This window comes from Nerophis lumbriciformis, linkage group LG12 (assembly GCF_033978685.3).
Source record: "Nerophis lumbriciformis linkage group LG12, RoL_Nlum_v2.1, whole genome shotgun sequence".
Lineage (NCBI taxonomy): Eukaryota > Metazoa > Chordata > Actinopteri > Syngnathiformes > Syngnathidae > Nerophis > Nerophis lumbriciformis.
This window is the reverse complement of record NC_084559.2, coordinates 8,700,147-8,770,645: the sequence shown is the minus strand read 5'-3', so window position 1 is coordinate 8,770,645 and position 70,499 is coordinate 8,700,147. Positions and strand designations below refer to the sequence as shown.

The following is a 70,499-nucleotide window of genomic DNA, read 5'->3' as shown; positions in this document are numbered from 1 at the left end:
AAATAATATTATTTGATATTTTACGCTAACGTGTTAATAATTTCATACATAAGTCGCTCCTGAGTATATGTCGTACCCCCGGCATAACTATGAAAAAACTGCGACTTATAGTCCGAAAAATACGGTACTTGAATTTCAATGTTCATTTATTTACACATAACACTCCTCTACTCATTGTTGTATTTGAAAGTGCAATGCTTTGCCGTCAGTAGCACAGCCTTTGAAGGATCATAGGTATGGGCAGTGTAATATTCTGGGTTGGAGTCAATAACCGGGCGAGGTGACTAAGTTACGTCTCTTTACGTCATACTTCAGAACCGACTCCCACACTTGCCGTCAGGGTGCGCAATACAACGCAAACCGTTGGCCAACCAAAAAGTAACCACAGAACACTATTGTTCTGTGGTTACTTTTTGGTTGGCCAACGACAGGCTGTCCTCACTCAGGTCCGCACGGACCTGGAGGGGGCGTGCCTTAAGTCCGGCTGGAAATCGGGAGAATGGTTGTCGTTTTCGGGAGAGGCACTGAAATTCGGGAGGGTTGGCAAGTATGTCCTAAAATGTGTTTTGTGCCAATTCCAACTCTGACCACAGCGTCAGTTGCTATGAAGAATGGCACTTTCCATCATTTTCAGCAGACAACATTGCAAAAATGATTACCTGGGTGGACCTGGCAGGAATTTGGCCACGTCAATCCCTCCCCTTCCCGCACATGTCCTTCAGTAGGTTCACACACAAACTATCTCACACACTGCCCGGACGCTGGAGACGCCGGCTGAGGTTTTTTTTTGCCGCGTCTCCGCTTCAAAATCATCTGGCATACAAACTGCTTTCAAAATGACAAGACAAGGCGAGGAAGAAGCAGAGAGTGGATTAGAAAATAAAAACCAGAGCGATTTGATGAAAAGGGGGGGAAGGGCTCGTTTACTTCCCTGATTTCTTGAGGCGAAGACGCAGAAAGGCGTCTTGTTAGGACGCCGTGTTGGACGGCGAGTCTTTGGTTTGAAAAGACAAAAAGGGCACATCTTCATTCCACGACTTTGGACGGACGACATGTGGAGAATACGACAGGCAATGGCTGGAAATGAAGTCAAATGCACGTGAAGACCAAGCTTTTGCTTGTTTGAGCAGGACGACATCATGTCAACACAGGAGGGAAATGACGCTCAAGCACAATTCATGTATTCCATCATTCAAGGCCATGACAATGACAGTGCAAAAATCAAAAGTCACACCAGAGAAATGGCATCCTGAGGCAACAAATCAACACAGAACATCTCTTCAGATTGAAATGACACATAATACAAATGGAAGATAGAAGCTCATTTACATATTTTTCGGACTATAAGTCACAGTTTTTTTTCATAGTTTGGCCGGGAGTGCGACTTATACTCAGGAGCGTCTTATGTGTGAAATGATTAACACATTACCGTAAAATATCAAACAATATTATTTAGCTCATTCACGTAAGAGACAGTGGTTCTTAACCTGGGTTCGATGGAACCCTAGGGGTTCGGCGGAGGTCAAAACACACCCGACTCATCGTGTAAATACAAACTTCTCCCTATCGGCGGATTACGGATGCGGCAACAGCAGAAGTCACACTGATTTGCAGGTGTGTCATTTGTTGTGAGTTTATGCACTGTGTTGGTTTTGTTGTTTGAACAAGGTGATGTTCATGCACGCTTCATTCTGTGCACCAGTAATAAAACATGGTAACACTTTAGTATGGGGAACATATTCACCCTTAATTAGTTGCTTATTAACATGCAAATTAGTAACATAATGGCTCTTAACTAGTCATTATTAAGTACTTATTAATGCCTTATTCAGCATTGCCTTATTATAACCCTAACCCTCTAACCCTGGCCCTAACCCTAACCCTAACCAAATAACTCTAAATTAAGTCTTTGTTACTTAGAATATGTTCCCCTCGTGTCCAAATAACTCTAAATTAAGTCTTTGTTACTTAGAATATGTTCCCCTAGTGTCCAAATAACTCTAAATTAAGTCTTTGTTACTTAGAATATGTTCCCCTAGTGTCCAAATAACTCTAAATTAAGTCTTTATTACTTAGAATATGTTCCTCTAGTGTCCAAATAACTCTAAATTAAGTATTTGTTACTTAGAATATGTTCCCCTAGTGTCCAAATAACTCTAAATTAAGTATTTGTTACTTAGAATATGTTCCCCTAGTGTCCAAATAACTCTAAATGAAGTCTTTATTGCTTAGAATATGTTCCCCTGGTGTCCAAAAAAACTCTAAATTAAGTCTTTATTACTTAGAATATGTTCCCCATACTAAAGTGTTACCAAAAACATATAACTTTGTCTTGAATTTGGAAAAAAAAAAACATTTTATTTTTCACTAAAGAAGGGTTGGGTGAATGCGCATATGAAACTGCTGGGGTTCAGTACCTCCAACAAGGTTAAGAACCACTGGACTAGACGTATAAGATTTCATGGGATTTAGCGATTAGGAGTGACAGATTGTTTGGTAAACGTATAGCATGTTTTATATGTTATAGTTATTTGAATGACTCTTACCATAATATGTTACGTTAACATACCAGTTGCTTATTTATGCCTCATATAACGTACACTTATTCAGCCTGTTGTTCACTATTCTTCATTTATTTTAAATTGCCTTTCAAATGTCTATTCTTGCTGTTGGCTTTTATCAAATACATTTCCCCCAAAAAATGCGACTTAATACTCCAGTGCGACTTACCGTATTTTCCGCACTATTAGCCGCACCTAAAAACCACAAATTTACTCAAAAGCTGACAGTGCGGCTTATAACCCGGTGCGCTTTATATATGGATTAATATTAAGATTCATTTTCATAAAGTTTCGGTCTCGCAACTACGGTAAACAGCCGCCATCTTTTTTCCCCGTAGAAGAGGAAGTGCTTCTTCTTCTACGCAAGCAACCGCCAAGGTAAGCACCCGCCCCCATAGAACAGGAAGCGCTTCTTCTTCTACTGTAAGCAACCACCCGCCCCCGTAGAAGAAGAAGAAGCGCGCGGATATTACGTTTCATTTCCTTTGTGTGTTTACATCTGTAAAGACCACAAAATGGCTCCTACTAAGCGACAGGTTTCCGGTTCATGAAAAGACGCAATCTCTCCATCCGCACCCGGACTACTATTTCACAGCAACTGCCTAAAGACTTTCAAGAAAAGCTGGCTACTTTCCGTGCATATTGTAAAAACAAGATAGCTGAAAAAAAGATCCGGCCAGAGAACATTATCAACATGGACGAGGTTCCACTGACTTTTGATATTCCTGTGAACCGCACTGTGGATACAACGGGAGCACGTACGGTGAATATTCGCACCACAGGGAATGAGAAGTCATCCTTCACTGTGGTTCTAGCTTGCCATGCTAATGGCCAGAAACTTCCACCCATGGTGATATTCAAAAGGAAGACCTTGCCAAAAGAGACCTTTCCAGCCGGCGTCATCATAAAAGCTAACTCGAAGGGATGGATGGATGAAGAAAAGATGAGCGAGTGGTTAAGGTAAGTTTACGCGAAGAGGCCGGGTGGCTTTTTTCACGCAGCTCCGTCCATGTTGATATACGACTCCATGCGCGCCCACATCACGCTGGTTTTTAATATATTATTAAAGTTTGACTGACCTATCTGACTGTTTTTTTGACATTCCTTTAGCGCAGTTAGATGCGGCTTATAACCCAGGGCGGCTTATGGTGCGGAAAATACGGTATATATGTTTTTTTTCCTTCTTTATTATGCATTTTCGGCCGGTGCGACTTATACTCCGAAAAATACGGTAAGCTAATTTATTACTTTTGCCACAGCCGGTTCATTTGTCAGGCTTTTGTACCTCTTGAAGAAAGGCCACAGGTCTTCCTTTAGAGAAAATTAAAAAAAACAAGATATAAACACACACACACACAAATGTGATAAAAACCGTTATATGGCATGATCCAAACGTGTCAAAAATGCAATTTGTACCTTTATATACACACGCGACAAGTGGAGACCAGCAGAGAGCAAACATGCCGACTTTGGTGCTGAATTATTGGATGTTTTTGCAAAAGGTCTTCAAATTGACCTTAGAGCAGTGATTCTCAAACTTGTACACCTAATTAAATAGTCACACACAGTGTTACTGTTCAAACTGTGTGTCAGGTTACAGTGGCCGAAACCTCTACCTTGTTTTTAATGAATACGCTACTGTATTTGAATGATGGCGCTATTTGGAGAGTCAAGTGTTTTCTGAGGTGAAAAAGGTTTGAGAACCACTGGCCTAGAAGATGACGTCATCCCCTAAACTGCCACCTAATGAATCGTTGAAATGGTCGCAAGGAAGGATCCACAACATGATTGCGTTGTTTCTCACAACAGTTAAACAAAAAACCACACTTCAGGTATCGTAACACGGGCCTATGACTTAAAGAACATGGCCATTTCAAGATAACAATGTTAGCTTAACCGAACAAAAGTTGACACAGGAGTTAAGACAAGAGGTTTTTAAAAGGCTGCTGGGAATTGAACAGATGCGAAGTAAACATCGGTCATGTTGTGCTTCTGGTTTCCTTTCCACTACGGTTCATTCATCAGTCCACACACACCTCAAAAATGGTGAAAAAAGGAAATGCAAGGCAATTAAAAAAATGGTTGAAATATGAACTTTTCTGACAGCTTCCAACGGAATCAAGCAATGTGAAGTTTTTGGTGGAAAAAAAAAAGGGAATAAAACAATGTCTGGATTGTAAAGTGGATCCTACCTTATTAGTACAGTGATATCTCAGTTTTTGTACACCATATTTTTCGTATCGTCTTTATATACAATCTCTGTTATAATTAAAAAAAATGTGTATAAAGTAATCCACCGTGGGGCCGAAGAAAGTTACGAGTGCCAGTACTTTGATGAAGACGGTAAGAAACACTATTACATTTAATAAAAAATAACTCAAAGCATCTCCGGGTTGGGGAGGAGACCCTGCCCCAAGTGGAGGAGTTCAAGTACCTCGGAGTCTTGTTCACGAGTGAGGGAAGAGTGGATGGTGAGATCGACAAGCGGATCGGTGCGGCATCTTCAGTAATGCGGACGCTGTATCGATCCGTTGTGGTGAAGAAGGAGCTGAGCCGGAAGGCAAAGCTCTCAATTTACCGGTCGATCTATGTTCCCATCCTCACCTATGGTCATGAGCTTTGGGTTATGACCGAAAGGACAAGATCACGGGTACAAGCGGCCCAAATGAGTTTCCTCCGCCGGGTGGCGGGGCTCTCCCTTAGAGATAGGGTGAGAAGCTCTGTCATCCGGGGGGAGCTCAAAGTAAAGCCGCTGCTCCTCCACATGGAGAGGAGCCAGATGAGGTGGTTCGGGCATCTGGTCAGGATGCCACCCGATCGCCTCCCTAGGGAGGTGTTTAGGGCACGTCCGACCGGTAGGAGGCCGCGGGGAAGACCCAGGACACGTTGGGAAGACTATGTCTCCCGGCTGGCCTGGGAACGCCTCGGGATCCCCCGGGAGGAGCTGGACGAAGTGGCTGGGGAGAGGGAAGTCTGGGCTTCCCTGCTTAGGCTGCTGCCCCCGCGACCCGACCTCGGATAAGCGGAAGAAGATGGATGGAACTCAAAGCACAAAGGTGGTGTCTCCTCCCATTCTGCCTCTCTGCTCATCGCAGTCTTCGCCAACAAGTCTTCAATAAAGGTCAAAGTTAATTTATACATTTTACTCATTTGTAAGTATTTTGATTTATTGCTATAGTCACTATAAAATCTGTTGATGTATTTTGCATTATTATAACTTAATATTCACTATACAATGTATTTTGCGTAATATTTACATGTAGTTCACATTACTTTTTCTATAATAACTCACTATAAAACGTGTACAGGACTGTCTCAGAACAGTCCTTTATTTTCTGTAATGCAACAAAAAACATGAAAATGTCATACATTCTGGATTCATTACACATCAACTGAAATATTGCAAGCCTTTTGTCGTTTTAATATTGCCGATTATGGCATACAGCTTAAGAAAACTCAAATATCCTATCTCAAAATATTAGAATATCATGAAAAAGTATACGAACAGGCTATTTAACTACCGTATTTTCCGCACTATTAGCCGCACCTAAAAACCACAAATTTACTCAAAAGCTGACAGTGCGGCTTTTAACCCGTTGCGCTTTATATATGGATTAATATTAAGATTCATTTTCATAAAGTTTCGGTCTCGCAACTACGGTAAACAGCCGCCATCTTTTTTCCCCGTAGAAGAGGAAGTGCTTCTTCTTCTACGCAAGCAACCGCCAAGGTAAGCACCCGCCCCCATAGAACAGGAAGCGCTTCTTCTTCTACTGTAAGCAACCACCCGCCCGCGTAGAAGAAGAAGAAGAAGCGCGCGGATATTACGTTTCATTTCCTTTGTGTGTTTACATCTGTAAAGACCACAAAATGGCTCCTACTAAGCGACAGGTTTCCGGTTCATGAAAAGACGCAATCTCTCCATCCGCACACGGACTACTATTTCACAGCAACTGCCTAAAGACTTTCAAGAAAAGCTGGCTACTTTCCGTGCATATTGTAAAAACAAGATAGCTGAAAAAAAGATCCGGCCAGAGAACATTATCAACATGGACGAGGTTCCACTGACTTTTGATATTCCTGTGAACCGCACTGTGGATACAACGGGAGCACGTACGGTGAATATTCGCACCACAGGGAATGAGAAGTCATCCTTCACTGTGGTTCTAGCTTGCCATGCTAATGGCCAGAAACTTCCACCCATGGTGATATTCAAAAGGAAGACCTTGCCAAAAGAGACCTTTCCAGCCGGCGTCATCATAAAAGCTAACTCGAAAGGATGGATGGATGAAGAAAAGATGAGCGAGTGGTTAAGGTAAGTTTACGCTAAGAGGCCGGGTGGCTTTTTTCACACAGCTCCGTCCATGTTGATATACGACTCCATGCGCGCCCACATCACGCTGGTTTTTAATATATTATTAAAGTTTGACTGACCTATCTGACTGTTTTTTTGACATTCCTTTAGCGCAGTTAGATGCGGCTTATAACACGGGGCGCCTTATAGGTGGACAAAGTTTTGAAATATGCCGTTCATTGAAGGCGCGGCTTTTAACCCAGGGCGCCTTATGGTGCGGAAAATACGGTAATCACTTGAATCGTCTAATTAACTGGAAACACCTGCAAGGGTTTCCCTGAGCCTTTAAAAACACTCAGCTTAAACTAAATCACAAGTATGGGGAAGACTGCTGTCCAGAGGACCATCATAGACACCCTCCATCAGGAGGGTAAGACACAAAAAGACATTTCTAAAAGAGCAGGCTATTCAGAGTGCCGTTTCAAAGCACATTCACAAAAAGTCTGTTGGAAGGAGGAAATGTGGCAGGAAACGCTGCACAACCAAGAGAGAGGACCGCAGCCTTAAGAGCATTGTGAAGAAGAGCCGCTTCAAAGACAGTGGACTGAAGCTGGAGTCCAGGTATCAAAAGCCACTGTTCACAGACGTGTCCGGGAAATGGGCTACAATAGCCGTATTCCCATGGTCAAGCCACCCCTGAACTCAAGACAACGGAAGAAGCGTCTGACTTGGGCTATGGAAAAGAAGCACTGGACAGTTGCAGAATGGTCCAGAGTCCCGTTTTCAGACAAAAGCAAGTTTTGTATTTCATTTGGAAGTCAAGGCGCTAGAGTCTGGAGGAAGGCTGGAGGGGAGCAAAATCCAAGTTGCTTGAAATCCAGTGTGAAGTTCCCACAGTCAGCAATGGTTTGGGGAGCCATGTCAGCTGCTGGTGTTGGTCTACTGTGTTTCATCAAGTCCAGAGTCAATGCAGCTGTGTACCAAGAGATTTTAGAGCACTACATGCTTCCATCTGTTGAAACGCTCTATGGAGATGATGATTTCATTTTCCAGCATGATCTGGCACCTGCCCGCAGTGCCAAAACCACCAGTAACTGGTGTACTGACCATGGCATTACTGTCCTCGATTGGCCTGCCAACTCCCCCTGATCTGAACCCCATAGAGAATTTGTGGGGTATTGTGAAGAAGAAGCTGAAAGACACCAGACCCAATAATGCAAAGGCCGCAATTGAAGCATCCATAACACCTCAGCAATGCCACATGCTGATTGCCTCCATGCAGTAATCCGTGCAAAAGGATTCCCAGGTATCAAAAGCCACTGTTCACAGACGTGTCCGGGAAATGGGCTACAATAGCCGTATTCCCATGGTCAAGCCACCCCTGAACTCAAGACAACGGAAGAAGCGTCTGACTTGGGCTATGGAAAAGAAGCACTGGACAGTTGCAGAGTGGTCCAGAGTCCCGTTTTCAGACAAAAGCAAGTTTTGTATTTCATTTGGAAGTCAAGGTGCTAGAGTCTGGAGGAAGCAAAATCCAAGTTGTTTGAAATCCAGTGTGAAGTTCCCACAGTCAGCAATGGTTTGGGGAGCCATGTCAGCTGCTGGTGTTGGTCTACTGTGTTTTATCAAGTCTAGAGTCAATGCAGCTGTGTACCAAGAGATTTTAGAGCACTACATGCTTCCATCTGTTGAAACGCTCTATGGAGATGATGATTTCATTTTCCAGCATGATCTGGCACCTGCCCGCAGTACCAAAACCACCAGTAACTGGTGTACTGACCATGGCATTATTGTCCTCCATTGGCCTGCCAACTCCCCTGATCTGAACCCCATAGAGAATTTGTGGGGTATTGTGAAGAAGAAGCTGAAAGACACCAGACCCAATAATGCAAAGGCCGCAATTGAAGCATCCTGGGCATCCATAACACCTCAGCAATGCCACATGCTGATTGCCTCCATGCAGTAATCCGTGCAAAAGGATTCCCAACCAAGTACTGAGTGAATTAATTGACTTTTTCAAATGTTTGATTTTGTTTTGCTGTTATAAATCTTACTGCATTGCCGGCAGTAAATCGGACACGTTTCCAGTGAGGGTTGGACTCCGCCAAGGCTGCCCTTTGTCACCCATTCTGTTCATAACTTTTATGGACAGAATTTCTAGGCGCAGTCAAGGCGTTGAGGGGATCTGGTTTGGTGGCTGCAGGATTAGGTCTCTGCTTTTTGCAGATGATGTGGTCCTGATGGCTTCATCTGGCCAAGATCTTCAGCTCTCACTGGATCGGTTCGCAGCCGAGTGTGAAGCGACTGGGATGAGAATCAGCACCTCCAAGTCCGAGTCCATGGTTCTCGCCCGGAAAAGGGTGGAGTGCCATCTCCGGGTTGGGGAGGAGATCTTGCCCCAAGTGGAGGAGTTCAAGTACCTCGGAGTCTTGTTCACGAGTGAGGGAAGAGTGGATTGTGAGATCGACAGGCGGATCGGTGCGGCGTCTTCAGTAATGCGGACGCTGTATCGGTCCGTTGTGGTGAAGAAGGAGCTGAGCCGGAAGGCAAAGCTCTCAATTTACCGGTCGATCTACGTTCCCATCCTCACCTATGGTCATGAGCTTTGGGTTATGACCGAAAGGACAAGATCACGGGTACAAGCGGCCGAAATGAGTTTCCTCCGCCGGGTGGCGGGGCTCTCCCTTAGAGATAGGGTGAGAAGCTCTGCCATCCGGGGGGAGCTCAAAGTAAAGCCGCTGCTCCTCCACATGGAGAGGAGCCAGATGAGGTGGTTCGGGCATCTGGTCAGGATGCCACCCGAACGCCTCCCTAGGGAGGTGTTTAGGGCACGTCCAACCGGTAGGAGGCCGCGGGGAAGACCCAGGACACGTTGGGAAGACTATGTCTCCCGGCTGGCCTGGGAACGCCTCGGGGTCCCACAGGAAGAGCTGGACGAAGTGGCTGGGGAGAGGGAAGTCTGGGCTTCCCTGCTTAAGCTGCTGCCCCCGCGACCCGACCTCGGATAAGCGGAAGAAGATGGATGGATGGACTTTGTCTGAGGAAATATTCAAATTTTTTGAGATAGGATATTTGAGTTTTCTTAAGCTGTATACCATAATCAGCAATATTAAAATAATAAAAGGCTTGCAATATTTCAGTTGGTGTGTAACGAATCCAGAATGTATGACATTTTTGTTTTTTTAATTGCATTACAGAAAAATAAAAGGACTTTATCACAATATTCTAATTTTCTGAGACAGTCCTGTATGTATTACTACTATAAGTATTCACTATAACATGTATTTGGTGTTAATATTATTGGGTGCCTGGAAAAGCTTAATTAGATTTACATCTTCTTTGAGGAAATTAGACTTTTGGATTGAATGACTAAAAACGGAGGTACCACTGTACTTTTATCATGTAATTACTGTCATCAGCACTGATTGGTTGCAGGTACGGCAGGTAAGACCATGGCAGGTAAGACCGTGGCACGTGTACACAGGACTGACAGGACTTGAAGCCAAAGACTCAAAAAGATGGTGGCTGTAATTCCACGATTAATCTTGTGGTTTATTTTGATGGACCCTGTTGCTGTGCCCTCGTCAGGCTTGATGATGATGATGATGAGGAGTGTGAAAGAAGAGTTGGATGAACAACGCTTGCTCTTCTTCGCCACACCACGTGACCACAGTTCTTGGCGACTCCTGTGTTTCTCGTCTTCATATTGTCCTGCGTGGTGGACATTTTCCTCCACGTCGTGTGTACGCTCTTACCTCCCCCCCGCCCACCCCCACAACACCCCTCACCTGTCACACAGTCTTCATGTCCGTCCTGGTCTCTCACAGCCGACAGAGGCAGAACAATGTGGGGATGAAGACGCCAAACGCCACCAGGATGGGGAACATTAGGCTGCTGTTGTCGGCCGCGTATGGGTTTGGTGTTCGGGGGCCCGACTGGACCCTGGGCTTGGAATCTGGTGGGAGCTTCTTCTTCCCGACGTCATCTCCTACCTCGCCGTCTTCCTCCTCTTCCTCATGCTTCTCCAAGCCAGGGTGAGGCTGCAGTTTTGGTACGTCTGTTGACATGAAACATGTTTACAAGGGCTGAACAATAAAATCAATTTACATCCAAATCACAATTTTTATTTATTCCAATTCAAAATTTATTTAGAATTTTCAAGAATCAATTAAAAAAAAAACTTTTTTTTTCTTAAGAATACAGGTAAAAGCCAGTAAATTAGAATATTTTGAAAAACTTGATTTATTTCAGTAATTGCATTCAAAAGGTGTAACTTGTACATTATATTTATTCATTGCACACAGACTGATGCATTCAAATGTTTATTTCATTTCATTTTGATGATTTGAAGTGGCAACAAATGAAAATCCAAAATTCCGTGTGTCACAAAATTAGAATATTACTTAAGGCTAATACAAAAAAGGGATTTTTAGAAATGTTGGCCAACTGAAAAGTATGAAAATGAAAAATATGAGCATGTACAATACTCAATACTTGGTTGGAGCTCCTTTTGCCTCAATTACTGCGTTAATGCGGCGTGGCATGGAGTAGATGAGTTTCTGGCACTGCTCAGGTGTTATGAGAGCCCAGGTTGCTCTGATAGTGGCCTTCAACTCTTCTGCGTTTTTGGGTCTGGCATTCTGCATCTTCCTTTTCACAATACCCCACAGATTTTCTATGGGGCTAAGGTCAGGGGAGTTGGCGGGCCAATTTAGAACAGAAATACCATGGTCCGTAAACCAGCCACGGGTAGATTTTGCGCTGTGTGCAGGCGCCAAGTCCTGTTGGAACTTGAAATCTCCATCTCCATAGAGCAGGTCAGCAGCAGGAAGCATGAAGTGCTCTAAAACTTGCTGGTAGACGGCTGCGTTGACCCTGGATCTCAGGAAACAGAGTGGACCGACACCAGCAGATGACATGGCACCCCAAACCATCACCCAACCATGCAAATGTTGCATTTCCTTTGGAAATCGAGGTCCCAGAGTCTGGAGGAAGACAGGAGAGGCACAGATCCACGTTGCCTGAAGTCTAGTGTAAAGTTTCCACCATCAGTGATGGTTTGGGGTGCCATGTCATCTGCTGGTGTCGGTCCACTCTGTTTCCTGAGATCCAGGGTCAACGCAGCCGTCTACCAGCAAGTTTTAGAGCACTTCATGCTTCCTGCTGCTGACCTGCTCTATGGAGATGGAGATTTCAAGTTCCAACAGGACTTGGCGCCTGCACACAGCGCAAAATCTACCCGTGCCTGGTTTACGGACCATGGTATTTCTGTTCTAAATTGGCCCGCCAACTCCCCTGACCTTAGCCCCATAGAAAATCTGTGGGGTATTGTGAAAAGGAAGATGCAGAATGCCAGACCCAAAAACGCAGAAGAGTTGAAGGCCACTATCAGAGCAACCTGGGCTCTCATAACACCTGAGCAGTGCCAGAAACTCATCGACTCCATGCCACGCCGCATTAACGCAGTAATTGAGGCAAAAGGAGCTCCAACCAAGTATTGAGTATTGTACATGCTCATATTTTTCATTTTCATACTTTTCAGTTGGCCAACATTTCGAAAAATCCCTTTTTTGTATTAGCCTTAAGTAATATTCTAATTTTGTGACACACGGAATTTTGGATTTTCATTTGTTGCCACTTCAAATCATCAAAATTAAATGAAATAAACATTTGAATGCATCAGTCTGTGTGCAATGAATAAATATAATTTACAAGTTACACCTTTTGAATGCAATTACTGAAATAAATCAAGTTTTTCAAAATGTTCTAATTTACTGGCTTTTACCTGTAAGTTGCACCCCCGGCCAAACTATGAAAAAAACTGCCACTTATAGTCTGAAAAATACGGTACACTGAAACGCTGTGTTGTTGTTTGTGCTATGGCGCCATCGTTTGGACGAGCTCGCTCACTGCAGTTGTGTTGTGTGAACGTATACAGTGTTTCCTGATGTTTAAAGCTTTCAACCGGAAGTACAAGTGCCGTTCCATCTTCTATTTGTACATAGTGTTTTTACTTATATTGATTCTGCTTTCATCACTCCAAGCAACATTTGTAAGTTTTAAAATATAACTAAAACAATTCTTACCTACTTAAACTGTCCCATGTGTGACGTCCATAGGAATGTTTTCATGCACATTTGCACGTGCTATCGTAATGTGATGAAGCTAGCGTTAGCTAATATGCTAACATGTTTGAGTGTCTGTGCTAGTATTGTTAATTTACAATGGAATTTATTTTGTATTGTTTCAGTTTCACAAATTCTTCAGTAAATTCACCAAGACGTCACCATGGAGTTACTGAATCTGATTGGAGAGCTGGCTTCCGCAGTCATTGAGTCCAAGACGATGGCTTCTGTTTTGTATGATTAGCAGTTTTACTGCCGTGTTACAGACACCAATTGGAAACAAACACGGTATGTAAATACACAATTTTAAACTCTTTCTGTATAAATAACTCGTTTTATGACGCATATATCTGCAGCTTATAGTCCGGTGCCGCTAATATACGGAAACATTTAGTGGCTGCATCTTGTATACGGGTGCGCTCCTGAGTTGGGAAATACCAGTAAATATAAAAACAGACTCCAATTATTTCCGTGGCAGTCCAAGTTTAATAAAATAAACACAGTTATGAATCTAAGAATGTATCTTGTTTATTGGACTGACAAAACTCTGTGAAGACTTGGTGAAAAGAGCTAAAAGTAAGAGCTAATCTAAAATACTAAGTACAGCAATAATTTGACATCTTTAGAGACTTACCTTCTGGTGTTCCTTTCATCACATAGAGAGCGCAGACCTTGGGGTTATCATAATATCCCTGAAATACAAAAGATTTCAGCAGCATAAAGCATTAGCATTAGAAGAATATAACACTTTTTAACCACTATGAGGTATTCCCAAATTTACTAAAACGTTTTTTCTTGAAATGAATCAATTTTCTAAAAGTACTTCAGGCTGAAATAGATTTGTTTGTTTACACAACGCCATTATTTAATCAATTAAAAATATATAGATACATGTAAATCAGTGCTATCCAATGTGCAGCCCAGAGGCCATTTTCTGCCCTTAGGTCATTTTATTGGCCCTTAGCATATTGTAAATATACATTTAATTCATTGATGATATATTATGAAATATTACACTAACTACCGGTAACTTTGCAACCTATAAAACAAAGCTAACATGAGATGGTTTATCATATATTGACTTACATCAGATTATCTTTAATGTACATAACGTACTAAAAAGTGTTCAATTTACACCACTAACATCCATAGAGACACACTGAACATTTCACAAGCATTTCACTTACAAAAGTCAGCTAACAATGCAGGTAATGGGATTCACTCTATTCCACCTACAGTATACAGCGCTCTAAAAAACATCCCAAATCAATATTTTATATACACAATGTAAGTATATATGTAATGGAGTAACAGTCACATACATAATTAAAGCTGCAAGCAGCATTGGTCGGGCCCACGTATTTGGCAGGTGCTAGTCCTAAGTGTCCAAATACTTTTGTCAAGTTTTAGTCCCAAGTGTCCCAATACTTTTGTCTAGTGTATCTACCTTGTCTGCATTGTGTGGGCACGCTGGTGCTTCCTGCTTTTAAGCAGCCATCTTAAAAAAACAGCAGCGCAGCAGCATCAGCGCAGCGGTTCTTTGAAGGCTCATAAAATCAAAACCGGAGCAGTTATTAAAACGCGCTTCTGTAGTTTTAATCACAAGGGTTCAATCTCTCTCCTGTGTTAGTTTGAAGCCGAAACGACAAACGTGCTCAGAGGAGATAGTTTTTGAAGGAAGGTGACCGGTTTTTACAAAAATGTTGTGTTGAAGGGGGAATAGCAAACTTCCTGTTGATTTTTGCTGGGGGTTGTCAATTTATGAAATGTAGGTCTAAGTGAGACCTACATAGAGGTTTTTGTTTCATGTCTCTCCGACCTTCCCAGTGGGAGTTACAGGCAGTTTTGTAATTTCTTTCTTCCGAGGAGCAGTTTTTTCTGCGTTTTATTCAAAAATTGCGGTAGAGCGCAATTTTGAGATTTGGGGTTAGGTTTTTTTTTTTTATTAGATCGCAATTTTTGCCAGTCCTGATGTGTGCGTTCAGTTTGGTGAGTTTTGAAGCATGTTAAGGAGGTCAAATTACAGCTCAAAGAGGCAAAAGTGACTGATTTTACTAAAATTTAGTGTTGAAGGGGGAATAGCAAACTTCCTGTAGATTTTTGGCCAAGGAAATAAATTAATAAAATTTAAGTCTAAGTGAGACCTACATAGAGGTTTTTGTTTCATGTCTCTACGACATTCGTACTGGGAGTTAGAAAAAGTTTACTTTGTAGGGGGCGCTAGAGCGCAATTTTGAGTTTTGGGGTTTGGTATTTTCACCAAAGAGTTTTGTTCGAGTCAAATTTGGTGAGTTTTGAAGCATGTTAAGAGGGTCAAAGTACCGCGCAAAGCTGCGGAATAAGAAAGAATAATAATAAACCCTTACAAATTCAATAGGGTCCTCTGTCCCATTGTAAAAGGACTCCCTTCGGGATTCCTTTTACAATGGGCCATGCGGGCCCTAATAACATGCAATAGTTACGCATTTTGGTAATTTTAAGCATACGGCGGCGCGTTCATTTTACAAACGCATCACATTTCTTCCAACAATAACAACTACTACTAATCATGACAGAGGTCATGAGCGCCAAAGACTACTTTGGGACAAATGATGATCCAGAAGCTTATATTTTTGAGCCTGAATATAAGGAGGATGAGCAACAGGTTTTAGAATCTGAGTGATAAGCAGATCCAGCAAGTAGCACCATTGCTAAGTCCATCCATCCATCTTCTTCCGCTTATCCGAGGTCGGGTCGCGGGGGCAGCAGCCTAAGCAGGGAAGCCCAGACTTCCCTCTACCCAGCCACTTCGTCCAGCTCTTCCTGTGGGACCCCGAGGCGTTCCCAGGCCAGCCGGGAGACATAGTCTTCCCAACGTGTCCTGGGTCTTCCCCGCGGCCTCCTACCGGTCGGACGTGCCCTAAACACCTCCCTAGGGAGGCGTTCGGGTGGCATCCTGACCAGATGCCCGAACCACCTCATCTGGCTCCTCTCCATGTGGAGGAGCAGCGGCTTTACTTTGAGCCCCTCCCGGATGACAGAGCTTCTCACCCTATCTCTAAGGGAGAGACCCGCCACCCGGCGGAGGAAACTCATTTGGGCCGCTTGTACCCGTGATCTTGTCCTTTCGGTCAAAACCCAAAGCTCATGACCATAGGTGAGGATGGGAACGTAGATCGACCGGTAAATTGAGAGCTTTGCCTTCCGGCTCAGCTCCTTCTTCACCACAACGGATCGATACAGCGTCCGCATTACAGAAGACGCCGCACCGATCCGCCTGTCGATCTCACGATCCACTCTTCCCCCACTCGTGAACAAGACTCCGAGGTACTTGAACTCCCCCACTTGGGGCAAAATCTCCTCCCCAACCCGGAGTTGGCACTCCACCCTTTTCCGGGCGAGAACCATGGACTCGGACTTGGAGGTGCTGATTCTCATCCCAGTCGCTTCACACTCAGCTGCGAACCGATCCAGTGAGAGCTGAAGATCCTGGCCAGATGAAGCCATCAGGACCACATCATCTGCAAAAAGCAGAGACCTAATCCTGCAGCCACCAAACCAGATTCCCTCAACGCCTTGACTGCGCCTAGAAATTCTGTCCATAAAAGTTCAGAACAGAATGGGTGACAAAGGGCAGCCTTGGCGGAGTCCAACCCTCACTGGAAACGTGTCCGACTTACTACCGGCAATGCGGACTAAGCTCTGACACTGATCATACAGGGAGCGGACCGACAAAATCAGACAGTCCGATACCCCATACTCTCTGAGCACTCCCCACAGGACTTCCCGAGGGACACGGTCGAATGCCTTCTTCAAGTCCACAAAACACATGTAGACTGGTTGGGCAAACTCCCATGCACCCTCAGGGACCCTGCCCAGAGTATAGAGCTGGTCCACAGTTCCACGACCAGGACGAAAACCACACTGTTCCTCCTGTATAGTCTGACGTATTTTTTTCCACACATGATGTATAATACGACATATTTTTTTCCAAAAATAATTGATAATCCTACATGTTTTGCACACCTAATGTATAGTCCCACATATTTTTCCCACACATAATGTATAATATCACATATTTGTTACATACACAAAGTATATTATGACATTTTTTTCTACACAACGTATAATCAGACATTTTATTCCACTCACAAGGTACAGTCTAAAAATGTTTTTTTCCACACATAACCCCAAAGGGAATAAGCGGTAGAAAATGGATGGATGGATAATCTATAGTCCCACATATTTTCCACACAATTTATAATCTGACATATATTTTCCACACATAATGTATAGTCTGAAATTTGTTTTCCACACGCAAAATATTGTCCAACATATTTTTCCCCACACATAATGTATAATCTGACATATTTTATTTCACACATAATCTATAGCCCGACATATTTTTTTCTACACATAACGTATGATCTGACATATTTTATTTCACACATAGTGTATAGTCTGACATATTTTTTCCACACATGATGTATAATCCCACTTATTTTTTCCACACAATGTATAATCTGATATATTTGTTTTCCACACGTAATGTATAATCCCACATTTTTTCCCATACATAATCTATAATCCCATTTATTTTTTCCCCACATAACGTATAATGATAAATTTGTTTTCCAGACATAATGTAAAAGCCCACATATTTTTTCCACACATAATGTATAATCTGATATATTTGTTTTCCACACATAATATATAATCCCATTTATTTTTGCCACACATAATGTATAGTATGATATATTTGTTTTCCACACATAATGTATAATCCCATATATTTTTCCCACACATAATGTATAATCCCATTTATTTTTTCCACACAAGGTATAATCTGATATATTTGTTTTCCACACATAATATATAATCCCACTTATTTTTTCCACACATAATGTATAATCTGATATATTTGTTTTCCACACTGTCATGTCCGTTGTGTCCTGAGCAAGACACTTCACCCTTGCTCCTGATGGGTGCTGGTTAGCGCCTTGCATGGCAGCTCCCTCCATCAGTGTGTGAATGTGTGTGTGAATGGGTAAATGTGGAAGTAGTGTCAAAGCGCTTTGAGTACCTTGAAGGTAGAAAAGCGCTATACAAGTACAACCCATTTATCCAATCAGAATTCAGCTATCTTATGTTGCCACGCTGTGCCAAATCTGCCCGAGACCTTCAGAATCAACAATGCAGGCGTCTATGCACTGTAAGTGAACGGGCACATACAGTTGATAGGCAGTTGTGATAGCCAATCAGATCACATGATGCGAGTAAGATTGTTTTTCTGTTTGATAACCATCTGTTTGTCAAATGACTTGCTGGCTATCACTTGCAAGTTGAAAAGCACCGTTCTTAAAAGGGGACATGATGATTCCAATCTACATTTAATACACTTCCTTGTGACCTAGATCAGTGTTTTATAGCCATGTTGATTACATACTTTATATTTGGGTATCCAATACCAAGTAGTCACAGGGGCAGTATTTGCCATATCAATACTGATACTTTAAATTTTCAAGATCATTGAATGATAACATTTTTGATCACAATTATAAATCAGACAAAAACAAAGGGTGACGTTGTAACAATATCAATTAAATATTGTAATTACTTTTTACAATTGGCTCTGATTTGAGTACTTCTAGCCTTTAAAGTCCTCCTGTGTCCAGGGACTTAGTTTGTTAATTTGTAAACAATAATTAAAATGACACAATATTATTTTATTCTAAAAACAATCGATCTAACCATTGCCATCTACCTGATGCTGTATTACTTGGTATCGTTACTGTCGATGTTCGTATTGATCCATCCACCTTTGTTTTCATTCAAGAGCGCTAGCTTAGCAGTTAGCATATTCTTCTACAGCAGTGGTTCTCAACCTTTTTTCAGTGATGTACCCCCTGTGAATTTTTTTTTAATTCAAGTACCCCCTCATGAAAGCAAAGCATTTTTGGTTGAAAAAAAGAGATACAGAAGTAAAATACAGCACTATGTCATCAGTTTCTGATTTATTAAATTTTATAACAGTGCAAAATATTGCTCATTTGTAGTGGTCTTTCTTGAACTATTTGGAAAAAAATACATAAAGATAACTAAAAAGTTGTTGAAAAATAAACAAGTGATTCAATTATAAATAAAGATTTCTACACATAGAAGTAATCATCAACTTAAAGTACCCTCTTAACTTAATTCTAAACATTTCTTCGCAAAAAAATAAATCTTTAACATCAATATTTATGGAACATGTCCACAAAAAATCTATCTGTCAACACTGAATAATAATAATAATAATAATAATAATAATAATAATAATAATAATATGAACTTATATTCATATTTTGTTGAAGTATTATTCAATAAATATATTTATAAAGGGTTTTTGAATTGTTGCTATTTTTAGAATATTTAAAAAAAATCTCACGTACCCCTTGGCATACCTTCAAGTACCCCCAGGGGTACGCGTACCCCCATTTGAGAACCACTGTTCTGCAGTATGAGTGTAGCATGTTTAGCTATGCCGCATCCTCCAGCGATAATGTATTCGTAAGAAACGTACGGTAGTTTATTTTCCGCCATGGAGGGAAGGTTTGACTTAGAAGTGGCTTTGCACTGTGGAGGGACGTTAGCCACTTGCAACAATACTACAATGCGGACACATTACAATCATTAAAAAAATGAAGAAACAGAACATTAATTGAAGCCTTTTTCTAATAAATTACTTGATTATTCGTTGCAAGGATCCAGCCTTAGACTGATACTTTTTTTTACTCTGCCCCCTTTCCCAATGTCACCTTTTTCCCACCTTTTTTAAGGAGCGCCGTAAGTGGCTGATCCGTTGGCGGTCCCGTCTTGTCCCCTTGTAACATATGTCTGCTCTTAGTGGGACTGTGCCCAAAATGAAATTTCAGTTCTTATGTGTCTTGTACATGTTAAAGAATGGACAATAATAAAGCATCTTGAATTGAATCTTGTCTGTTATTTCACTTGACCCTTTTCTGTGTTGATTGAGCTGTGTTGAAGCAGCAAAAAAGGACATTATGTTAAATGAAGAGTTTCTGTCTCTGATAGTTGATCTAATAATGTAAGTGGATCATTAAGCCTACATGAACTCCATGGTGTTCAGGGATGAATAGTCTCTCCTATTGCTATTGTACCATTTTTTTCAGCTATAGTTACATTAATTATTAGTAATGCAGCAGCCTAGTTTTGAATGGCAGGGTCCCTGCTATCACATGTTGATAAAAATATAACATTTACATAATAAAAATCAACTACAGGCTTCTCAAATACTGTAATATATTAAGCATGATGTGTTGACTTGAAACTGTTTAATGTTGCACTTTTTATATGTAGAAGAAAAGTTTTGTTATTTTATTTAATCCGAGCAACAACTTGAGGTAGCTTAATGTTGATTAACGTGGGCAGAATTATTATAGTGTTCCCAATGTTAAAAGGACAAAGCCATTGGTTACAATTTTGGCAAATAAATAACCAAAAAATGTATATTTTGTTGTTTTCTTACTGTACCGAAAATTAACCGAACCGTGACCTCTAAACGGTGGCGGTACCTCTGGATTGGCAGACCGGGGTGGTGGTTCCTCTCTTTAAGAAGGGGAACCGGAGGGTGTGTTCCAACTATCGTGGGATCACACTCCTCAGCCTTCCCGGTAAGGTCTATTCAGGTGTACTGGAGAGGAGACTACGCCGGATAGTCGAACCTCGGATCCAGGAGGAACAGTGTGGTTTTCGTCCTGGTGGTGGAACTGTGGACCAGCTCTATACTCTCGGCAGGGTCCTTGAGGGTGCATGGGAGTTTGCCCAACCAGTCTACATGTGCTTTGTGGACTTGGAGAAGGCATTCGACCGTGTACCCCGGGAAGTCCTGTGGGGAGTGCTCAGAGAGTATGGGGTAACGGACTGTCTTATTGTGGCAGTCCGCTCCCTGTATGATCAGTGCCAGAGCTTGGTCCGCATTGCCGGCAGTAAGTCGGACACGTTTCCAGTGAGGGTTGGACTCCGCCAAGGCTGCCCTTTGTCACCCATTCTGTTCATAACCTTTATGGACAGAATTTCTAGGCGCAGTCAAGGCGTTGAGGGGATCTGGTTTGGTGGCAGCAGGATAAGGTCTCTGCTATTTGCAGATGATGTGGTCCTGATGGCTTCCTCCGGCCAAGATCTTCAGCTCTCACTGGATCGGTTCGCAGCCGAGTGTGAAGCGACTGGGATGAGAATCAGCACCTCCAAGTCCGAGTCCATGGTTCTCTCCCGGAAAAGGGTGGAGTGCCATCTCCGGGTTGGGGAGGAGATCTTTCCCCAAGTGGAGGAGTTCAAGTACCTAGAAGTCTTGTTCACGAGTGAGGGAAGAGTGGATCTTGAGATCGACAGGCGGATCGGTGCGGCATCTTCAGTAATGCGGACGCTGTATCGATCCGTTGTGGTGAAGAAGGAGCTGAGCCGGAAGGCAAAGCTCTCAATTTACCGGTCGATCTACGTTCCCATCCTCACCTATGGTCATGAGCTTTGGGTTATGACCGAAAGGACAAGATCACGGTTACAGGCGGCCGAAATGAGTTTCCTCCGCCGGGTGGCGGGTCTCTCCCTTAGAGATAGGGTGAGAAGCTCTGCCATCCGGGAGGAGCTCAAAGTAAAGCCGCTGCTCCTCCACATCGAGAGGAGCCAGATGAGGTGGTTCGGGCATCTGGTCAGGATGCCACCCGAACGCCTCCCTAGGAAGGTGTTTCGGGCACGTCCGACCGGTAGGAGGCCACGGGGAAGACCCAGGACACGCTGGGAAGACTATGTCTCCCGGCTGGCCTGGGAACGCCTCGGGATCCCCCGGGAGGAGCTGGACGAAGTGGCTGGGGAGAGGGAAGTCTGGGCTTCCCTGCTTAAGCTGCTGCCCCCGCGACCCGACCTCGGATAAGCGGAAGAAGATGGATGGATGGATGGGTGACCTCTAAACCGAGGTACGCACTGAACCGTCCAAAGTTGTAACTATATGCCACTAAGACAGCCTTTTCCAATGTGTTTGTAAGAGAGGGCAAGGAGATTGCGTCAAATCTAAAAAAATAAAAATAAAATAAACGTGGTACAACTTTTATGCTAGTCCAAATGTATGCATTGCAGGACAGCACAGATACAAAGTAAGGAAACCCTAATTTTGTGTAAAACTGCTCTATACGTTGATTCAGCTAATTAATTTGATTGACTTTTGGCCCAAGCCTTGCGATCACTCCTCCGCCTGGAGATGATAAACACTCGCACATGTAGAGACAATCTACATGTCTATGTAAAAAAGATTGTCTCTACATGTGCGAGTGTTTATCATCTACTCTCAGTATTCCAGGCGGAAGAGTGATCACAAGGCTTGGGCCAAAAGTCAATCAAATTAATTAGTTGAACAATAAAGAACTGGATAACTTTGTCGACATTGATAAATTGCCAAGTCCGTCGTGTGCATTTTTCTTTGTCCTTTGCTTTTAAACATGGTGCAGCAGTGTTAGTTTCGTGCATCGTCTCAGCACCGAAGCATGGTTATGCAATAGCAGAATTAAATGAGTGAATCCTCTTGTCACTCATCTACAATCTTTGTCTCAGTGGGCGAAAGTGGGGCCGCTACTTACGCACACACAGGATGCACTAACAGCACCGCAATCTAACAAAAAAATACAAGGAAAAAAGATGATTGCAAAGCCAAATGTCCAGTGTGGTACTATAAGGGCTTAGAACCAATTAGCAAGCTGAGCCCATCAACAGAAACGAGCCGACAAGCACGCCCAATTTGTTGAAAAGTGATAGCAACAAGAAACAACCAAACAATCCTCCCACAGCACGTTTTTCCAAATGGGGAAAAAAAGAGGTTCAATATTTATTGAAGTTCAATTTTTGCTACCAGAGACAGAGTCAATTTTATATTTATTGTTTGTGTACTTACCGTATTTTCCGCACTATTAGCCGCACCTAAAAACCACAAATTTACTCAAAAGCTGACAGTGCGCCTTATAACCCGGTGCGCTTTATATATGGATTAATATTAAGATTCATTTTCATAAAGTTTCGGTCTCGCAACTACGGTAAACAGCCGCCATCTTTTTCCCCCGTAGAAGAGGAAGTGCTTCTTCTTCTACGCAAGCAACCGCCAAGGTAAGCACCCGCCCTCATAGAACAGGAAGCGCTTCTTCTTCTACTGTAAGCAACCACCCGCCCGCGTAGAAGAAGAAGAAGCGCGCGGATATTACGTTTCATTTCCTTTGTGTGTTTACATCTGTAAAGACCACAAAATGGCTCCTACTAAGCGACAGGTTTCCGGTTCATGAAAAGACGCAATCTCTCCATCCGCACACGGACTACTATTTCACAGCAACTGCCTAAAGACTTTCAAGAAAAGCTGGCTACTTTCCGTGCATATTGTAAAAACAAGATAGCTGAAAAAAAGATCCGGCCAGAGAACATTATCAACATGGACGAGGTTCCACTGACTTTTGATATTCCTGTGAACCGCACTGTGGATACAACGGGAGCACGTACGGTGAATATTCGCACCACAGGGAATGAGAAGTCATCCTTCACTGTGGTTCTAGCTTGCCATGCTAATGGCCAGAAACTTCCACCCATGGTGATATTCAAAAGGAAGACCTTGCCAAAAGAGACCTTTCCAGCCGGCGTCATCATAAAAGCTAACTCGAAGGGATGGATGGATGGATGAAGAAAAGATGAGCGAGTGGTTAAGGTAAGTTTACGCGAAGAGGCCGGGTGGCTTTTTTCACGCAGCTCCGTCCATGTTGATATACGACTCCATGCGCGCCCACATCACGCTGGTTTTTAATATATTATTAAAGTTTGACTGACCTATCTGACTGTTTTTTTGACATTCCTTTAGCGCAGTTAGATGCGGCTTATAACACGGGGCGGCTTATAGGTGGACAAAGTTTTGAAATATGCCGTTCATTGAAGGCGCGGCTTATAACCCAGGGCGGCTTATGGTGCGGAAAATACGGTATATAAGATACCAGTAGTTAAGTTATTCACCTTCTAATTAAAATGGTAAAAAAACAGATTATTATTATATTATCTTACATTTGAAAGAAATGCTTGAATATTTATTATTATATATTATGATTACACTAGTGCTTAATTTGGTCTCAAACTAATGCTGATAATCATAATGTTTATCAGCAATAATTTGTTGAACAATATATCTTCCAGCAAAATGTATTATCGACCCAGGCATAGCGATTACATTCATTAAATGACATATCCTATTCTGATTTTGTGGATTATTTTGGAGTCTTTCTAGTGCTTTGTACAAACCCCGTTTCCATATGAGTTGGGAAATTGTGTTAGATGTAAATATAAACGGAATACAATGATTTGCAACCCATATTCAATTGAATGTACTACAGAGACAACATATTTGATGTTCAAACTCATAAACTTTATTTTTTTTTGCAAATAATAATTAACTTAGAATCTCTTGTTGGCTCAAGATTGCCACGATATGTATTTGAAAGGCTAATTGTCAATGCAAACACCATAAATAATGCTCTCCTCACATTTTATTTCCCTAATCTGTTTGAACATTGTTAATAAACTGTTTATCCATTGTGCAGGACATCACACAAGGTGTTTCCCCGTTTTTTTCTTTACAATTGTTTTAAGGGACTTCCTGCGAAAAAGGAGAGACTGAAAAGAACTTAACAAGGATTCTACATTTTCTGACTATTTTGTCACTTTTCACGACGACAACTCTTGACCATAACTCCGAATCTGTGTGCTGACACCACACTCTTGAACATCATCTGGCAGGGAAAAGTAACTCCTGAAAAAGATGATTTGCAACTGCAGACTGCTCACAAGACAAGATAACCATCGCTAACATTAATATGTCCCGATCCGATATTTGGATCGCATCGGCTGCCGATATTTGCCAAAAATTGCGTATCGGCAAGGCATGGGAAAATGCCGATCCAGATCCAGTTTAAAAAAAAACTCCGGTCCGTGTTTTCCAACGCACCGATTTAAATAATACATTCCACTTTTCTGCTGCTCTGTAATTTCCGTTCCGCATTTTCCAGCACACCTTCAACACATCCACAATTCACAAGCAGTTGCTTTTAGCTGCTGGCATTACACGACAGGCTCTTCTCACTCTTTCCTGTGTCTCCCTCTCACAGACAGCGAGCGCACCTTCTTACACACGTCACATACTGTCACGTCATACGTCACATACTGTCACGTCATACGTCACATACGTATACGCCCTCTCCCAGCAGAGAGCGAGGTAGCGGCATGGCTAACGTTAGCTGTGATGCTAGCGCAGCCGCTAAGGTGCTCGCCTGCTCAAGCGTCCTCTGCGCACGGCAAATCTTTGCCATGCACAAATTCAAATAAAAAAAAAATAAGCGCATAACAATTTTCGACACACGGACACGACAGAGACAACAGTTTTCGTCATCATTGTTCAAATATTGTGACGTCTGTCGAGACGCTTATCTCCATTCGGTGCCACACGTCCACACCATCAAAATGCAGAGGCAAAAATCAACACCGTAAGAAAAAAATTTGTGATTTTTTTTTAGTTGTGATTTCCTTCTCTGCATGAAAGTTTAAAAGTAGCATATATTAATGCAGTATGAAGAACAATGTTTTAATGTAGACATGCAAGCCTTGAAAGAAAATTTTGAAAATCAAGACTACATTTCCTGCAAATGGGTGCATTTCTACCCTATATTTTAACTTTAGATTTATTCTCATATCAAACTCTTTTTGACACTTACATCCGGCGCCCCCCTCCACACCCTGGATTATAAATAATGTAAATAATTCAATGTGATTATCTTGTGTGATGACTGTATTATGATGATAGTATATATCTGATAGTATATATCTGTATCATGAATCAATTTGAATCAACCCCGACTTAAACAAGTGTAAAAACTTATTGGGGTGTTACCATTTAGTGGTCAATTGTACGGAATATGTACTTCACTGTGCAACCTACTAATAAAAGTCTCAATCAATCAATCAAAACACATAGAATCATCATACTGCTGTGATTATATGCATCAAGTGTTCATTCAAGGCTAAGGCAAAATATCGAGATATATATCGTGTATCGCTATATGGCCTTAAAATATCGCAATATTAAAAAAAGGCCATATCGCCCAGCCCTAGTTCAAGGATGCCATTTCTGTTTGTCATGTATAATTTTGTCTATTTTGTGTTTATCCTTGAATAAACAGGTCAGTTTCTTGTTACCAACCATTGTGTATTATTCAAACTCCCCTAATTCAGCTGGCTAGTTGTTATCAAGAGTACTAAAACCCTTTTCAACATGATTCTGACAACTAAGTAGGCTAAATAACTTTAAACTTTAATACATGCTCGGATAGGCCAGTATCGGTCAGTATCGGTATCGGTCAGTATCGGATCGGAAATGCAAAAACAATATCGGTATCGGATTGGAAGTGCAAAAACCTGAATCGGGACATCCCTAGCTAACATCCAAACTTTAAAAACCCAGCATAGACAGAAAGAGAGTCGACAATCAGGTAATAACGATATTCAATAATATTGGAGACAGTGTTTGCGAGGCTGAAAGATATGGGAGCTAGGCACGATAAGACGGCAAGAGGACATGACATTAGGGATGTTCCGTTCAGGGTTTTACGCTGCCCAATCCGATCATCCATGAATAACGTAAGCCGATAACGATACTGATCACACTAATTACCTATTAAACCACTTCAATTAAGACCAGAGCTGCCACAAATAGTCGACTAATCGTTCCTAATCTTTACTTTACTTACTAATCTTTAAATTACTAATTAAAAAAACAGTCCCTATACTGATGCCAATACTTTTTACTTTGAAATATTCACGATTAGATTATTCTCTTTTAATACTTACAATTGGTTAAACAAAATCAAGTCAACAGTACAAGGAAAAATATCATGTACTACCAATTTAAATAATTTGGTTTTTGTCCTGAAAGTCTTCCTGTGTGCAGGAATGTATTCTCTGAAATTGTAAACAATAACTAAATTGACAAAAACGTTTTTGGTGAAAATATCGAGCTAATCATGCTATCATTGATCACATACTGATACTACCCAATATCGACACTACCGACATATGGAACGATCTGCCATCCCTTTGCGTGTACGCCTGGACACAACAAAAGACTAATGTTAGGTTATCCTCTCTATAGACTCTTAAAGATGTAAACTAATTTATAAACAAGCAATGTATACAACATAATGTGACAAGAAATACATCAATAATTAATAAAGCAAAACACGAATTGACCCCTCCAAAAAAAATCACTCCATGTTCTCTGCTAGAGAGTGCTACCATATCTGAGTTATTGTGTCTAAATATGAGGAAATAGCTACAAAAGTAGACTACATTGACTAATTGTGTTACAAAAAAGATTAGTTAGCATGAGTGGATACAAACATTTAAAACTGTCATAAAATCATGGCTCAGCTCAACCTCCACCTGATCTGAACCAAAATTGATCCCCAGCAACTTTCCAATTCATTAAACAGGTTTTTATATGTGGTTATAGTGTATATAAATTTATATGTGGTTATTTATATATATATGTGGTTATATATATTTATATGTGGTTATATATATTTATATGTGGTTATAGTGTATATATATTTATATGTGGTTATTTATATATATATGTGGTTATATATATTTATATGTGGTTATATATATTTATATGTGGTTATAGTGTTTATATATTTATATGTGGTTATATATACGTATTTATATGTGGTTATAGTGTATATATATATATTTATATGTGGTTATAGTATATATATATATATATATTTATATGTGGTTATATATATTTATATGTGGTTATAGTATATATATATATATATATTTATATGTGGTTATATATATTTATATGTGGTTATAGTGTATATATATTTATATGTGGTTATATATATTTATATGTGGTTATAGTGTATATATATTTATATGTGGTTATATATATTTATATGTGGTTATAGTGTATATATATATTTATATGTGGTTATAGTATATATATATATTTATATGTGGTTATATATATTTATATGTGGTTATAGTTTATATATATTTATATGTGGTTATAGTGTATATATATTTATATGTGGTTATAGTATGTATATACGTATATTTATATGTGGTTATAATGTATGTATATTTATATGTGATTATAGTCTATATTAGGGCTGCAACTAACTAATTTGATAATCGATTAATCTGTCGATTATTACTTCGATTAATCATCGGATAAAAGAGACAAACCACATTTCTATCCTTTCCAGTATTTTATTGGGGAAAAAAACAGCATACTGGCACCATACTTATTTTGATCATTGTTTCTCAGCTGTTTGTAAATGTTGCAGTTTATAAATAAAGGTTTATAAAAAAATATATACTATATATATATATAAATAAAAAATAAATAAAAGTTACCTATGCGCATCCGCATAGCATAGATCCAACTATAATCGCCAACTATTTTTATAATCGATTAGTTGTTGCAGCCCTAGTCTATATATATTTATATGCGGTTATATATATTTATATGTGGTTATAGTGTATATATATTTATATGTGGTTATATATATTTATATGTGGTTATAGTGTATATACGTATTTACTGTATATGTTGTTATAGTGTATATATATTTATATGTGGTTATAGTGTGTATATATATATATATATATATATATATATATATATATATATATATATATATATATATATATATGTGGTTATAGTCTATATACATATTTACTGTATATGTTGTTATAGTGTATATATATCTATATGTGGTTATAGTGTATATATATTTATATTTGGTTATAGTGTATATATATATTTATATGTGGTTATAGTGTATATATATATTTATATGTGGTTTATAGTGTATATATATATTTATATGTGGTTATAGTGTATACATATTTATATGTGGTTATAGTGTATATATATATATATTTATATGTGGTTTATATATATTTATATGTGGTTATAGTATATATATATATATATATATTTATTTATATGTGGTTATAGTGTATATATATTTATATGTGGTTATAGTGTATAAATATTTTCTCATTCTGTTTTGCACACTCTCGGAGTCAACATGTGCATAGTCATGTTGTACATAGTGTATATACCCCCAAACCCCCATTTTTTGTATGTTGTTTTTCAAATCACCTGACATGTATACTGTGTATATGTACATCATTTATCAATTCTTTTAACGTAATTTTTTGTATACATGTTACAGGTTATATATCTTTTATTATTGAATGTATCAAATGTGATGAATATTTAATGGACCTCAATGGAAACAAGCCTTTTGGCTTTTTGTGACATCCATTTGCCTTTTTAAAGCATTACATGGACTCGATTCTTTAAGATGTCAATAAACTTCTCAATCAATCAAAAACAACACTCTAACTATTTATTGAATCAAAATTCAACGATATAGTGAATTTGCTAGTCATGTAATAAAATTAAACAATCACCTGCTACCTAAGAATGTAAAACAATTATTATCAACAAAAGGAAAAATATAACCTTAGAGAAAACAATAATTTGAAACATTTGTAGCCACGTAAAACACTTAAAACCTCTAGTATATCAGTATATGGAATTCAATTATGGACTGGATTAAGCAAATAAATCAAATTATGTACCAATATGATCCAGATGAAGAAACTGTTCAAAATCAAAGAGGAAGAATCCTGATAATCATCTTGAACATGACATAATCTTATTTATCTCATTATGTGAATTACAACTTACCGTATTTTCCGCACTATAAGGCGCACCTAAAAACCACAAATTTTCTCAAAAGCTGACAGTGCGCCTTATAACCCGGTGCGCTTTATATATGGATTAATATTACGATTCATTTTCATAAAGTTTCGATCTCGCAACTTCGGTAAACAGCCGCCATCTTTTTTCCCGGTAGAACAGGAAGCGCTTCTTCTTCTACGCAAGCAACCACCAATGTAAGCACCCGCCCCCATAGAACAGGAAGCGCTTCTTCTTCTACTGTAAGCAACCACCCGCCCGCGTAGAAGAAGAAAAAGCGCGCGGATATCACCGTACGTTTCATTTCCTTTGTGTGTTTACATCTGTAAAGACCACAAAATGGCTCCTACTAAGCGTCAGGGATCCGGTTCATGAAAAGACGCAATCTCTCCATCCACACACGGATTACTATTTCACAGCAACTGATATTCCTGTGAAACGCACTGTGGATACAACGGGAGCACGTACGGTGAATATTCGCACCACAGGGAATGAGAAGTCATCCTTCACTGTGGTTCTAGCTTGCCATGCTAATGGCCAGAAACTTCCACCCATGGTGATATTCAAAAGGAAGACCTTGCCAAAAGAGACCTTTCCAGCCGGCGTCATCATAAAAGCTAACTCGAAGGGATGGATGAAGAAAAGATGAGCGAGTGGTTAAGGTAAGTTTAAGTTTACGCGAAGAGGCCGGGTGGCTTTTTTCACGCAGCTCTGTCCATGTTGATATACGTATGTTTGTGATTGCACATTTGCGTACATTTTGGGAGTGAACAGAGTTGTTAGAACGCTGGTTTTTAATATATTATTAAAGTTTGACTGACCTATCTGACTGTTTTTTTGACATTCCTTTAGCGCAGTTAGATGCGGCTTACAACACCGGGCGGCTTATAGGTGGACAAAGTTTTGAAATATGCCGTTCATTGAAGGCGCGGCTTTTAACCCAGGGCGCCTTATGGTGCGGAAAATACGGTATATATATATATATATTTATATGTGGTTTATAGTGTATATATATATTTATATGTGGTTATAGTGTATACATATTTATATGTGGTTATAGTGTGTATATATATATATTTATATGTGGTTTATATATATTTATATGTGGTTATAGTATATATATATATATATATATATATATATATATATATATATATATATATATATATATATTTATATATATATGTGGTTATAGTGTATATATATTTATATGTGGTTATAGTGTATAAATATTTTCTCATTCTGTTTTGCACACTCTCGGAGTCAACATGTGCATAGTCATGTCATGTACATAGTGTATATACCCCCAAGCCCCCATTTTTTGTATATGTTGTTTTTCAAATCACCTGACATGTATACTGTGTATATGTACATCATTTATCAATTTTTTTAACGTAATTTTTTATATACATGTTACAGGTTATATATCTTTTATTATTGAATGTATCAAATGTGGTGAATATTTAATGGACCACAATGGAAACAAGCCTTTCGGCTTTTTGTGACATCCATTTGCCTTTTTAAAGCATTACATGGACTCGATTCTTTAAGATGTCAATAAACTTCTCAATCAATCAAAAACAACACTCAAACTATATATTGAATCAAAAATATCGAAATTCAACGATATAGTGAATTTGCTAGTCATGTAATAAAATCAAACAATCACCTGCTACCTAAGAATGTAAAACAATTATTCTCAACAAAAGAAGAAATATAACCTTAGAGAAAACAATAATTTCAAACATTTGTAGCCACGTAAAACACTTAAAACCTCTAGTATATCAGTATATGGAATTAAATTATGGACTGGATTAAGCAAATAAATCAAATAATGTACCAATATGATCCAGATGAAGAAACTGTTCAAAATCAAAGAAGAATAATCCTGATAATCATCTTGAACATGACATAATCTTATTTATCTCATTATGTGAATTACAACTTACCGTATTTTCCGCACTATAAGGCGCACCTAAAAACCACAAATTTTCTCAAAAGCTGACAGTGCGCCTTATAACCCGGTGCGCTTTATATATGGATAAATATTAAGATTCATTTTCATAAAGTTTTGGTCTCGCAACTTCGGTAAACAGCCGCCATCTTTTTTCCCGGTAGAACAGGAAGCGCTTCTTCTTCTACGCAAGCAACCGCCAAGGTAAGCACCCGCCCCCATAGAACAGGAAGCGCTTCTTCTTCTACTGTAAGCAACCACCCGCCCGCGTAGAAGAAGAAAAAGCGCGCGGATATCACCGTACGTTTAATTTCCTTTGTGTGTTTACATCTGTAAAGACCACAAAATGGCTCCTACTAAGCGACAAGGATCCGGTTCATGAAAAGACGCAATCTCTCCATCCGCACACGGATTACTATTTCACAGCAACTGATATTCCTGAGAACCGCACTGTGGATACAACGGGAGCACGTACGGTGAATATTCGCACCACAGGGAATGAGAAGTCATCCTTCACTGTGGTTCTAGCTTGCCATGCTAATGGCCAGAAACTTCCACCCATGGTGATATTCAAAAGGAAGACCTTGCCAAAAGAGACCTTTCCAGCCGGCGTCATCATAAAAGCTAACTCGAAGGGATGGATGAAGAAAAGATGAGCGAGTGGTTAAGGTAAGTTTAAGTTTACGCTAAGAGGCCGGGTGGCTTTTTTCACGCAGCTCTGTCCATGTTGATATACGTATGTTTGTGATTGCACATTTGCGTACATTTTGGGAGTGAACAGAGTTGTTAGAACGCTGGTTTTTAATATATTATTAAAGTTTGACTGACCTATCTGACTGTTTTTTTGACATTCCTTTAGCGCAGTTAGATGCGGCTTACAACACGGGGCGGCTTATAGGTGGACAAAGTTTTGAAATATGCCGTTCATTGAAGGCGCGGCTTATAACCCAGGGCGCCTTATGGTGCGGAAAATACGGTACTTAAATATTTTTTGACAACTTTATTATTTTTGTAGTTAAAGTGTGTACAATTTTAGAACAGGAAGTGAATTTAATGTGTTAGTAATTGTTATGGAATGGAAAAGGGGTAGGATTAAATAAGATCTGCTTCTTTCCACTACTTTGTTGTCATTAGAAACTGGAAATATGTGATCTATCACATTGTAACTGTAATAAAATTAAAATAAAGTTAAACCATAATCATTACTACATGTCGTCACAACCCATTTGAGGGGATCCAATCCCTATTAGCTGTGCTCTTAGAATAAAAAAACGCCACCATGGATTTGACTGATTGTCAACAATGGGCAAGGAATCAGAGTAGACTATATAAATCCCAGCCCTAGAACTTACCTTTACAAACTCAGCTGTGAGCTTGCCGTTGAAAGTTGACACCTCTCCTTGTACACTCAGCTTGCCCCGTCTAATGGAGAAGGGCACTATTTCATCATGTGCGGTACTGTGACCCACTCGCTCAAAGATATCAAGGTCCTTCACAACCACGTGGCCATTTAGTCGAACGTCAAACACCTGCAATACAACAATGTCTGTTAATAAACAGCAAAAATGACATTGTGCTTGTTTCACTTCAGCACAGTTCAATGTTGTCGCCATACCTTTTGCTGTGACTGGGCAAAGTAAACCTCTGCATACTTCATTACTAGTATATAGTCGCCTTCGTCACGAATCGGGATGTCATATCCAAAAGTGTCTTCATTGTAGCGCTCCGTCTGGTAGAGAACTTGATCCTCAGGGCTCGAGCGGAGGATCGGCAGGCGCATCCCATAATCCGATGCTACAAAGAATAATTAAATCATATTTAAAAAGGGGAATTGCACTTTTATTTAAATTTTGCCTATCATTTACAATTCTTATATAAGACAAGAACATGTTTTTCTTTTTTTATGCACTCTAGCACAGTGTTTTTCAACCACTGTGCCGTGAGATACAGTCTAATTTCACCTATTTGTGTTCAAAATATGTTTTGCAAAGCAGTAATTATAGTCTGCAAATGATGTGTTGTTGTTGAGTGTCGGTGCTGTCTAGAGCTCGGCAGAGTAACCGTGTAATACTCTTCCATATCAGTCGGTGGCAGCAGGTAGCTAATTGCTTTCTTGATGTGGGAAACAGCGGGAGGCAGTGTGCAGGTAAAAAGGTTTCTAATGCTTAAACCAAAAAATAAACAAAAAGGTGAGTGCCCCTAAGAAAAGGCATTGAAGCTTAGCGAAGGCTATGCAGAAAACCGATGGCTACAAAAGTAAACAAAAACAGAATGCTGGACGACAGCAAAGACTTACTCTGGAGCAATGACGGCATCCATAAAGTACATCTGAACATGACACATACCTGCCAACTTTTGAAATCAGAAAAACCTAGTAGCCAGGGTCCAGGGGCCGCAGGCCCCGGTAGGTCCAGGACAAAGTCCTGGTGGGGGGTTCAGGCTTCGCCCCCCCGACGCAAAATGATTATTAGCATTCAGACAGGTTAAAATGTTGCTAAAACCATCACTTTTCTATCAGTCACAGTGACTTTTCAAAACAAAAATATTACAGCAAAAATCATATGGGTTGATTGACATGTTTATTCTGTAAGCTAACTTCAATAGTTTGAAATTATTTTGACAGTTAATGCCAGTTATCCTGTCAACCTTTCACAAGACTTCAATTTGTTAATTGAAAGTATAAACAGTATAAACACTTTTTACAGTAAACAAATGGTAAAACAGTACTAAACAATTCCATTAAAAAAAAAATTGGTGTCATTATTAACTTTCTGTCCAAGCTTGTATAATCTACTGCCTTGTTCAATTGTATAAAATATTCTGTGCCTAAAATTCACATTTCTATCACAATTATCATACTGTAAACATGGTAAGCTAACTTCATTAAAATTAATAGTCCTGTCAATAGCATGGAATTACAATTCAAATGTAGTTTTTTTGTAAGCCTTTCAAAAGAATTCAAAATATGAAAAATTAATGCAAATTAATTTAAGCCATCAGACACTTGAAAAGTGGCACATCACATCTCTAATGTAATCATTTTAACTTTTCAACAGAAATAGCACTGCAAAAATATTAAGGACATACTTCTGTATTTTGGTAGTTATGCTGTCAACATTTAACAAGATTTCTTCAACTTGGACTTGAAAGCATAAATAGTATAAACACTTTTAACAGTATAACAGTACTAAACAATTCCAATAGATAACATTGGTGTCATTACTTTTTTGTGGCTAAAATCAGAAAAACGTTGAAAGTTTTCCACTTGTATCGCTAGCAACGGCATTAGACTTGTGTTTTTTTGTCCCAACGTGGTCTTTTACATCGCTAATTCCTCCGTGTCCGATCGAAAAATCTTGTCTGCACAAGGTGCAATTCGCGTAGTTTTCACCCTTTTTGGAACGGATAATTATTCCCGGATAGGCTTTTGAATATTCTTCACGGAATGACTGCAGTTTTCTTTTCGGTTTAAGACTCGTTTGCGATGTTTCTCCGGCTGATTCCATGATCGTTCGCTCGTTTGGAAACAATGGCAACAGGTGCCTCGTGCTTGGCAGCGGTGCTATAAATAGCCTCGCGCATTTTTAAAAATATTATTTTTTAATTAATGAAAAACCGTATTTTTTATCACTGCAACCGTAACCCGGAATAGGTTGATGAAAACCGTACTAATTACGGGAAAACCGGAGTAGTTGGCAGGTATGATGACATGACAATCAACAATGTCCCCACAAAGAAGGATAAAAACAACTGAAATATTCTTGACTGCTAAAACAAAGTAGATGTGGGGAATATCGCTCAAAAGGAAGACATGAAACTGCTACAGGAAAATACCAAAAAAAGAGAAAATGCCACCAAAATAGGAGCGCAAGACAAGAACTAAAACACTACACACAGGAAAACAGCAAAAAAGTCCAAATAAGTCAGGTAGTGATGTGACAGGTGGTGATAGTCAGAGGTGGGTAGAGTAGCCAGAAATTGTACTCAAGTAAGAGTACTGTTACTTTAGAGATTTATTACTCAAGTAAAAGTAATGAGTAGTCACCCAAATATTTACTTGAGTAAAAGTAAAAAGTATGTTGTGAAAAAACTACTCAAGTACTGAGTAACTGATGAGTAACATATACACACACACACATATATATATATATACATTGATATATACAGTATATAATTTATATTTATTTATTTTGCCGTTTTTGTTTACATGTTAAAGGTGTTTTAATGAATATACATGCATGTTTAACACATATAGATTCCTTTCTTTCATGAAGACAAGAATATAAGTTGGTGTATTACCTGATTCTGATGACTTGCATTGATTGTAATCAGACAGTAGTGATGATAACGTCCACGTTTTCAAATGGAGGAGAAAAAAAGTTCCTCCTTTCTGTCTAATACCACATGAAAGTGGTTGGTTTTTGGCATCTTATTTGTCCAGCTTCCATATTCGTTTTTATACACTTTACAAGAAATACATTGGCGGCAAACTCCGTAGCTTGCTAGCTTGTTTGCGCTGGCTTTCGGAGACTCTTATTTTGAAAGCGCAGGCGCGATGGAGCGGCACTTTTATTGTGAAGACAGGAACTGTGCAGTCAGTCTTTAGGCTTTTGACGGGATGTACGGTTGAAATAAAAAAGGGTATTTTTTCCTTCACACTTTTGATTGATTGATTGGAACTTTTGTTAGTAGATTGCACAGTACAGTACATATTCCGTACAATTGACCACTAAATGGTAACACCCCAATAAGTTTTTCAACTTGTTTAAGTCAGGTCATGTGACCACCTGGCTCTGTTTGATTGGTCCAACGTCACCAGTGACTGCATCTGATTGGTGGAACGAAGTGAACGTCACCAGTGACTGTATTTGTTGAAACGCAGGCACTATGAAGGTCTGTCTGACAGACCAAAACAAACAAAGCGTGCATTAACAGATCGATCAAAATTAGTAGCGAGTAGCGAGCTGAATGTAGATAAAAGTAGCGGAGTAAAAGTAGCGTTTCTTCTCTATAAATATACTCAAGTAAAAGTAAAAGTATGTTGCATTAAAACTACTCTTAGAAGTACAATGTATCCCAAAAGTTACTCAAGTAGATGTAACGGAGTAAATGTAGCGCGTTACTACCCACCTCTGGTGATAGTACACCTACTTTGAGACAAGAGCTATAGTCAGGCATGGTTGGTTATGCTTTAAAGTCATACCCAACAATTATGACGACGACTTTTTACTGTCAACTGAGTTTAGTTTTTTAATGATTTCTGCTGGTGGTGTGCCTCCGCATTTTTTCACCGCAAAAAATGTGCCTTCACTCAAAAAAGGTTGAAAAACACTGCTCTAGCAAATACATATAATCAAAACTCTGCTTACAATGGAGCCTATGGGAGTTGCTGCATTCTGCTTGTAAAGTGCTTAAACATATCCAGACACTTCCATCAAGGTTTTACATACACACTGTAAGTATGTACAGTATGTAATATAACAGGCACATTTATAACTTACGTAGTTTGCTCATTTTAAGCACACGGTGGCGCATCATTTCCACAAACGCATAACAACGTTCGCTTCTTCCTTCACCAACATCTGTGGTTACTACTCACTGCAGACATCAGGAGAGCCGACAAACATAGTTAAACATCACTTACTGTACAATGTCTGCTCTCACCGTGATGCTGCCTGAAAGGATGTTCATATATTCTCGTTTACATGAAAAATGACTCATAATCCTTGCGAAGAAAAAAAGGGGGGTGGAACAAAGCGTCTTTTCGGGTCTTTTTCCCCTGCCATTTCCGGTCCTTAGTTGGTTGTGAAAGAGTTCCAACTTCTCAGTTTATGTCCATATTATTTTACTAACCAGGTGAGAGGCATGATTTATAGGGGTGTAACGGTACGTGTATTTGTATTGAACCGTTTCGGTACGGGGCTTCCGGTTCGGTTCGGAGGTGTACCGAACGAGTTTCCACACGGACATATTAAGTACGTTGTGTAAACAATGCACACCGAGGCACAACACACGGCATGCTAGCAGCTAACGGGCTAGGATAGACTGACCACACGTCCTCTTTTCACCGGACATGTCCTCTTTTGCGGAGCTGTCAGGGCGGAGTTTCTTAAATGCCTCAAATGTCCGGCATTTTGAGTTAGGGTTGCGTGTATTTTCAATGTGCGTTCAGGGTTAAGAAGGGGTTGAAAACAAAACAAACAGCAGCATTGGTGAGGGAGGGGCAGAGACAGAGAGAGAGAGAGAGAGTTATGATAAACGCGCATGCGTCGTCAAGCTCTGCTTTTTATCCAGAGATTTATCAGATTTAATTTTTTATTATCTATAGCAGGGGTGTCAAAAGTGTGCCCCGGAGGCCATTTGTGGCCCACAGCTAATGTTTTAAAGGCCCACGGCACATTCTAAAAATACTATTCAAATAAACAAAAATGAAATAAAAAAGCTTAAATGTAATTTAGAAAAAGTTGCAATGTTGACTAATAAAACAAAGCTGTTTTTTTTTCTTTCAAACTGTCATTGCTCAAAACATAATATTGAATCAAAATCAATGTTATTATGAATTATTGACCTATCCAAGGTTCCCATTACTTCACATCAAATATTACACTAAGAAAAATATTTTTGATGGAAAATTTTGCCAATTTGGTAAATAAATAACCCAAAAATGTATATTTTGTTGTTTTCTTACTGTACCGAAAATTAATGATTTCGGTACGTACCCTCTAAACCAGTGGTTCTCAAATGGGGGTACGCGTACCCCTGGGAGTACTTGAAGGTATGCCAAGGGGTATGTGAGATTTTTTTTTAAATATTCTAAAAATAGCAACAATTCAAAAATCCTTTATAGATATATTTATTGAATAATACTTCAACAAAATATGAATGTAAGTTCATAAACTGAACATCAAATCAAGTAGGCTATTCCATTCATTACAATGTAACAATGCAACAATGCAATATTCAGTGTTGACAGCTAGATTTTTTTTGTGGACATGTTCCATAAATATTGATCTTAAAGATTTATTTTTTTGTGAAGAAATGTTTAGAATTAAGTTCATGAATCCAGATGGATCTCTAATACAATCCCCAAAGAGGGCACTTTAAGTTGATGATTACTTCTATGTGTAGAAATCTTTATTTATAATTGAATCACTTGTTTATTTTTCAACAAGTTTTTAGTTATTTTTATATCTTTTTTTCCCAAATAGTTCAAGAAAGACCACTACAAATGAGCAATATTTTTGCACTGTTATACAATTTAATAAAACAGAAACTGATGACCTAGTGCTGTATTTTACTTCTTTATCTCTTTTTTTCAACCAAAAATAATTTTCTCTGATTAGGGGTTACATGAATTAAAAACATTTTCACAGGGGGTACATCACTGAAAAAAGGTTGAGAACCACTGCTCTAAACCGAGGTACGTACCGAACAGACATTTTTGTGTACCGTTACACCCCTAATAACAACGTTTGCTTCTTCCTTCACCAACATCTGTGGTTACTACTCACTGCAGACATCAGGAGAGCCAACAAACATAGTTAAACATCACTTACTGTACAATGTCTGCTCTCACCGTGATGCTGCCTGAAAGGATGTACATAGGGGTTAAATCACCAAAAATGATTCCTGGGCGTGGCCACCACTGCTGCTCCCTGCTCCCCTCACCTCCCAGGGGGGTGAACAAGGGAGATGGGTCAAATGCAGAGAATAATTTCGCCACACCTAGTGTGTGTGTGACAATCATTGGTACTTTAACTTTAACTTAATATTCCTGTTTACATGAAAAATGACTCAATCCTTGCGAAGAAAAAAGGGGGGTGGAACAAAGCGTCTTTTCGGGTCATTTTTTCCGCCATTTCCGGTCTTTAGTTGGTTGTGAAAGAGTACAAACTTCTCAGTTTATGTCCATATTCTTTTACTAACCAGGTGAGAGGCATGATTTATAATCTAGAATACACTTTCACGAGCTTTGAGGCGAGAAAGCAGCTGATGATGTCAATACAGCAGCCTAAGGAAGTTACTTCTCTGTGACAATGCGCCGCTAAATGTAGGTCCTTATTTAACGTTAGCGCTTATAATATCAATATCGCTAATACTTGTTTAATATTCAGGTCATGAATTATAAATGGAGTATTTTTGGCGCTTTTTGGATGGTTACTTATTGGCTTTTATGGTCGGAATAGACGCAATGATGTCATGCAAAAAAAAGACCTGTTTTTTTTATATATGAAAGATGAATTATAGGCAAAAATCCCAAATAATCGCAGTTCCCCTTTAAACTAAGGAACATTACTGTATGAATCTACTGAAACACCACATTGCACTTGCGCAAGCTCTGACCTTTTCCCCTGCACTCACTGAAACGGAACCCTGCTGTGTCAAATGGCAAACTGCTACATAGTTTGTACTGCAGCTTGTTCTAGCCATGGAGCAAACAATCTGATCTTATCATCACCTGCCTCTCTGCAAGCATGCTTGAGAGGGGGCTGCGCTGTATTGCTGACTCCTCATTATTTCATAGTTATTTGCGGAAACTAGAGCATGCAGATGTGTCTTCTGGAAATGTACACTATATTGCCAAAAGTATTTGGCCACTAGAGATGCGCGGATAGGCAATTATTTCATCCGCAACCGCATCAGAAAGTCGACAACCATCCGCCATCCACCCGATGTAACATTTGATCAGAACCGCACACGCCCGTTGTTATATATCTAATATAGACGATGCAAGGCATTAGTGAGGTTATAAAGCTTTTGCCTGTTAAAGAAAGGAGACTGATCCAATGCAGCACAGACATTCGCGTGCCACGCTGTCACGACCCAGACGCACACCAGTGCACAATCATATGGGAGCCGCGCTGAGCGCACCTCCAAGCGCGTCTCGCTGCCGGCGACGGCCGGGTATGGGCCCGACGCTCCAGCGCCATCCATTTTCAGGGCTAGTTGATTCGGCAGGTGGGTTGTTACACACTCCTTAGCGGGTTCCGACGTCCATGGCCACCGTCCTGCTGTCTATATCAACCAGGGTGAGCCCCACCCCTTTCGTGAGCGCACTGCGCGCGGAGTGACCCCTGTTACGCGCCCCCCGGCAACAGGGGTGGCGGGCAGGTAAGCTGTTTACCTGCTGCGCGTGACGCCGGCCGCGGCGAAGGCGGACGAGGCGGGGTGTCGGTGCGGTGGGCGCGGTGGTGACCCTGGACGTGCGTCGGGCCCTTCTCGCGGATCGCCTCAGCTACGGCTCCCGGTGGGGCCCTCTCGGGGGAAGGGGCCTCGGTCCCGGACCCCGGCGAGGCGTCGGGGGCCTTCTCCGCTCCGTAAAAGTGTCCATCTCTTTTTTTTTTTTCTTCTGTTGTGGCATATGCTGCAGGTGCCTGCTCGTTTTTCGTATGTGGGTAACAACATTTAACTATGTATATATATTTCCCAATTGGTTTAACTGCCACCCGCCTGAATCTATTTAAAATCTAATTTTTTTTTATTTCAACCGCCCGACCCGACCCGCGGATAAAATCTAATTTTTTAAAATTTCATCCGCCCGATCCGCGGATAATCCGCGGTTGTGCCCGCAAACCGCGCATCTCTATTGGCCACCCATTCAAATGATGAGAATCAGGTGTCCTAATCACTTGGCCCGGTGTATCAAATCAAGCACTTAGGCATGGAGACTGCAAACATTTGTGAAAGAATGGGCCGCTCTCAGTGATTTCCAGCGTGGAACTGTCATAGGATGCCACCTGTGCAACAAATCCAGTCGGGAAATTTCCTCGCTTCTAAATATTCCAAAGTCAAATGCCGACTTTATCATAAGAAAATGGAAGAGTTTGGGAGCAACAGCAACTCAGCCATGAAGTGGTAGGCCACGTAAACTGACAGAGAGGGGTCCCAAGAGAATGCTACATTTCGGACTGCATTGTGCCGAGTGTGACATTTGGTGGAGAAGGAATTATGGTGTGGGGTTGTTTTTCCAGGAGTTGGGCTTGGCCCCTTAGTTCCAGTGAAAGGAACTTTGAATGCTCCAGGATACCAAAACATTCCATGCTCCCAACCTTGTGGGAACAGTTTAGAGCGGGCCCCTTCCTCTTCCGACATGACTGGTGTGGATGAACTTGACTGGCCTGCACAGAGTCCTGACCTGAACCCGATAGAACACCTTTGGGATGAATTTAGAACGGAGACTGAGAGCCAGGCCTTCTCCACCAACATCAGTGTGTGACCTCACCAATGCGCTTTTGGAAGAATGGTGGAACATTCCTATAAACACACTCTGCAACCTTGTGGACAGCCTTCCCAGAAGAGTTGAAGCTGTAATAGCTGCAAAAGGTCATATTGAACCCTATGGGTTAGGAATGGGATGGCACTTCAACTTCATATGCGAGTCAAGGCAAGTGGCCAAATACTTTTGGCAATATAGTGCAGTGTTTTTTCAACCACTGTGCAGCGGCCCACTAGTGGACCGTGAGATATTATCTGGTGTGCCGTGGGAGATTATGTAATTTCACCTAATTTGCAAACCAGTAATTATAATCCGCAAATAATGTGCGGTTGTCGAGTGTTTGTGCTGTCTAGAGCTCGGCAGAGTAACCGTGTAATACTCTTCCATATCAGTAGGTGGCAGCAGGTAGCTAATTGCTTTGTGGACGTCAAGAACGTGGTTTGTTGTGATCACAATATGCGGACGACAGCGGGAGACAATGTGCAGGTAAAAAGGTGTCTAATGCCTAAACCAAAAATAAACGAAAGGCTAGTGCGCTAAGAAAAGGCATTGAAGCTTAGGGATGGCTATGCAAAACAAAACTGAATTGGACAGAATGCTGGACGACAGCAAAGACTTACAGTGTGTGCAGCAGCAGACGGCGTCCACAAAGTACATCCGTACATGACATGACAATCGACAACAAAATAGGAGCGCAAGACAAGAACTAAAACACTACACAGGAAAACTAGGGGTGTAACGGTACGTGTATTTGTATTGAACCATTTCAGTATGGGGGTTTCGGTTCGGTGGTGTATCGAACGAGTTTCCACACGGACATAAAAGTTAAAAAAAGTTAAAGTACCAATGATTGTCACACACACACTAGGTGTGGCGAAATTATTCTCTGCATTTGACCCATCACCCTTGATCACCCCCTGGGAGGTGAGGGGAGCAGTGGGCAGCAGCGGTGGCTGCGCCCGGGAATCATTTTGGTGATTTAACCCCCAATTCCAACCCTTGATGCTGAGTGCCAAGCAGGGAGGTAATGGGTCCCATTTTTATAGTCTTTGGTATGACTCGGCCGGGATTTGAACTCCCAACCTACCGATCTCAGGACGGACACTCTAACCACTAGGCCACCGAGTAGCCGCCTCCGCTTCCTTCTGCCTCTGTCAGTCCTCTACACAGCACCCAGCATTGTCCCACCCACACAACCATCTGATTGGTTACAAACAGAGCGGTAACAGCCAATCAGCAGTGCGTATTCAGAGCGCATGTAGTCAGTGCTTAGCGTTTAGCAGGTAATCATCAGGCAGCGGACTCTCCCCAAATGATAATAAACACCTCCCAGTCAACTACTAGTAACATCACTATGAGCCCGTTGACCTTCTAGAAACCTAAACGGCAGCTCAGCTCGCTCGCAGTCCTGGCTTGAGGTGAAGGCTAATTCGCTTTTAGCGTAACGTTAGCTCATTTTGCGGTGTGTGTGTTACGGACAGCAAAGCCCTGTCAGTCTGTTATTTCACTTGACCTTTTTCTGTGTTGATTGAGCTGTGTTGAAGCAGCAAAAAAAGACATTATGTTAAATGAAGAGTTTCTGTCTCTGATAGTTGATCTAATAATGTAAGTGCATCATTAAGCCTACATGAACTCCATGGTGTTCAGGGATGAATAGTCTCTCCTATGGCTATTGTACTATTTTTTCCAGCTATAGTTACATTAATCATTAGTAATGCAGCAGCCTAGTTTTGAATGGCAGGGTCCCTGCTATCACATGTTGATAAAAATATAACATTTACATAATAAAAATCAACTACAGGCTTCCCAAATGCTGTAAAAAATTAAGCATGATGAGTTGACTTGAAACTGTTTAATGTTGCACTTTTTATATGTAGAAGAAAAGTTTTGTCATTTTATTTAATCTGAGCAACAACTTGAGGCAGTTTAATGGTGATTAACGTGGCCAGAATTATCATAGTGTTCCCAATGTTAAAAGGATAAAGCCATTGTTTACAAAGTTGGTACATAAATAACCACACAATTTATATTTTGTTGTTTTCTTACTGTACCGAAAATGAACCGAACCCTCCATCCATCCATCCATCCATTTTCTACCGCTTATTCCCATTGGGGTCGCGGGGGGCGCTGGAGCCTATCTCAGCTACAATCGGGCGGAAGGCGGGGTACACCCTGGACAAGTCGCCACCTCATCGCAGGGCCAACACAGATAGACAGACAACATTCACACTCACATTCACCGTTACCTCTAAACCGAGGTACGTACCGAACTGAAATTTTTGTGTATTGTTACACCCCTAAGGAAAACAGCAAAATTGCGCAAAATACTCAAAATAAGTCAGGGTGTGATGTGACAGGTGGTGACAGTACACCTACTTTGAGACAAGAGCTATAGTGATGCGTGCTTGGTTATGCTTTAAATTCATATCCAACAATTGCGAGAACGACTTTTTACTGTCAATATCGGCTGCTGTGTTTCATTTTTTTTAAGTTTTCTGCTGGTTTTCAATGACAAAAATGTGCTTTGGCTCCAAAAGACTGATTAAACTTGATTAAAGTGGCCAGAATTATTATAGTGTTCCCAATGTTAAAAGGATAAAGCCATTGTTTACAAATTTGGTACATAAATAACCACAAAATGTATATTTTGTTGTTTTCTTACTGTACCGAAAATGAACCGAACCGTTACCTCTAAGCCGAGGTACGTACCGAACTGAAATTTTTGTGTATTTGTAGCCGAGCTAAATTTTATTCTATTTTATTTTAATTTTGGTCATTTATTCACATCATTTTTTTGTGGTGAACTTCCCCAAAAGTGTTTCTCATTGTAAATAGGTTCCACTCTCTTATTTTCCATTACATACCTTTTTGTTTCCCTGGGGGGTGATTTGGCGTTGCACCTTTGTGACTAGCTTCAGTGAGCACTGACGCTCGGAGCTGGTAAGTCACGTTTATGTCTCTCTCCCTTTTTGTTTTATAAACTTTTTGGTTGTCGTTCTTAAAAGTGTTTTGTGGGAATGCGCACTGTCTTGTGACTTGTTGGTGGGCATGCGTGTTGAATTCCTGAATGTTGGTTGTTGAATTAGTGACAAAAAAAAAAAGACTTTTGTATGCTAAATGATGCGTGGATTAGCCTATTGCTAGCGGCAGTTGTTGCGGGGTTTCCTGGTCTCGTAAGTTTACGCACGGGTCAGGGGCTCTGTTGTGTGTCTGTGTGGACATCTTGTGTGCCGCTCTAGCATTAATATGAGTGTGTATTATTTTCTTCTTTATTTTTAGTGGAGAGAGATCGTTTTTGCCGTGGACTGTGTGTGACGCCCCGTTGTTTTTGTTTCTATTCAAAAAAGGTATGTATGTTATGAGGTATTTTTGACATAGTTTATTGTATAAAAAATATAAAAAGAGTCGATGTGGGTGGGAAAGATGAGGTGTATTACTGCACATTTTAAGGATCATTTTTCTTAATATATATTGTTATTTGCTGAAGTATATATTTTATATACTGTGTTTTATTTAATTAATTTAATTGAGACTATTTTATGCTTTATTTACCTTTTCATTATTATTATTATTATTACTATTTTAGTTATTATTATTATTATTATTATTTCCACATTAAGAATATATAATTGAATTGAGTGAGCACCGACGCTCGGAGCTGTGGAGAGAGATCGTTTTTGCCGTGGACTGTGTGTGACGCCTCGTTGTTTTTGTTTCTATTCAAAAAGGTGAATAAATCCTCCATGATTCAACTCCAGTGTGTGCGCCTCACTACAAGATACACAACGCAGATCAGTGACTGTTACATATTGTTACACCCCTAAGGAAAACAGCAAAATTGCGCAAAATACTCAAAATAAGTCAGGGTGTGATGTGACAGGTGGTGACAGTACACCTACTTTGAGACAAGAGCTATAGTGATGCGTGCTTGGTTATGCTTTATCAAATCAAATCAACTTTATTTATAAAGCACATTTAAAATTTACCACAGGGGTAGCCAAAGTGCTGTACAATGAACAGGTTAAAAGATAAAACGAGTACCGAGCAAACACAACACAAACAGAACACGATAAAGAAAAAAATAATTAAAATAGAATAAATAAAAACATAAAAACATAAAAACAGGTTCACAGCAGGTGTATTATGGGGCGCCATTGCAGGATGGATATCACTCAGTGTTAAAAGCCATGGAATAAAAGTATGTTTTTAAGAGAGATTTAAAAACAGGAAGAGAGGAGGCTTGTCTAACACTCAGGGGTAGGTCGTTCCAGAGCTTGGGAGCAGCAACGGCGAAAGCTCTGTCACCTCTAAGCTTCAGCCTTGTGTCAGGGACCGTCAACAGCAGCTGATCGGTTGATCTTAAGGATCGGGTGGGGAAGTAAGGCTGAAGGAGGTCGGAGAGATAGGTTGGCGCGAGGTTGTTTAGACATTTAAAAACAAATAAAAGGAGTTTAAAATTGATTCGGTAACGCACAGGGAGCCAGTGAAGGGACGCTAAAATAGGGGTGATGTGCTCACGTCTGCGGGTCTGTGTTAGCAGACGAGCAGCAGAGTTCTGCACGAGCTGCAGGCGGGCGAGGGAGGCCTGGCTAATGCCAACATACAGGGCATTGCAGTAATCAAGACGAGTCGAGATAAAGGCGTGGATTAATTTCTCAAGATCATGTCTTGATAGAAGCGGTTTCACTTTCGCTATTTGGCGTAATTGATAAAAGCTTTTTTGAACGACGCTGCTGATTTGTTTTTCGAATTTAAAATCTGAGTCAAACTTTACCCCCAGGTTTGTGACAGAGTTGCTGAGATACGGGGTCAGAGTGCCGAGGTCAATGTTGGGCGAGGGAGAGCGACTTGGACCGAACAACATAACTTCTGTTTTATCTTCATTTAGGCTCAGGAAGTTAGCTGAAAGCCAGACTTTGATGTCGTGCAGGCAGTCAATAAGACGTTGAACCGTGTTATTTTGTGCCATGGGAAAATAAATCTGGCAATCATCGGCGTAAAAATGAAATGCAATACTGTACTTCCTAAAAATAGAACCAAGGGGGAGAAGGTAAAGCGCAAATAAAATTGGGGCAAGGATTGAGCCCTGGGGGACCCCATGTGGTAAAGGAGCTGTGGACGACATAAAACTGTCTACTTTTACACAAAAACTCCTGTCGGTTAGGTACGACCGGAACCAGTTGAGGGCGGCGCCCTTAATGCCCACACAGTTCTCAAGACGAGTGATTAAGGTGGCGTGGAACGCAGCAGACAGATCTAAAAGCACCAGGACAACATATTTACCAGAATCAGTGGACAGGAGGATATCGTTAAAAACTTTTAGAAGTGCTGACTCTGTGCTGTGGAGGGCTTTAAAACCGGACTGGAACAGCTCAGTGATACCATTATCCTCTAAGAAGGGCAACAACTGACTGTAGACAACCTTCTCTAATATTTTGGAAATGTATGGAAGATTAGAGATAGGTCTGAGGTTAGAGAGGAGAGAGGGGTCGAGGCTGGGTTTTTTAAGTAGAGGTCGTACCACTGCATGTTTAAACTCTACTGGAACTATTCCAGAAGAGAGGCTACTATTGATAATTTATTTACTTTAAATTCATATCCAACAAATGCGACTTTTTACTGTCAATATCGGCTGCTGTGTTTCATTTTTTTAAGTTTTCTGCTGGTTTTCAATGACAAAAATGTGCTTTGGCTGCAAAACACTGATATAGTGCATGTTACTGACTGTTTGTCAAGTAAGCAACTCAACATCCGTCACTCACCTTTACCGACTTTCCCTTCCAAGGGGTCCTTTTTGAAGTGAATGCCGTGCACGTCCACATGCGACTCCCCTCCGGCGTTGACAGCCCAGATCACCCTCTCTGCCAGGCTGGGGCCGCCGCCGCCGCCGTCCGCCCGACACCGCACAAGCACCGCCGCAAGCAGCCCGGCGAGGAGCTGCGCCGTGAGCCGCCGCATTGTCACACACACACACGCCGCCTGGTCGCTCCTTCACACGCAGACAAGCACGGTCAGCGGCGTAGTTGGACTTGAAAGTGAAATACCTTCAAGAACCAAAAAACACACAAGATTTAGCGCGATTTCCCCCAAAATGAGCTAGCAGGCTGGACGGGATGACATGCAATATGATATGAGTGGTTAGCCAGGAAGCTAGCACAGCCACTAAAAAAAAAAACGCACGACAAAGATATTAGCATTTAAGAAGCAAACGACGATGTATGATAATACATATTTTATTCAAATAAATGTACTAGTAGTTAAGTAAAAGTAACGTTGTGCTATCTAGCTAACATACCTGTCTAACCAGAAATACGTGGTCTACGTGAGTGCGGCTAACAATGTGTCTTACCTACCTGTCGCCAAAGGTAGGAATGTTGTCAAAGTGCGTGATAAAGTCCCGCTAGATACACGCAACTGCAATGTCGGCGTTCATATATTGTAAGATGGTAAAAGTGTCAGCCTGCAACACTTGACGACTTTCATTCAAAGTGTGTGCATCTTCCACGGGCTGCTGGCTGCGGCGCTACCTAACGCGGCAGATGAGTGACGTGAGCGACTGACCAATCACAGCGTCCGATGTGTCACGCTGCGAACCAATCGCGTCCTTCTTGCATGGCCGTGTTCCTCTCCTCTGGCACGCCCCACGGCTGTTAAAACCATAGACATTGTTGTAAGGGTGTGCGCAGCATGGAGCGCTACTGCCTACTGGCGCTGACGAGACGCGGGGCCGCCATCTTGGAGTGGTGATCCGCTCCACTCAGTGCAATTCATTTGGCAGGAGCAGAGGTGGGTAGAGTAGCCAGAAATTGTACTCAAGTAAGAGTACTGTTACTTTAGAGATTTATTACTCAAGTAAAAGTAAGGAGTAGTCACCCAAATATTTACTTGAGTAAAAGTAAAAAGTATGTTGTGAAAAAACTACTCAACTACTGAGTAACTGATAAGTAACATATATATATATATATATATATATATATATATATATATATATATATATATATATATATATATATATATATATATACACACACAGCAGCAGTAATCAAATGGTTCAACAACATCCAAGACAAACAACAGCACAACTTTATCTCCTTCGATATCGAAGAATTTTACCCTTCCATCACGCAAGACCTACTGACTCAAGCACTAGACTTCGCCTCAGACTACGACTCAATCACAGGCAACGAAAGAAACATCATCATCCACGCAAAAAACTCCATTCTCATCCACAACAGTACACCATGGCAAAAAAAGAACAATGCAACATTTGACGTCACTATGGGAAGTTTTGACGGAGCAGAAACGTGTGAACTCGTTGGGAGTTTCCTCCTCTCCCAGCTCGCTAGCCTCAATCTGAACCTTGGTATTTACCGTGATGACGGACTGGCAGTGTGTCGCGCCTCGCCAAGGAGCAGCGAGAATACCAAGAAGCGCATATGCCAAATTTTCAAAGAGAACGGCCTACGGATCACGATTGAAGCCAACAAGCAAACCGTCAACCTCCTTGACGTCACTTTCAACCTGAGAAATAACAGCTACCAACCATTCACGAAACCCAACACAACACTCCAATACGTGCACCATGACAGCAACCACCCACCCACCACCACGAAAAGAATACCTACCGGAATCAATAAAAGGCTATCGATGCTGTCATCTAGCAAAGCTGAATTTGACCAAGCAACCCCCCCGTACCAAAAAGCCCTTGATGAAAGCGGATACAATTTCACCCTCACCTATGAACCCACGCCAGGAAACCAGCCAAAAAAGAACAGAAAACGAAACGACATCATCTGGTACAACCCCCCATACAGCAAAAACGTCTCAACTAACATTGGCCACAAATTCCTCACTCTGATTGACAAACACTTTCCCAAAAGCAACACCCTAAGAAAAGTACTCAACAAGAACAACATTAAATTGAGCTACAGCTGCATGAACAATATACGACAAATTATCTCAAACCACAACAAAACAATTGCAAATGAGCCGTCGGCCCCCGGACAGAGCGACCCCAAAACCAACAAAGGCTGCAACTGCCGCAAGAAACCTGATTGCCCTCTCAACGGGGGGTGCTTACAAGCATCAGTTGTCTACCAATCTAAGGTAATACGCAAGGACATTAACACATCCGACACATATGTAGGATTAACCGAGGGAGAATTCAAAACCAGATGGAACAATCACAAGGCTTCTTTCAGGAACAAAAACCTGCGAAATACCACAGAACTCAGCAAACACATTTGGGACCTCAAAGACAATAATGTTGAATATTCAATAACATGGCAAATTCTTGCATCCAGCACACCTTACAATAGTGGTAATAAAAGATGCAACCTATGCTTGAAAGAGAAACTGTTTATTATTTACCGTCCAGACCTGTCATCCCTCAACAAGCGCAGCGAAATTGTAACAACATGCCGCCACAGACGGAAACACCTCCTAGGTAACACATGAGCCAATCACCACGCCCCTAGGCCAGCCTGTACCCACCCACTCTGTGCCCTATATAAACCATGGTATGCGAATGCTCCCATTAAAATCTCCTGATGATTGAGGGAACCCCCTCATGAAACAGGCCTGTAGAGATGAAATAGTCTTGTGATTTTTTTTCCCACATATGCGGTCCTCTCCAAGGTTTCTCATAGTCATTCACATCGACGTCCCACTGGGGTGAGTTTTTCCTTGCCCTTATGTGGGCTCTGTACCGAGGATGTGGTTGTGGCTTGTGCAGCCCTTTGAGACACTTGTGATTTAGGGCTATATAAATAAACATTGATTGATTGATTGATTGATTATTTATTTATTTCAGGCAATGACATAAAAAAGTACAAAGTTGACAACACATAATAATATAAATTAATGTAGTGCAAAAGGTAATGTATATTATGTAATATATAATGTAATATATTTTGTATTACATTCTTCCCTTAAATTATCATGTTTACAGTGATTGTTTTATATGTATTTTTTATGTATGTTGCCTTGGACAAAAGTGTCTGGCAAATATTTAAACATAAACATATATAAACACCTGAAAGTCTTTATATCAGCTAAAACCACCAATCTGTTTCACTGGATTCAGAATAAAACCAAATTCTGTCTTACCCAACAATGTTAGTATTTGAATATTGTTACTTGAAGCTAGACTAAATTTAGACTTGTATAGCCACAATATTATACTGGTCAGCTAACATATATTACCCCCCCCTCCCCTACACAATCTGGACTGTGGCCCTAACTTTTACCCCTGTTGGCTTTTACAATCTTTATCTTCATCATTTATTTCAACTTTATGTTATTCAAGTATGACATTTTTAAATGTAATTAATTTCATTGACAAGCAATTCTATTATGATCATACTCTTGTTTGCTAGCAGCTACGATTTCAGTACTACAGGTAAAAGCCAGTAAATTAGAATATTTTGAAAAACTTGATTTATTTCAGTAATTGCATTCAAAAGGTGTAACTTGTACATTATATTTATTCATTGCACACAGACTGATGCATTCAAATGTTTATTTCATTTAATTTTGATGATTTGAAGTGGCAACAAATGAAAATCCAAAATTCCGTGTGTCACAAAATTAGAATATTACTTAAGGCTAATACAAAAAAGGGATTTTTAGAAATGTTGGCCAACTGAAAAGTATGAAAATGAAAAATATGAGCATGTACAATACTCAATACTTGGTTGGAGCTCCTTTTGCCTCAATTACTGCGTTAATGCGGCGTGGCATGGAGTCGATGAGTTTCTGGCACTGCTCAGGTGTTATGAGAGCCCAGGTTGCTCTGATAGTGGCCTTCAACTCTTCTGCGTTTTTGGGTCTGGCATTCTGCATCTTCCTTTTCACAGATTTTCTATGGGGCTAAGGTCAGGGGAGTTGGCGGGCCAATTTAGAACAGAAATACCATGGTCCGTAAACCAGGCACGGGTAGATTTTGCGCTGTGTGCAGGCGCCAAGTCCTGTTGGAACTTGAAATCTCCATCTCCATAGAGCAGGTCAGCAGCAGGAAGCATGAAGTGCTCTAAAACTTGCTGGTAGACGGCTGCGTTGACCCTGGATCTCAGGAAACAGAGTGGACCGACACCAGAGATGACATGGCACCCCAAACCATCACTGATGGTGGAAACTATACACTAGACTTCAGGCAACGTGGATCCTGTGCCTCTCCTGTCTTCCTCCAGACTCTGGGACCTCGATTTCCAAAGGAAATGCAAAATTTGCATGGTTGGGTGATGGTTTGGGGTGCCATGTCATCTGCTGGTGTCGGTCCACTCTGTTTCCTGAGATCCAGGGTCAACGCAGCCGTCTACCAGCAAGTTTTAGAGCACTTCATGCTTCCTGCTGCTGACCTGCTCTATGGAGATGGAGATTTCAAGTTCCAACAGGACTTGGCGCCTGCACACAGCGCAAAATCTACCCGTGCCTGGTTTACGGACCATGGTATTTCTGTTCTAAATTGGCCCGCCAACTCCCCTGACCTTAGCCCCATAGAAAATCTGTGCGGTATTGTGAAAAGGAAGATGCAGAATGCCAGACCCAAAAAGGCAGAAGAGTTGAAGGCCACTATCAGAGCAACCTGGGCTCTCATAACACCTGAGCAGTGCCAGAAACTCATCGACTCCATGCCACGCCGCATTAACGCAGTAATTGAGGCAAAAGGAGCTCCAACCAAGTATTGAGTATTGTACATGCTCATATTTTTCATTTTCATACTTTTCAGTTGGCCAACATTTCTAAAAATCCCTTTTTTGTATTAGCCTTAAGTAATATTCTAATTTTGTGACACATGGAATTTTGGATTTTCATTTGTTGCCACTTCAAATCATCAAAATTAAATGAAATAAACATTTGAATGCATCAGTCTGTGTGCAATGAATAAATATAATGTACAAGTTACACCTTTTGAATGCAATTACTGAAATAAATCAAGTTTTTCAAAATATTCTAATTTACTGGCTTTTACCTGTATTGAAGGTCTTTGCTCCTTCTCAACTCTGTGCTAATATTCTTTTCACAAAATACAACCAATAGTACATTAATGTTAAATCTTACTTGTGAAAAGTAATCCCCCGATTCCTATTTTCAACAGTCCACTCATTTGACCAGGAAAAGGCTGAACACCATCTTTGTTTTCTACCTGTCAACTGTCAGTTTAGGCTGCTCGCCGGCTCCTCATCACCACTTCAAGATGGCGGCCCAATTTCTCGCGTCACATCAGTCAATGCTGCGTCTACTTATAACACGTCTATGTGTTAAACCGTACAGTAATGGCAATTACATTTTTTCTATGATATTATTCACTCTCGCTATGTTTTTGGCTGTCTTTGTTTCGGTTTAAATACTGTAATAATCACAAGTAGACTTAAGACGCCGCGTTATTTTTCTTCAAATGATTAAATTGCCAAAGTGAAGTAAAATATGCATTTATGTACACGATTGGTAAGGGTTCGCCACGCCCCCGGCTTCCGGTTTTGTGCAGTATCCTGATTGGTTGAGCTCTTGTCCAATCAGAAGAGTCCAACGCAGCTCGCATGCGGTCCACTACCGGGTTGGGCGCACTATAGTGATGAAATTGACCTTTTTTTTCCTACATAATAAATGTCTATTGTGTATATATATATATATATATATATATATATATATATATATATATATATATGTATATATATATATATATATATATATATATATATATGTATATATATATATATATATATACATATTAGAGATGCGCGGATAATAATAATAATAATAATACCTGGGATTTATATAGCGCTTTTCTAAGTACCCAAAGTCGCTTTACATGTAAAACCCATCATTCATTCACACCTGGTGGTGGTAAGCTACTTTCATAGCCACAGCTGCCCTGGGGTAGACTGACGGAAGCGTGGCTGCAATTTGCGCCAACGGCCCCTCCGACCACCACCTATCATTCATCATTCAATTCACCGGTGTGAGTGGCACTGGGGGCAAAGGGTGAAGTGTCCCGCCCAAGGACACAACGGCAGCGATTTTTGGATGGTAAGAGGCGGGGAGCGAACCTGCAACCCTCAGGTTTCTGGCACGGTTGCTCTACCCATGGCAATTATTTCATCCGCAACCGCATCAGAAAGTCGTCAACCATCCGCCATCCACCCGATGTAACATTTGATCAGAACCGCACCCGCCCGCACCCGCCCGTTGTTATATATCTAATATAGACGATGCAAGGCATTAGTGAGGTTATAAAGCTTTTGCATGTTAAAGAAAGGAGACTGATCCAATGCAGCACAGACATTCGCGTGCCACGCTGTCACGACCCAGACGCACACCAGTGCGCAATCATATGGGAGCCGCGCTGAGCGCACCTCCAAGCGCGTCTCGCTGCCGGCGACGGCCGGGTATGGGCCCGACGCTCCAGCGCCATCCATTTTCAGGGCTAGTTGATTCGGCAGGTGGGTTGTTACACACTCCTTAGCGGGTTCCGACTTCCATGGCCACCGTCCTGCTGTCTATATCAACCAGGGTGAGCCCCACCCCTTTCGTGAGCGCACTGCGCGCGGAGTGACCCCTGTTACGCGCCCCCGGCAACGGGGGTGGCGGGCAGGTAAGCTGCGCGGGCGGGCAGGTAAGCTGCTTACCTGCTGCGCGTGACGCCGGCCGCGGCGAAGGCGGACGAGGCGGGGTGTCGGTGCGGTGGTGACCCTGGACGTGCGTCGGGCCCTTCTCGCGGATCGCCTCAGCTACGGCTCCCGGTGGGGCCCTCTCGGGGGAAGGGGCCTCGGTCCCGGACCCCGGCGAGGCGTCCCTTCTCTGCTACGTAAAAGTGTCCATCTCTTTTTTTTTTCTTTTCTTCTGTTGTGGCATATGCTGCAGGTGCCTGCTCGTTTTTCGTATGTGGGTAACAACATTTAACTATGTATATATATTTCCCAATTGGTTTAACTGCCACCCGCCTGAATCTATTTAAAATCTTTTTTTTTTTTATTTCAACCGCCCGACCCGACCCGACCCGCGGATAAAATCTAATTTTTTTAATTTCATCCGCCCGATCCGCGGACTCCGCGGTTGTGCCCGCAAACCGCACATCTCTAATATATATATATATATATATATATATATATATATATACATATATATATATTGCATTCTATTTTAGTTACTTTATTGAGTTTACAACCCCCTGGCGCTGTTATGTACTGTTTTTGTACTTATTTTGATTATTATTTCTGGATTATTTGTAAATGTTGCAGTTTATAAATTAAGTTTTATAAAAAAAATAAATAAATGTCGATTTATGAAAGTAAGGCCTACATTTTCTACAATTATCAATCAAATCTTGGAGAATGATTAAGAGTACAAAAGCCCTTAAATTGATATCCTTGTTAAAAACTTTTAAAGTGATTGAGGTAGCCCTTTTTGTCTTTATTTTTTATTTTTATTATTATTATTTAATTTTTTTTCCTTGTTGTTGAAAGTGCCTTGACTGTTGAGTGAAGTATGTTTGTTGTTCAATACAAAAAAAAACCAACAACAAACAAAAATACTATAGTGATGAAATCGGTTGCTACGGTAACATCTAACAAGCTATTTGGATGACAGATTTTTCACGAAGGTGTTTTATGAAACAAAAAAAATTGTGTGGCAACACCCTTTAGCCATAATTACACAAACACAGGGCAGCGTAATAAAAGATGACATGTTTGGTTTATAAAGCTGTAAATGTACACCAGGATCATGTTTGAACAAAGTATTATATTGTGTAAACATTTCATTCTCTTTCCTTATACAGCACAAAGTCTTTCCAGGCGATGATTAAAAAGACAATTGTATTTATTATAAGTCGCAATCCACAGTACCACAAAGCCCGAAAGCAGTGAAGTTGTCACGTTGTGTAAATGGTAAATAAAAAGAGAATACAACAAATCCTTTTCAACTTATATTCAATTGAATAGACTGCAAAGACAAGATATTTCATGTTCACACTCAGAAACTTTGTTCTTTTTTGGCAAATAACCATGAACTTAGAATGTAATGGCAGCAACACATTGCAAAAAATGCATTTTTACCAGTGTGTTACATGGCCTTTCCTTTTAACAACACTCAGTAAAGGTTTGGGAACTGAGGAGACACATTTTTGAAGTGGAATTCTTTCCCATTCTTGCTTGATGTACAGCTTAAGTTGTTCAACAGTCTCCCTTCTCATATTTTAGCCTTCACACATTTTCAATGTCTGGACTACAGGCAGGCCAGTCTAGTACCCGCACTCTTTTACAATGAAGCCACGTTGATGTAACACCTGGCTTGGCATTGTCTTGCTGAAATAAGCAGGGGCGTCCATGGTAACGTTGCTTGGATGGCAACATATGTTGCTCCAAAAGCTGTATGTACCTTTCAGCATTAATGGTGCCTTCACAGATGTGTAAGTTACCCATGTCTTGGGCACTAATACACCCCCATACCATCACACATGCTGCCTTTTACACTTTCACCCTAGAACAATCCGGATGGTTCTTTTCCTCTTAAGTCCGGAGGACACGACGTCCCCAGTTTCCAAAAACAATTTGAAATGTGGACTCGTCAGACCACAGAACACTTTTCCACTTTGCATCAGTCCATCTTAGATGAGCTCGGCGAAGCTGGCGGCGTTTCTGGGTGTTGTTGATAAATGGCTTTGCATAGTAGAGTTTTAACTTGCACTTACAGATGTAGCGACCAACTGTAGTTACTGACAGTGGGTTTCTGAAGTGTTCCTGAGCCCATGTGGTGATATCCTTTACCCACTGATGTCGCTTTTTGATGCAGTACCGCCTGAGGGATCCAAGGTGTGTAATATCATGGCTTACTTGCAGTGATTTCTCTACATTCTCTGAACCTTTTGATGATATTACGGAGCGTAGATGTTGAAATCCCTAAATTCCTTGCTGAGAAATGTTGTTCTTAAACAATTTGCTCAGGCATTTGTTGACAAAGTGGTGACCCTCGCCCCCGTCCTTGTTTGTGAACGACTGAGCATTTCATGGAAGCTGCTTTTATACCCAATCATGGCACCCACCTGTTCCCAATTAGCCTGTTCACCTGTGGGATGTTCCAAATAAGTCTTTGATGAGCATTCCTCAACTTTATCAGTATTTATTGCCACCTTTCCCAACTTCTTTGTCACGTGTTGCTGGCATCAAATTCTAAAGTTAATGATTATTAGCAAAAAAAAAAAATGTTTATGAGTTTGAACATCAAATATGTTGTCTTTGTAGCATATTCAACTGAATATGGCTTGAAAAGGATTTGCAAATCATTGTATTCCGTTTATATTTACCGTATTTTCCGCACTATTAGCCGCATCTAAAAACCACAAATTTACTCAAAAGCTGACAGTGCGGCTTATAACCCGGTGCGCTTTATATATGGATTAATATTAAGATTCATTTTCATAAAGTTTCGGTCTCGCAACTACGGTAAACAGCCGCCATCTTTTTTCCCCGTAGAAGAGGAAGTGCTTCTTCTTCTACGCAAGCAACCGCCAAGGTAAGCACCCGCCCCCATAGAACAGGAAGCGCTTCTTCTTCTACTGTAAGCAACCACCCGCCCGCGTAGAAGAAGAAGAAGCGCGCGCGGATATTACGTTTCATTTCCTTTGTGTGTTTACATCTGTAAAGACCACAAAATGGCGACAGGTTTCCGGTTCATGAAAAGACGCAATCTCTCCATCCGCACACGGACTACTATTTCACAGCAACTGCCTAAAGACTTTCAAGAAAAGCTGGCTACTTTCCGTGCATATTGTAAAAACAAGATAGCTGAAAAAAAGATCCGGCCAGAGAACATTATCAACATGGACGAGGTTCCACTGACTTTTGATATTCCTGTGAACCGCACTGTGGATACAACGGGAGCACGTACGGTGAATATTCGCACCACAGGGAATGAGAAGTCATCCTTCACTGTGGTTCTAGCTTGCCATGCTAATGGCCAGAAACTTCCACCCATGGTGATATTCAAAAGGAAGACCTTGCCAAAAGAGACCTTTCCAGCCGGCGTCATCATAAAAGCTAACTCGAAGGGATGGATGGATGAAGAAAAGATGAGCGAGTGGTTAAGGTAAGTTTACGCGAAGAGGCCGGGTGGCTTTTTTCCACGCAGCTCCGTCCATGTTGATATACGACTCCATGCGCGCCCACATCACGCTGGTTTTTAATATATTATTAAAGTTTGACTGACCTATCTGACTGTTTTTTTGACATTCCTTTAGCGCAGTTAGATGCGGCTTACAACACGGGGCGGCTTATAGGTGGACAAAGTTTTGAAATATGCCGTTCATTGAAGGCGCGGCTTATAACCCAGGGCGCCTTATGGTGCGGAAAATACGGTACATCCAACACAATTTCCCAACTCATATGGAAACGGGGTTTGTATAATTTAAGGTAAAGTCAAAATCAACAACACCCGTGTGACAACTGACAATCACAAGTTGACCAGTAAAACGGAGCTGAAACTTGAATCGACTTTATTGTGTAACTTTATTGTGTACACCACACTTGGCAAAGTATGCTGTTGATGATGTAAGACCAAATGTGCAAACTGAACTGAATCCACTCCTCTTTGGCATGCATAGACTTTACTTGTACGACCCATTCCAGAGACTTTAGCACAACCGCCGTCATGTTGACATTGACATTGACTTTAAAGACTGCTCACACGTGTCATTCCAACATCACACCTTATTACAACTCAACTGAAAAGTCTGACGCATCAAGTTAGTGCTGAGAAGACCAGGAGCTAAAACCTTGCTTCTCTAGATCAGTGTTTTTCAACCACTGTGCCGCGACACACTAGTGTGCCGTGAGATACAGTCTGGTGGGCCGTGGGAGATTATCTAATTTCACCTATCCATCCATCCATCCATCCATCTTCTTCCGCTTATCCGAGGTCGGGTCGCGGGGGCAGCAGCTTAAGCAGGGAAGCCCAGACTTCCCTCTCCCCAGCCACTTCGTCCAGCTCCTCCCGGGGGATCCCGAGGCGTTCCCAGGCCAGCCGGGAGAGATAGTCTTCCCAGCGTGTCCTGGGTCTTCCCCGTGGCCTCCTACCGGTCGGACGTGCCCGAAACACCTTCCTAGGGAGGCGTTCGGGTGGCATCCTGACCAGATGCCCGAACCACCTCATCTGGCTCCTCTCCATGTGGAGGAGCAGCGGCTTTACTTTGAGCTCCTCCCGGATGACAGAGCTTCTCACCCTATCTCTAAGGGAGAGCCCTGCCACCCGGCGGAGGAAACTCATTTCGGCCGCTTGTACCCGTGATCTTGTCCTTTCGGTCATGACCCAAAGCTCATGACCATAGGTGAGGATGGGAACGTAGATCGACCGGTAAATCGAGAGCTTTGCCTTCCGGCTCAGCTCCTTCTTCACCACAACGGATCGATACAGCGTCCGCATTACTGAAGACGCCGCACCGATCCGCCTGTCGATCTCACCATCCACTCTTCCCTCACTCGTGAACAAGACTCCGAGGTACTTGAACTCCTCCACTTGGGGCAAGATCTCCTCCCCAACCCGGAGATGGCACTCCACCCTTTTCCAGGAGAGAACCATGGACTCGGACTTGGAGGTGCTGATTCCCATCCCAGTCGCTTCACACTCGGCTGCGAACCGATCCAGCGAGAGCTGAAGATCTTGGCCAGAGGAAGCCATCAGGACCACATCATCTGCAAATAGCAGAGACCTAATCCTGCAGCCACCAAACCAGATCCCCTCAACGCCCTGACTGCGTCTAGAAATTCTGTCCATAAAGGTTATGAACAGAATGGGTGACAAAGGGCAGCCTTGGCGAAGTCCAACCCTCACTGGAAACGTGTCCGACTTACTGCCGGCAATGCGGACCAAGCTCTGGCACTGATCATACAGGGAGCGAACTGCCACAATAAGACAGTCCGTTACCCCATACTCTCTGAGCACTCCCCACAGGACTTCCCGGGGTACACGGTCGAATGCCTTCTCCAAGTCCACAAAGCACATGTAGACTGGTTGGGCAAACTCCCATGCACCCTCAAGGACCCTGCCGAGAGTATAGAGCTGGTCCACAGTTCCACGACCAGGACGAAAACCACACTGTTCCTCCTGAATCCGAGGTTCGACTATCCGGCGTAGCCTCCTCTCCAGTACACCTGAATAGACCTTACCGGGAAGGCTGAGGAGTGTGATCCCACGATAGTTGGAACACACCCTCCGGTTCCCCTTCTTAAAGAGAGGAACCACCACCCCAGTCTGCCAATCCAGAGGTACCGCCCCCGATGTCCACGCGATGTTGCAGAGTCTTGTCAACCAAGACAGCCCCACAACATCCAGAGCCTTAAGGAACTCCGGGCGGATCTCATCCACCCCCGGGGCCTTGCCACCGAGGAGCTTTTTAACAACCTCGGCAACCTCAGCCCCAGAAATAGGAGAGCCCACCACAGATTCCCCAGGCACTGCTTCCTCATAGGAAGACGTGCTGGTAGGATTGAGGAGGTCTTCGAAGTATTCCCTCCACCGATCCACAACATCCGCAGTCGAGGTCAGCAGAACACCATCCCCACCATACACGGTGTTGACACCTAATTGGGTTAAAAATATTTTTTGCAAAGCAGTAATTATAATCCGTAAATGTGCCGTTGTTGAGTGTCGGTGCTGTCTAGAGCGCGGCAGAGTAACCGTGTAATACTCTTCCATATCAGTAGGTGGCAGCAGCTAGCTAATTGCTTTGTAGATGTCGGGAACGGCGACAATGGTTTGCAGGTGAAAAGGTGTCTAATGCTTAAAGGCGAGTGCCGCTAAGAAAAGGCATTGAAGCTCAGGGAAGGCTATGCAAAACTAAAACTGAACTGGCTGCAAAGTAAACAAAAACAGAATGCTGGAGGACAGCAAAGACTTACAGCGTGTGGAGCAGATGGCATCCACAAAGTACAATCAACAACAAAATAGGAGCGCAAGACATAAAATAAAACACTACACACAGGAAAACAGCAAAAAAAGTCCAAATAAGTCAGGTTGTGACAGTACACCTACTTTGAGACAAGAGCTATAGCGATGCATGCTTGGTTATGGTTTGAATTCATATCCAACAATTGCGAGAACGACTTTTTACTGTCAATATCGGCTGCTGAGTTTCATTTTTTAAATGTTTTCTGCTGGTGGTGTGCCTCTGGATTTTTTCAATGGGAAAAAATGTGCTTTGGCTCAGAAAAGGTTGAAAAACAACTTGCTCTAGAGCAGTTGTTTTTCAACCTTTTTTGAGCCAAGGCACATTTTTTGCGTTGAGAAAATGCGGAGGCACACCACCAGCAGAAAACATTAAAAAAACGAAACTCAGTTGATAGTGAAAAGTCGTTGGATATGAATTTAAAGCATAACCAAGCATGCATCACTATAGCTCTTGTCTCAAAGTAGGTGTACTGTCACCACCTGTCACATCACACCCTGACTTATTTGGACTTTTTTGATGTTTTCCTGTGTGTAGTGTTTTATTTTATGTCTTGCGCTCCTATTTTGGTGGCTTTTTGTCTTTTTTTTGGTATTTTCCTGTAGCAGTTTCATGTCTTCCTTTGAGCGATATTTTCCCGCATCTACTTAGTTTTAGCAATCAAGAATATTTCAGTTGTTTTTATCCTTCTTTGTGGGGACATTGTTGATTGTCAGGTCATGTGCGGGTGTACATTGTGGACGCCGTCTTTGCTCCACAGTAAGTCTTTGCTGTCGTCCAGCATTCTGTTTTTGTTTAATTTGTAGCCAGTTCAGTTTTAGTTTTGTTCTGCATAGCCTTCCCTAAACTTAATATAATAATAATAATAGATTTTATTTGTAAAAAGCACTTTACATTGAGTAAACAACCTCAAAGTGCTACAGTGTATAAAAAAATAAAATAAAATAAAAAGATAATAAAAAAAATAAAAACTAGAACAGCCAAATAGCTAAAACTAGTATGCATATATCTAAAAAAAAAATAGCTAAAACTAGTATGCATATATCTAAAAAAAAAGGCTTTTTTTTTTATTTATTTTTTTTAAAGAAGGGGTTTTAAGCCTTTTTTAAAAGCATCCACAGTCTGTGGTGCCCTCAGGTGGTCAGGGAGAGCGTTCCACAGACTGGAAACGGCAGAGCAGAAAGCCCGATCTCCCATTCAATGCCTTTTCTTAGGGGCACTCACCTTTTGTTTATGTTTGGTTTAAGCATTAGACACCTTTTTACCTGCACACTGCCTACCGCTGTTTCCCCACATCTACAAAGCAATTAGCTACCTGCTGCCACCTACTGATATGGAAGAGTATTACACGGTTACTCTGTCGAGCTCTAGACAGCACAAACACTTAACAACACATCATTTGCAGACTATAATTACTGCTTTGCAGAACATATTTTTAACCCAAATAGGTGGAATTACATAATCTCCCACGGCACACCAGACTGTATCTCACGGCACACTAGTGTGTCGCGGCACAGTGGTTGAAAAACATTGCTCTAGATTTCAACATTATGATTTGTACATTTACAGAATGTGCTTGTTCTATTTTTAAACGAAAAAAAACTATCTGAAGTTGTCTTTATTTTTAAGTTATCGTGCCGTGATTTTTTTACCAGTCCGGCCCACTTGGGAGTGGATTTTTCTCCATGTGGCCCCCCCATCTAAAATGACTTTGACACCCCTGGCATAAGACATTAGGACATTAAGCTAAGATGTTTTATTGGTTGTAGAATTTTTATTGCACAGAATTGATCAATTGTTATGTGTGCTGCCCTCGGTGGAAAAAGTTTGGACACCCCTGGTCTGAGCACTAAATCAACAGCCTGAGATGTCAGACTTGAAGGAATAACATCTATGAGGAGTATTGCTGTCAGGCTTGTCCCTGACAGTTTGGTTATGTTTTAGTTTTTCTTTGATTCGGCCATCAAGGTTAAAGCATTGTTAAGCCTCTCTGCCATAGAAATCCCCGCGGGGTTCGTGTTAGGCTGGAGTATTCTGTCACGGAGTGTTGGTGACGAACCCCAAGATGCAGAGAAGGCAGGATTGGTGCAGGAAACAACCAAAATAAAAGCGCTGACAGGAAATAAAGACAAACACAGAGGAAGAACTAAAACATAATCAAACTGTCAGGGACAAGCCTGACGATTGCACCGTCTTCATGACACTTGGACTAGACTGGCACAGGGACAAATCACAGGTCTGGTCAAAAGTGTACGTACACTTGTAAAGAACATCATGTCATGGCTGTCAATCATTTCTACAACTCTTGTTTTTTTGTGATGTAGTGATTGGAGCACATACTTGTTGGTCACAAAAAACATTCATGAAGTTTGCTTCTTTTATGAATTTATTATGGCTCTACTGAAAATGTGAGGGTGAAAAGTATACATACAGCAATGTTAATATTTGCTTACATGTCCCTTGGCAAGTTTACCTGCAATAAGGCGCTTTTGGTAGCCATCCACAAGCTTCTGCTTGACCACTAAATTGCTGCAGTTCAGCTAAATGTGTTGCAATGGACTTGTTTCTTCAGCATTGTCCACACCTTTAAGTCAGGACTTTGGGAAGGCCATTCTAAAACCTTCATTCTAGCCTGATTTAGCCATTCCTGTACCACTTTTGACGTCATTGTCCTGTTGGAACACCCAACTGTGCCCAAGACCCAACCTCCGGGCTGATGATTTTAGCTTGTCCTGAACAATTTGGAGCTAATCCTCCTTTTTCATTGTCACATTTAAAGCAGCAGTTCCATTGTGGGAATTTTTCCACTTCAACAAACAACTTCGTTTTTTTGTCCTGATTATTTGGCGGTTGAAGTGGGTTGAAAAGTAGTAGTCAGAAAAAAGGGCTTTGCAAAACCTGGAATTCTGGAAAATCCTGGAAGTTTTTTGAACTTGGAAAAATGATAGTTTGAATGTCCAGGATGTTGGAATGTGTTGAAGGTGGAATGGTTGCAATGGGTTGAAAAATTTGGAAACTGTGCAACTTGGAAAAATGTCCAATTCATTTTGAATGGGGAAAAATGTCCCTGAAAACTGGGAATTCTTGGAAATCCGGGAATTTTTTTAAATTGTTGAAGGAGAGCACACAATTTTGAAAATGTTGAATATTTTGGAGTTGGAACAGTTTGAATCGGATGGAAAATTGTGGAACTTTGAAAAATGTCCCATTGATTTCAATGGGACCATCCATCCATCCATCCATCCATCTTCTTCCGCTTATCCGAGGTCGGGTCGCGGGGGCAGCAGCCTAAGCAGGGAAGCCCAGACTTTCCTCTCCCCAGCCACTTCGTCCAGCTCCTCCCGGGGGATCCCGAGGCGTTCCCAGGCCAGCCGGGAGAGATAGTCTTCCCAGCGTGTCCTGGGTCTTCCCCGTGGCCTCCTACCGGTCGGACGTGCCCGAAACACCTTCCTAGGGAGGCGTTCGGGTGGCATCCTGACCAGATGCCCGAACCACCTCATCTGGCTCCTCTCCATGTGGAGGAGCAGCGGCTTTACTTTTAGCTCCTCCCGGATGGCAGAGCTTCTCACCCTATCTCTAAGGGAGAGCCCCGCGATCCGGCGAAGGAAACTCATTTCGGCCGCCTGTACCCGTGATCTTGTCCTTTCGGTCATAACCCAAAGCTCATGACCATAGGTGAGGATGGGAACGTAGATCGACCGGTAAATCGAGAGCTTTGCCTTCCGGCTCAGCTCCTTCTTCACCACAACGGATCGATACAGCGTCCGCATTACTGAAGACGCCGCACCGATCCGCCTGTCGATCTCACGATCCACTCTTCCCCCACTCGTGAACAAGACTCCGAGGTACTTGAACTCCTCCACTTGGGGCAAGATCTCCTCCCCAACCCGGAGATGGCACTCCACCCTTTTCCGGGAGAGAACCATGGACTCGGACTTGGAGGTGCTGATTCTCATCCCAGTCGCTTCACACTCGGCTGCGAACCGATCCAGTGAGAGCTGAAGATCTTGGCCGGAGGAAGCCATCAGGACTACATCATCTGCAAATAGCAGAGACCTAATCCTGCAGCCACCAAACCAGATCCCCTCAACGCCCTGACTGCGCCTAGAAATTCTGTCCATAAAGGTTATGAACAGAATGGGTGACAAAGGGCAGCCTTGGCGGAGTCCAACCCTCACTGGAAACGTGTCCGACTTACTGCCGGCAATGCGGACCAAGCTCTGACACTGATCATACAGGGAGCGAACTGCCACAATAAGACAGTCCGTTACCCCATACTCTCTGAGCACTCCCCACAGGACTTCCCGGGGTACACGGTCGAATGCCTTCTCCAAGGCCACAAAGCACATGTAGACTGGTTGGGCAAACTCCCATGCACCCTCAAGGACCCTGCCGAGAGTATAGAGCTGGTCCACAGTTCCACGACCAGGACGAAAACCACACTGTTCCTCCTGAATCCGAGGTTCGACTATCCGGCGTAGCCTCCTCTCCAGTACACCCGAATAGACCTTACCGGGAAGGCTGAGGAGTGTGATCCCACGATAGTTGGAACACACCCTCCGGTTCCCCTTCTTAAAGAGAGGAACCACCACCCCGGTCTGCCAATCCAGAGGTACCGCCCCCGATGTCCACGCGATGTTGCAGAGTCTTGTCAACCAAGACAGCCCCACAGCCTTAAGGAACTCCGGGCGGATCTCATCCACCCCCGGGGGCCTTGCCACCGAGGAGCTTTTTTAACTACCTCGGCAACCTCAGCCCCAGAAATAGGAGAGCCCACCACAGATTCTCCAGGCCCTGCTTCCTCATAGGAAGACGTGCTGGTAGGATTGAGGAGGTCTTCGAAGTATTCCCTCCACCGATCCACAACATCCGCAGTCGAGGTCAGCAGAGCACCACCCCCACCATGAAAATGGTGGGGATTTATGGTGTTCCTGGGATTAAAAGGCCTCACCTTTTCTCCTCCAAACATATTGCTGGCTATTGTGGCCAAACAGCTCCATTTTTGTTTCATCTGACATCACAAAGATAAGACCTTCTGGAGGAAAGTTGTAAGTTGTAGAAATGATTGTAAAGTCAAGACAGCCATGACATGATGTCCTTCACAAGTGTGTGTACACTTTTGAGCAGGACTGTAAGTTGTATTGCTACATGGGCTTTCAAGTGGAGCGCCAAGGTCACACAAAGAACATTTAACGTACTCGTTTGAATCGACACACCTGGAAAGTGGAAACGTACTCAAACATTGAACAATGTAGCCACTCTCTAAGTTGTATCTACAGGCTTGTAGTCTAACACATAAGGCAACAATGTAGCCACTCTCTAAATGGTATCTACAGGCTTGTAGTCTAACACATAAGGCAACATTTGTAGACATTTGATGGAGAAGAAGAGACAAAACTGAGTGAGAGTTAAAGTGCAAGAACACACAAGTACAATCATCAGCTAGGCTACAGCCAGTTCTGCCTCAGTGGGACTGGAAGAACACTTATTGATTGACAGTTTGAGGTGACTCTTCACTCTAGAACATTCAAAGACTTGACATTTTCCAGTGTCGGTCAATTTTTTTTTGTGAATGGCTCAGAGAACGTAGCCCGTCTTGGTCGACTCGATTAAGCACGGCGAGGGACAAGGCTTCACATTCAAGACTGGTCTTTCTGTGGTCTTAACGAGACATCATTCGTACAAACTCTGAGAAAAGAAAATGGAAGAGAAGGGTCATATTGGCAGCTGTAGTTACACCACACCAGTGATTCCCAACCACCACACCAGTGTTTCCCAACCTCCACACCAGTGTTTCCCAACCACCACACCAGTGTTTCCCCACTGTTAGAATAATTGTTTGTAAGTTATCACAAAAGAAACGTTGTATTATGAATGCTGTCTTTCGAGGCCTAACAAGAGGAAGAAGGCTCGTAAAACTCCACTGTGATTTCAACACGGACAGATGGCAGGATCTGCTCAACTTCCAGAGGAACTCACTTTGAAGTGTTAAACGAACTCTCTCTGAAGTATTTCACAAACTCTCTTCCAACTGTTTGGTGACCGAGGTCAACGCTATTTACGACCCGCTGCCCTCTTGAAGTCACTGTGGTCAGGAGACGGGAGGGGTTATCCATTGTCCTCCAACACCTGCCCCAGCTGGATCCAGGAAGAGCCCAAGCCCGAGAAATCCTCTTCTTGGACTTCAAAGCGACCGAAAACAATGACTCTTTTACACACTTACCATTCCTGCTGTGACATGTGTTGGTGCGTGAACATTGAACATTGTAATAAAGAGGAGACGAAAACCTTCTTCGTCAGAGCGTGCTAAGACACTGTAAGAGGTTACAGGTCGACACCGTCTCTCCTCAATTGAGTCCAAATTGAATTCTGTCTCTGTTTGATTCCTTGCCTTTTGTCTTGTTTAATAGATGTCCTGTGTTTGAACGTGACACCCACCTCCACACCAGTGTTTCCCAACCTCCACACCCAGTGTTTCCCAACCACCACACCCAGTGTTTCCCAACCACCACACCCAGTGTTTCCCAACCACCACACCCAGTGTTTCCCAACCACCACACCAGTGTTTCCCAACCTCCACACCAGTGTTTCCCAACCTCCACACCAGTGTTTCCCAACCTTTACTCAGCCCATTGATAGAGAAACAAACAAAGCCACGGAGGTTTTTGTACGCTACATTTTTTTGGGAGGATTCTGTTTTCAAGATTGATTGATTGGAACTTTTATTAGTAGATTGCACAGTACAGTACATATTCCGTACAATTGACCACTAAATGGTAACACCCCAATAAGTTTTTCCACTTAAATTGACTTGCCAAAGAAACATTTCTGCCGAAGGTTCACCCTGATTTTTGTCATAGGGTCAAACATAGTATGTAACAAACCCTGTCTGTTTACTTGCTTGATTCCGCGGATTTGAGTGCCCACACAAAGAATCACAAAAAAGCCAACATGGGGCCAAAGAAAGCACTTTGAAATTCTGGAAAGAACTTGTAGCAAACAACAGTGGAACCTTGATTTACAAACCCTAAAAATCCCTAAAAAAAGCTTCAAAGTGCCTGATTTTAACCATCGTTATATACACCCGTCCATTTTCCTGTGACGTCACATAGTGAAGCCAACACAAACAAATATGGCGGAAAGAACAGCAAGCTATAGCGACATTAGCTCGGATTCAGACTCGGATTTCAGCGGCTTAAGCGATTCAACAGATTACGCATGTATTGAAACGGATGGTTGTAGTGTGGAGGCAGGTAGCGAAAACCAAATTGAAGAACAAACTGAAGCAATTGAGCCATATCGGTTTGAACCGTATGCAAGCGAAACCGACGAAAACGACACGACAGCCAGCGACACGGGAGAAAGCGAGGACGAATTGGGCGATCGCCTTCTAACCAACGATTGGTATGTGTTTGTTTGGCATTAAAGGAAACTAACAACTATGAACTAGGTTTACAGCATATGAAATACATTTGGCAACAACATGCACTTTGAGAGTGCAGACAGCCCAATTATCATCAATTAATATATTCTGTAGACATACCCTCATCCGCGCTCTTTTCCTGAAAGCTGATCTGTCCAATTTTGGAGTTGATGTCAGCAGGCCAGGGAAGCTAGGGTCGATAGCTCGCTCGTCTGCTGGAACAAACTGCCGCCATTGCTTACCGTGCTAGCGAGGTACTTTGTCCCTGAATTGCTCACACACTCCGGCAGATTCAATGGGGGTCTGGCGGCAGATTTCTTTGACTTTATGGTTGGAAATGCATCTGCTTTGAGTGTCGCAGGATATCCACACATTCTTGCCATCTCTGTCGTAGCATAGCTTTCGTCGGTAAAGTGTGCGGAACAAACGTCCAATTTCTTGCCACTTTGGCATCTTTGGGCCACTGGTGCAACTTGAATCCGTCCCTGTTGGTGTTGTTACACCCTCCGACAACACACCGACGAGGCATGATGTCTCCAAGGTACGGAAAACAGTCGAAAAAACGGAAAATAACAGAGCTCTTTTGACCCAGTGTTTGAGAAAATGGCGGATTGCTTCCCGATGTGACGTCACGTTGTGACGTCATCGCTCCAAGAGCGAATATTAGAAAGGCGTTTAATTCGCCAAAATTCACCCATTTAGAGTTCGGAAATCGGTTAAAAAAATATATGGTCTTTTTTTCTGCAACATCAAGGTATACAGGTAAAAGCCAGTAAATTAGAATATTTTGAAAAACTTGATTTATTTCAGTAATTGCATTCAAAAGGTGTAACTTGTACATTATATTTATTCATTGCACACAGACTGATGCATTCAAATGTTTATTTCATTTAATTTTGATGATTTGAAGTGGCAACAAATGAAAATCCAAAATTCCGTGTGTCACAAAATTAGAATATTACTTAAGGCTAATACAAAAAAGGGATTTTTAGAAATGTTGGCCAACTGAAAAGAATGAAAATGAAAAATATGAGCATGTACAATACTCAATACTTGGTTGGAGCTCCTTTTGCCTCAATTACTGCGTTAATGCGGCGTGGCATGGAGTCGATGAGTTTCTGGCACTGCTCAGGTGTTATGAGAGCCCAGGTTGCTCTGATAGTGGCCTTCAACTCTTCTGCGTTTTTGGGTCTGGCATTCTGCATCTTCCTTTTCACAATACCCCACAGATTTTCTATGGGGCTAAGGTCAGGGGAGTTGGCGGGCCAATTTAGAACAGAAATACCATGGTCCGTAAACCAGGCACGGGTAGATTTTGCGCTGTGTGCAGGCGCCAAGTCCTGTTGGAACTTGAAATCTCCATCTCCATAGAGCAGGTCAGCAGCAGGAAGCATGAAGTGCTCTAAAACTTGCTGGTAGACGGCTGCGTTGACCCTGGATCTCAGGAAACAGAGTGGACCGACACCAGCAGATGACATGGCACCCCAAACCATCACCCAACCATGCAAATTTTGGATTTCCTTTGGAAATCGAGGTCCCAGAGTCTGGAGGAAGACAGGAGAGGCACAGGATCCACGTTGCCTGAAGTCTAGTGTAAAGTTTCCACCATCAGTGATGGTTTGGGGTGCCATGTCATCTGCTGGTGTCGGTCCACTCTGTTTCCTGAGATCCAGGGTCAACGCAGCCGTCTACCAGCAAGTTTTAGAGCACTTCATGCTTCCTGCTGCTGACCTGCTCTATGGAGATGGAGATTTCAAGTTCCAACAGGACTTGGCGCCTGCACACAGCGCAAAATCTACCCGTGCCTGGTTTACGGACCATGGTATTTCTGTTCTAAATTGGCCCGCCAACTCCCCTGACCTTAGCCCCATAGAAAATCTGTGGGGTATTGTGAAAAGGAAGATGCAGAATGCCAGACCCAAAAACGCAGAAGAGTTGAAGGCCACTATCAGAGCAACCTGGGCTCTCATAACACCTGAGCAGTGCCAGAAACTCATCGACTCCATGCCACGCCGCATTAACGCAGTAATTGAGGCAAAAGGAGCTCCAACCAAGTATTGAGTATTGTACATGCTCATATTTTTCATTTTCATTCTTTTCAGTTGGCCAACATTTCTAAAAATCCCTTTTTTGTATTAGCCTTAAGTAATATTCTAATTTT

The 70,499-nt window shown here is 41.7% G+C and overlaps 2 protein-coding genes across 4 annotated transcripts in view; both read right to left on the bottom strand.

The window, feature by feature from the left end:
- Window positions 1-10,643: 10,643 nt before the first annotated feature.
- Window positions 10,644-48,511, bottom strand: mlec (malectin). 2 transcript variants are annotated; one of them, XM_061985847.2, is made up of 6 exons: window positions 48,329-48,511; window positions 47,738-47,964; window positions 33,375-33,553; window positions 33,112-33,288; window positions 13,615-13,672; window positions 10,644-10,912 (listed from the first exon to the last, which is right to left on the bottom strand). In XM_061985847.2, the coding sequence occupies exons 2-6, from the start codon at window positions 47,931-47,933 to the stop codon at window positions 10,677-10,679; spliced, it is 846 nt and encodes a 281-aa protein (XP_061841831.2). In that variant the 5' UTR covers window positions 47,934-47,964; window positions 48,329-48,511; the 3' UTR covers window positions 10,644-10,676. The 2 variants fall into 2 exon arrangements, with proteins under 2 accessions (XP_061841831.2, XP_061841830.2); XM_061985846.2 differs by having other exon boundaries at window positions 47,738-48,019; window positions 48,329-48,510.
- A 16,809-nt stretch (window positions 48,512-65,320) lies between these two features.
- The window catches only part of cabp1a (calcium binding protein 1a), a 27,502-nt gene continuing 22,323 nt past the window's right edge, over window positions 65,321-70,499 (bottom strand). For both annotated transcript variants that reach the window (XM_061985876.2, XM_061985877.2), the window contains exon 7: window positions 65,321-66,603. In XM_061985876.2, coding sequence (XP_061841860.2) covers window positions 66,578-66,603 — 26 coding nt within the window. In that variant the 3' untranslated portion in view covers window positions 65,321-66,577. The remainder of the gene's footprint in view (window positions 66,604-70,499) is intronic.

Excerpts from the sequence above, each read along its gene's own strand:
- mlec (XM_061985847.2), bottom strand. The coding sequence starts at position 47,933 with ATGCGGCGGCTCACGGCGCAGCTCCTCGCCGGGCTGCTTGCGGCGGTG. Across the intron at positions 33,289-33,374 it reads TTGCCCAGTCACAGCAAAAG|GTGTTTGACGTTCGACTAAA; the intron begins GTATGGCGACAA and ends GTTGTATTGCAG. Across the intron at positions 13,673-33,111 it reads TCACAGCTGAGTTTGTAAAG|GGATATTATGATAACCCCAA; the intron begins GTAAGTTCTAGG and ends TTTGTATTTCAG.